A 60,948-nucleotide genomic window follows, 5' to 3' on the forward strand; every position below is an offset into this window, starting at 1 on the left:
AGAGGATAAAGAGAATTGAGATGTGGTTTGGTGGGCACTGCAGAGAGAAGAAATACAAGCCCTCTGTGGAAGAAGCAGGAAGGAGCAGCCACCAACTAGTGCCCTCAAGGAATCACACTGTGCACACTGGGCTGTGTGGCAGTGAAGGGCAGAGAGGTTCTGGCCCCTCCTGAGTTTGGGCACCATAGGAGTGGCATACTGGAAAGAGACTGAGAATTGTTGCAGAGACATGACCAGGGCGTAGAAGTTGACTACAGCATGGGCACAGAGCTAGCTGGGACAGACTGACTCTGGAAAGTGTGGCACAGGTGCCTGAAGATCATATTCTTCCCAAGCATGCCAGTGACAGACCTGAAGAATATGTAGGATCTGGAGAAGTCACCACCCAAGCACAGCTGCCTAGGGAGTCAACACAGGATCCCGAGAGGTGCACCAACACAAGAATCTCTGGGAAAACCTGTGGGAAACTGGCTAATAAAACAGCCAGGATACCAGCAGGAAAGTAACACCAGGGACAAAGGTTAAACAGATAGTCCAGAGTCTGGAACACAGGAAAGCTCCGCGGAAAGTAAGATGCCCTGCAATTCAGAGAGACGCTGTGACTGGCAAGCAGGGTCATAGACCGGGACACCCTTACAGAAGGCTGAGACTCATGCAGAAATTTCAGTCAGACGGTAGGACTGTCCATAAACCTTGAATTACTGAGACTAGAAGGTTCCCTCGCCACCTGCAGAAAAACCAAAACTAAAGGAGTAGGAGAGAACTACATTCCTTCCAGCTAGGAAAAACATTGACAATACTGTTTGACAATCTGGTATGACAATATTGTTCTATTTAATTTAACTTACCATTTTTAACGTACACTTTTGTATTTAAATCTTTCATTTGCGATGTTTTAGTTTGTATCTTCTTCAGCTAGGTTTTTATGACTGTTCTTTTTCTGTACTCATTCTGTAATTTTTTATCTATTATTTCTCACCCATACATTTTGCCCTTCCATTCCAATTTTACTTTCTCTTTTCGTTTGTTCCCATTTCCTTCTCTTTTTAGGCCTTATTTATTAGTAAGTTTAGATCCAAAAGATTATACACTATGTGTTTTTCATTTAGCAATGTTTTGAGAATTTCATATAGGAATACTGTACTTATGTTATTTCCACTTCTTCTCCCCTCGCCTCCTCCTGTGTCCACCCTCTCTTTCTCTCAAACTCATAATCATAACTTATTCTTCACTTATTGTGATGTGTATGTGTGTAATACAAACATACATACTCACATATACATATGTGTATATAAATACAGCCTGTTAAATCTGTTTAGTGTTGATTACATATATATATATATATATATGTATTTAAGGCTGACTTCATGGGATTAGATAAATTATTGACGACTCATCCCTGGGAAAGATTAATATTGCCCTCAGAAGCCATTAATTGCCTGTAGGTGTTCATCTAGTTTCAGGGCCTTGTGGGATTTCCTCTATGTTGACATGCCAATTCACAACGGTGTCATTGTGAAGGTATTGTTTGTGACCATAACATTGAGATTCCATGGTTGAAATTTCCCTGTCATGCCTCACAACAGATGCCTGGTTGCTCTGGCTCTTGCATGTGCATTGTTTCTATTTCCACAGAACAACAGCAACAAAAAATGTCAAGTTCATATTGGAAGCACAGAAAGACTCAAATGGCCAAAGTAACTGATCAAAAAGATCAAGGCAGGAATATCACACATAGTGTCTGATTTCCAATTATGTAAGAACTACAGTAATAAAAATAACATGACACTCTTCCCAAACAGACACAGCATAGAAGACACAACCCAAAAATAAGCCCAAAGAGCTATGGTCACTTAATATTTTCTTTCTGTTTTCAAAATTGCCAAAAACTTACACTAGAAAAGAGGTTGGGCTCAGATAATTGGATCTATATATCTCACCAATATAAATATCAATTCAAAATTAATCCAAGACTTTAGTATAAGACTGAACTTTAAAGTTGATAGAATAACATACAGGTAAGTTGTGATTTTGATATATAGGTACAAGCAAAGACTTTCTGAAAAGAAAACAAGTATCACAGTAAACAAACTTCATATTTGACAAATGGGACTGTGAGATGCTAAAAGATTATGTGAAGCCAAGAAAACAGTAATCTAAGACAGCTGCCAAAATGAGAAAAACAATTTGCCAACTCTTTATCTGAAGAGGGGTTAGTATTTAGGAAATATAAATAATTGCCAAACCAAAAAAATCTAATCACTAAATGGTCTAATGAATGGAAAAAATATTAATGTCTATGAATATTTGAACAAATGTTTGACATCCTTAGCTATTAGAGAAATGTAAATTAAAGAACAGCTTATACCAATTCTTCTCAAAGTGTTCCACACAATAGAAGCAGAAGGGTCTTTGCCGAACTCTTTTTACAAGGCTTCAATAACCTTGATCCCCAAGCCACACAAAGATACAACTAAGAAAGAGAACTTCAGACCAATATCCCTCATGAACATTGATGCAAAAATACTCAATAAAATACTGGCAAATCGGATCCAAAAACACATCAAAACAATCATTCACCACGATCAAGTAGGTTTCATCCCAGGGATGCAGGGATGGTTCAACATACGAAAAACCATCAACGTAATCCACCATATAAACAAGCTGAAAAACAAAAATCACATGATCATCTCACTAGATGCTGCAAAAGCCTTTGACAAAATCCAAAACCTCTTCATGATCTGGAGAGATCTGGGATAACAGGGACATACTTAAACATAATAAAAGCTATATACAGTAAACCAACAGCCAACATAAAACTAAATGGACAGAAACTCAACGCAATTCCTCTAAAATCAGGAACAAAACAAGGCTGTCCACTCTCTCCATACCTCTTCAACATGGTACTTGAAGTTCTAGCTATTGCCATACGACAACAAAGGGGGATCAAGGGGATACAAATTGGGAAGGAAGAGGTCAAACTTTCACTGTTTGCAGACGATATGATAGTTTACATCAATGACCCAAAGAACTCTACCAGGGAACTCTTACAACTGATTAACACCTTCAGCAAAGTGGCAGGCCACAAGATCAACTCAAGAAAATCAGTAGCCCTACTATATACAGATGATAAAAGGGCCGAAAAAGAAATAAGAGAAACATCACCCTTTACAATTGCCATAAACAACATAAAATACCTTGGGGTAACGCTAACCAAACAAGTGAAAGACCTGTATCGTAAGAACTTTGAATCTTTAAACAAAGAAATTAAAGAGGCCCTCAGAAAAAGGAAAGATCTCCCATGCTCTTGGATAGGTAGGATCAATGTAGCAAAAATGGCAATCCTGCCAAAAGCAATCTACAGATTCAATGCAATCCCCATTAAAATCCCAGCACAATTCTTCATAGACCTTGAAAGAACAATAATCAATTTTGTATGGAAAAACAAAAGACCCAGGATAGCCAAAACAACCCTGTTCAACGAGGCAATGTCTGGAGGCATCACCATCCCTGACCTCAAGCTCTATTATAGAGCTATAGTCCTGAAAACAGCTTGGTATTGGCACAAAAATAGACAGGTAGACCAATGGAATGTAATTGAACACCCTAATATTAACCCATACATGTATGAACAACTGATCTTCGACAAAGAAGCTAAAAATATACAACGGAAAAAAGAAAGACTCTTTAACAAATGGTGCTGGCATAACTGGATGCTGCCATGTTGAAGAATGTGGATAGATCCATGTTTATCACCATGCACAAAACTTAAGTCCAAATGGATCAAAGACCTCAACATAAATCCAGCCACACTGAACCTCTTAGAAGAGAAAGTGGGTGGTACCCTTGAATGAATTGGTACAGGAGACAGCTTCCTGAACATAACACCAGTAGCACAGACAGTGAGATCAACAATTAATAAATGGGACCTACTGAAACTGAGAAGCTTCTGTAAGGCAAAGGACACAGTCAGCAAGACAAAAAGGCAACCCACAGAACGGGAAAAAATATTCACTAATCCCACATCTGACAGAGGGTTGATCTCCAAAATTTACAAAGAACTCAAATAGCAAGTCTCCAAAACATCAAAGGACCCAATTAAAAAGTGGGCTGCAGAACTAAATAGAGAGTTTTCAATAGAGGAGTCTAAAATGGCTGAGAGGCACTTGAGAAAGTGCTCAACATCCTTAGCCATCCGAGAAATGCAAATCAAAACAACTCTGAGATACCATCTCACTCCTGTCAGAATGGCTAAAATCAAAAACACCAATGACAATTTATGTTGAAGAGGATGTGATGAAAGGGGGACAATCCTCCATTGCTGGTGGGAGTGCCAACTGGTTCAGCCACTTTGGAAATCAGTATGGAGATTCCTCAGAAAAATGGGAATAAACCTACCACAAGACCCAGCAACTCCACTCTTAGGCATATATCCAAAAGATGCCCATTCATACAACAAAGATGTCTGTTCCACTATGTTCATAGCAGCTTTATTTGTAATAGCCAGAACTTGGAAGCAACCTAGATGTCCCTCACCTGAAGAGTGGATAGAGAAAATGTGGTACATCTACACAATGGAGTACTATTCAGCAGAAAAAAATAATGGAATCATGAGATTCACAGGCAAATGGATGACACTAGAAGAAACCATCCTGAGTGAGGTAACCCAGTCACAAAAAGAGAAACACGGCATGTACTCTGTCATATATGGATTTTAGACATAGATCTGGGGAGTGCCAGCCTACAATCCTATGGCCAGAGAGTCCTGGAAACATAAACTTCATTTAGTGGCTGATCGAAGAAGAGGCAGACTCCCTTGGTTAAGTACTGAGCTGAACTCAAGAAAGCCAGTAACAGAGAGGGAGGACTGATGATCAAAGGGATTAAGACTGGGCTGGTTTAACCCCCAGAAACAGCTGACCAGACAAAGGTTAACTCTTGAATCCCAGGCATTAGCCTGGGAACCCAGCATGGGACTGATCAAGACCCCCTGAATCTGGATGTCAGTGAGGAGGCCTAGGTAATCTATTGAGCCTTGGGCAGCAGATCAGTACCGATCCCAAGTATACACACGGACTTTGGACTCCCATAGAACAATGTGAGGTGCACTCTCACCCTGAACTCTTGGGGAAGGGTCTAGGGCCTGCCCTATATGAAATGACAGACTATGGACACCCCCATGGAGGGCCTTACCCTCCCTGGGGGAATGAGGTGATAATGGGGGGGGCCTGGGGGGAGGGCACGGAAGGAGGGGAGGGAAAGGAAGAGGGACCTGGAACTGACTTGTGAAGCAACTTTGTTTCTTATCTAAATTTAAACTGGTAAAAAATTCCTACTTGCCACCAGGTGGCAGCACCAGTACTTGGAAGGCAGAGGCAGGAGGCTCTTTTTGCGTTTGAGGTGAGCCTGGTCTATACAGTGAGTTCCAGGACAGCTAAAGCTAATCAGAGAACCTCTTTCTCAAACAAAAAACAAAACAAAACAAAAAATAACAATTAAAACCCTGTGTGTCCCAGTCAGAAGGCCTAGCACCAAGAAAGCAATGGTGGTAATGATGTGGGGAAAGACCCCTATCTAGGGCTGGTGCTTATGTAAACTAGTATAACCACTATGAAAATCATTATGTTGGCTCCCTAAAAGGGTAAACTGCCACATGGCCCAACCTTAACACCCCTAGTTATATACCCATTGGATTCTAACTGTTAACTACAGAGTTACTTGCATATCCATGGTATTGCTTCACTTTCTACTAGGAAATACAGGCAGTTTAGATGTTCATCAGCAGGTGAGTGAATAAAGAAAAAGTGCATACATACCATCTTGTTTTATTCAGCCATAAAAATAAATTAGGACATTCGTAGGAAAAAGGATGAAACAGGAGATCATTACACTTAGTGAAACGAATCAGATTACAAAAGACAAATATCACATGGAGTCCCTATTGTTGAAGACACCATGTACTTTGGATACAGGACAAGGAAGATCTGACCTGCTTCTAAGACAAAAGCCTCCTCCCTGAGAATTAGCTCACATAGTACCAGAAGATGCCATGAAAACATCCAAGGGAAGTGAGCAGTCAATAATCCTACTCAGTTATGATTCCTGCAAATCCCAAAATGACCAGTATGTAGAGATAACATTAGGGGTATAATAGTGCTACACACACTTTCTAGATAACAAACAGCTCTCTAGTTGAATGTAAGACCCACTCAACATCAGGGAAATCATATTCGGTACTGGTAAGCTAGCCAAATACTTGTAGTCAGTGAAGTTAAGAATCTTGGAAGTGAACCTACAACTACCACTTTACTATAATAAGAGACTTCCTATCTACATTCTAAATATTTATCCTCATATGTTAAGAGAAGCTTTCCTTGAAAGGAGCCTTCCCGCCCGCCTGGTTCCAGATCCACATCAGTCCCAAATAAACACACAGGAGGCTATATTCATTATGAAGCTGTTGGCCTTGCTTGTTTCTTCCTGGCTAGCTCTGCTTTAAGCAATTACCCCATAATTGTTAATCTAAGTATGTTCTTACCGGAGAGGTTTCCGGGCTTCCTACCCCAATGGCGTTACATCTCGACTCTCCTCTGTTTCTCCTTCCCAGAATCCTCCTGGACTCCTAGCCCCTCCTATCTAGATTCCCTATTGGCCAGACAGTGCTTTATTGGCATAAGACTTCCCCAACATCTCCTCTTTTCTGTTTAAACAAAAAGAAAGGTCTTAACTTTAACACAGTCAAATTGTACATACCAGAACAGTTATCAAGTAAGAACACAGTTACAGCATTTTGTCTATTAACATTTAGCAAGATTTAAAGAAAATATCATCCATCCCATCCTTGTGAGTCTAAAGTTCTATATGTAGCTCTTATCATAACTAAGGAAAACTATAATTATAACTATCTGTCTTCAACTCCATCAAAGACCACAGAAGGATAATATGTAAACACTAGGATTGACAGAGGTATCTTACTGCCTGGACAGTCACCCAAAGTTCCTCTGCAACGTTGGGGCATCCATCTTCAGCCCATAGGCCACAATGTGTCTGGAACACTTCTCCGCAAAGCAGGAAATTTCAAACTGTCCATCTGCGCTGGCAGTCTGTCAGTCAGTTTTCTTTGTCCTGCAGAAAGTCTCATAAACTCTTCCATGAAGCAGGAACCCTGTAAGACTGAGTTCAGCAGTCACTTTTCTGTGGGTCCTGCATGTCCAGTTTATACAGCAACAGTCAGTCTAGGCAAGAGCAGTTTCTTGCCCAAATGGCTAATCTTGCCATGTTGAAAGCAAACTCCATAACGAGTTTCTTCGATGCCTATCTTCCTCTCAGACGTAATTGGTGCTGCCAGGAGCAGACATTTCTCAATGTCAAGAAAAACCCTAAACTATTTTAAATGCCATTTTCTGAAGGTCTTTGAGAGGTTTGAAGACTGTTTATCTATCTCAAATATATTTCTGTATATCTAGAAAACCTAACTTACCTAACTATAAATTCTGACTATTATAAGTAACTATCTATAGTCTGTATTCAATTATGCATTATGTTTTAAAAGATCAGTATAAGCACAATACTTAATCAAGAGGAGAAATATACACATCACAAAATTGACCTTGAATTTGTATCAATAAATGAAAAACAATACCCATACCATAATTCCCCTTTTTACCATTAAAAGAGATTGGCTGTGATCACTAGCCAATTATAAACAATCCCATTTAAATGAAAACAAAGATTTATAAACAAGATGGGAATTGGGACGTCGTTCATTCCAAACTGCTTCCTGCTGGAAGGGGGGCGCTGTTCATACCATGGGGATCATGACAAAACTCAGAAACCTGTATAAGTCCGTATTTTCGGGGTCTGTAAAGCTGCATCATCTTAGCTGTCTCAATAGTTGGAACACCTGGTCCACTGCTTCCGGGGGTCTTGGTTCGTCAAACCACAGAAGCCTGGAAGGAATCCTCAGCTTTTCATTTTCTGTAGAAACATAAGCAAAATCTCCTTTTCCAAGTAACATATCCTTATACTTAAATTTTGAAGTCAAGGCATTTTCAAAAGATATAAGTTGAATTAATTTAGCAGCATTTATAATCAAGTGTACTTTAGCAGTTCCTTCCTGAGTAATCAAAAAACTGAAAAACACAATAGCATACAGTATCCAGACTCTCTGTGTATTTTCCATCTTTACGTGGCTTATTTATTTATCTATTATTACTTTATTTATTTTACTTTTATTTATTTTTCTTTGAGACAGGATTTCTCTTTGGAAATCTGCCTGCCTCTGCCTCTGGAGTAAATCCTACCGGCGTGCGCCACCACAACACCGGCTTTTGTATTTATTTACCACTTTGCCGTTTCATTTTCTCTCTCAATCTCACGTATATTTTTAAACACACTGTAAACCTTTAGAGATTTTCTTCATCCAAGTCTGACTTTACTGTAAATCTTTACGTTTTTCTGGCCACGTGTCTTATCTGTAAAACCGCGGCTGTTTTAAACTGCCGTTTCAAGATGGCGGGCTTAAGCGTGACTCCAGCTTATCGCCTCAGTCCATGCTGACATCCAGCAAAAGCTGCCACTTCCAGCTGTACGTACACACCTTTCAATCATTAGCAGAGTCTCTTAAAACAACCTTGCTGGTTTTTTTTTTTTTTTTTCTTTTTATGCTGAGTCAGGAAGACTCCCGTAAGCGAGCCAGGTGAATCTCGGCTTGTCGCTAGCAAAACAGAGCACACCTGAGAAAAATGCTGCTACCAAAATCTGTGCTTCTCTCTGTTCTTCTGTTTCTAAAATTCCTTTAAAGCTTTTGTCATTCTGCGTGGAAATTCATCATCCCACTCCTGATCACCATTTGTGTATTTCACTTCCCAGAATTTGGCAGTTTGAAATATGTACACCATACCATAAACACGTTCTCAGGCTTCCAATGGGCTACTGCCCTCAGCTCTGAAAAAGCTGACTCTGTTATTACACACCTCTTAGAGGTGATGGCTGTTATGGGTATACCTAAAACAATAAAAACTGACAATGCTCCATCATATGTCTCCAGTAAATTGGAACAATTCTTCAAATATTATAATATAAAACATGTAACTGGTATACCTTACAATCCCACAGGACAAGCAATAATTGAAAGATCTAACCGAACCTTAAAAGAGATGCTTCATAAACAGCCAGGGAAAACAAAGACACCTAAACATAGGTTACACAATGCTTTACTAACATTGAATTTTCTTAATGCTGATGAAAAAGGACAAACTGCAGCAGAAAGACACTGGACTACAGAGAAGACTTCTGAACTGAACCAACCAGTGTATTTTAAGGATGGTATGACCTCAGTCTGGAAACCAGGATATGTGTTACGTTGGGGAAGGGCTTATGCTTTTGTTTCCACAGGAGAAGAAAAGGTTTGGGTTCCATTAAAATTCGATCAGAACAGAAAACATCTCAGGAGGAGGAAGATAACAGCCCATCTACAAATTCATAGTCACCATGGGTAAAGTGACCTCCTAAAAGGAAAGAGAAGTGTTTTGTTTTTTGTATTCACAGGTAAACTCAGCAAAGAATACTGGACATATGGATTCCTGTAGAAGAATGAATAGCTACCCTAAGGAACATCAAACAAACAGTAACTCACTGTGTGGTATCAAAGTCTAAATCTCTCTATATTGTTTTTTCATAGTACCCTTTTATCTTTATTTCTTCACATACCTCAGTCCCCATTCATTTAACTGAAGCTGGCTTTGGAGTTGGATTGGCTCTCCTACTCTAAACTCAAGCATATTATTTAAATACGATTCAGAATTTCTGTATTATATCAAAGAGCCATTGATATAAGACAGAAGAAATAAAATGAGGGACTGTTATCTGTGGATTTCTTTTTCTGAACAGTCTAATTTCCTCCAGGTTTTCCATCTTCCCTATTGTCACCTCTTCTGTATGCATACATATGAAAGTTAAAATATTTCTTTGTTAACATTAATGTTTGAGTTTTCCAGAGAACAAAGGATTTCCTGACAGCAATCTTCAACTGCTTCAGAAAGAGAATGAGGATCCCCTTCCTTGACTTCACCTGATTCGACTGGAGGCATCTGAACTGCCCCACATCATTGACTCCACCTGACAAGCACTATCCTGAAACTGGCTTGAAACTACATCACTCTACACAACTCCGGACCAAGAAACTGAAACAGCACATCTTCTACAATCTGACCAGAGCTTCAAGATAAGAGCTTCAATCAACACTAGAACCCCAGTCAGGAACTTCAATCAAGCATCTCCTGCCATACTGAGACTGTCTGATCTACTGAGATTTTGTTATACTAACATTTTCTTTTCACAGGTCCCCATGAGATTATCATCGTCCCATCTCAGCAGGAAGTAGTTTTGAGAATTCCACGCCCCCTTTCCCTACTATTGATATTATAAGATAGTTTACACCTGTTAGTGTTAGTTTTCAATTATTTTAGAGTTGGGATTGGAAGGAGGTGTTCATATTTGGGTGTTTCTTTCAGATAAGTTTAGGTAGATAGAATAGATGTTTGATGCATTTTGTTCATGGACACAAGTTAGTTGTCCTTTTTAGACTAAAAGGGGAATTGTAGGAGGAAGTCTGATGCCGCCATTAAACATGTGACTTATTAGAGGCGCATACAGATGAGGTAATAAAAGGGCGGTTTACCACACCGCTAACCACACCCACTTTAGGCAGGACTAAAGACGTATACGGCTGGACGTAAAGACGTATACGTACGTAGGCGGAACCACGTCACTAGCCATGCCCACCAGTTTGGGCATGGCTAGGGGGCGTTACGGGGGAAGGCATAAAAGACAGCACACAGGAAGTCTCGGTCTCTTTTCCTGGAGTTCGGCTTCCGGTTCGGCAGCTGAAAACAACTTGGCTCCTCTGGGTTTGGTATCTTGTGAGTAATTCCTACAATAAATACTTAGCTTTACTTTCAGTAATTGTGTATCGCATATCGTTACAGCGCCCGTTAAAGACTACACTCATATTCATAGATAAGTAAGTATGGATTATACTATTTGTGAAATTTTAGATTTAGACATAGTTCCATCTCTCCTTTCCCCTCCCTTCTTCTTCTCCCTCCTCCTCCTCTCTGCTTCTCTGTCTCTGCTTTTATCTCTTTCCCCCATGGATCATGAGGGAAGGAAAGGGTATATGTGATAATTAGTGCCATCAATGTATTAGAATTTAGAATTACATAGGAGAAAATCCTTTGGGAATATCTGTGAAGGATTTTTTAATCTCTGGGCATGTCTGTAGGAAATCATCCTAATCAGGTTAATTGGGCTTGGGTGGCACTATTCCCTAGGCTGAGTTACATTAACTAGAAAGCTATCCTAGCATCACCATGAACTCTTTAATCTGCTTTCTGATTGTGTGTGTGGTATATGACCTGCTGCTTCAGACTGTAGCTGTCTTGACTCTATTCACGATGAATGGACTAGCCTTGAATTGTAAGCCAAAATAAATCCTCTCTCCCTTGGGTAGCTTTTGCCAAAGTGTTTTATCCCACAAACAAGAAAGAAACTAATGAGAACAGAAGTTCATGGAATGTATGGAACATGAAACCAGAAAGGGGGTTGGGGTGGGGTGGGGTGAGGAAAAAGGAATCTAACAAGAAGGAAGAAGGGGAATGGGAAAGGGTAGTGGAGAGAACACGGATAACAACAAAGTATATTGAGATAACATGGTAGAAAAGTCACAATGGAATCCATTACTTAGTGTGCTTATTCATAAATTTCAAAAGTACGAAATATACAGAACAAAATATTTCCAGATTTTACAAAAGCTATGGAATCGCCTGTTGTGGTGGTGCCCTACAAGAAAAATCCATTTCCAGGAGAACTGAAAATTCAGGTTTAAGCAAGCAAAGAAACAAAAATAATAAAGTACAAGAAATTGCTTGCATGGGAAGTTGTATTGGGAGTCCACAACGATTCCATTCTGAATCCAGAGTCCAGCTTGACTTATAGGTCAAGAGAGTCCAAGCTTGTTTGCTCCTAAAGTGTGGGGAGTCACGAGAATGTTTTGATAAAGCCCATGGAAAAGAACTTACATCTAGTTAAATGAACAAGTCTAGGCAACAGACACTTGCAGGAGGTGCATTGTGGAAGATTATGCGACTGCTTCTTCCTTGACTCAAGGACAGGATAGGGGTGTAGTTTTCTTAAGACAGCGTTTGTCTATACTGTGTCAGCATTGTTCTGCTTCTGTCTTTTAGGTTGTTTATAAGCAGGCTGAGAAAGAAACTCATGGCTTTAGTATTGGCTGACTGTTCTCCTGATTCTGTTTTGCCTTCTTTGTTTTCTTTAATCCCTGCTCCCCTATTTAGGTATCCCAGTTGACTCATCGGCTGGCCTTGACAGTTACATATGCAATCTTATTTTTTTCTCTAAGTTTGGGCAAAAGATAAGTGATTGACTGCTGAAGAAAACCTCGTCCCAGCTTATAACTTATGTGTATGTGAACATACAGCAGAAACATAGGACTGAGAAAATGCCAAGTGCCACTATGAAAACTTGAATTTTACTGGACTACTCCAACAGTAGCTGTCAGTTAGGGTGTCCGTTGCTGTGGAGAGACACCGTGATCATGGAGACTCTTATAAAGGAAAACATTTATTTGACTTGCAGTTCAGAGTTTTAGTCCATTATCACCATGGTGGGAAAAGGCAGTGTGCAGGCACACATGGTGCTGGAGAGGTAGCTATGGGTTCTACATCTTGATCTCAGGCAGCAGGAAGTGGTCTGAGTGTCACTGGGAGCAAAGCTTAAGCGAAGAAGACTTCCGAGCCCACCCACGCCCACAGTGATGCATCTGCTCCAACAAAGCCACACCTCCTAAGAATGCTACTCCCGATGGGCTTATCGGGACCAATACATACAAACTAGCACATTTATTCGGACTGTTGTAAATCTGACACACAAACAATCCAAGAAACGAATTTCAAAGAGACACGGGTGGGAAGCAGAAGGGAGTCAGAAAGCATCAGTCCTGCCCTGCCCTGGAGGTACATGTTGGAGGGTCCCTGATATGAAAACGCAGAACTCCTTGATTTCTGGTCGTTCTGGCATGGCTGTGAGTCGGATGTGTGGTTGCTCTCATATACTTGTTTTGTCTCTCCAACAATGGTTCACAGACACGTTTTGATCTTGAATTTCTGGTATCGCTCATTTGGCCACTGTAGATATTTAAATTCACAAGCTCAATTTCTTGGTCCCTCCAACAAGTTGAAAACAAAGCTAAACATTAAATTTTGCTAACTTTGATGTCAGAGTCTCTGTTTTATGTTTTCAGTGCAATACTATTTCTTCATTTGAGACATGTTTTGGGCAGTTACTACTGACAAGAACATTATTAATTGTTAAATCTACTCTGACAAATCAAATGCGAAGCAAAATGGAAAATTCCAGGACTTCACTCCCAAGTGCCTACCCCATGTAAACTCCTCCCAGAGCACAGCAAAGCCAAGTTCTCAGATCTGTTTGTGTCCATTTGTGATTTTGTGTGAGGTCAACCGACATTTCGCCCTCTTCCTTCCATATTCCTGGGCAGGGCTGAGCCGTGTTAAGTGTGATACAGTATTTGTGCCCAAGAGCGTTAATTAACCAATTAACCAATATTCTCTTACTGGAATCAGAAACCATGAGCAGGCCTGGTCTTGCCCCCACCAGCACCCCATTCCCGACTGCCCCTCTCCTTCCCAGATCAGAGTGGTGACACTGAGAAACTAGGCCTGCCCGGACACAGAGGAGCCAAATCAGAGTGCTCAGTTGGCGCCCTCAACTTGTTTTCTGCGCTCTTGGCTGGGGTTCAGAACGCCAGAGCCCCACCCTGCAGGAAGCCCTCCCCGGGAGCCTTGCCCAGCTACCCGCCTTCGATTGCCCCACCTCCTCTGCTCCTCCCGCCCTCCCGGGGCAGGATAGTGGAGCGCAGCCGGAGGCGCCTGCAGATGCGGGTGGTGAGCGGGGGCCCTCGGGAGGCAGGGGTCCCGGGAAGTTTGTGGGATGCGGGAGGCCGCGGGGTCCCTGACAGTGGTGGAGGCGGGGCAGCGCCCCTGGCGGGAGCTCAGCCGCAGGTGCTTGCGCAACTTTGGCCTGGAAGTGTGGGGCGGGGTTTCCTGCCTTGCGGTCCTATCTGCACCCGGGTCTGAAACAGCAATGGGGCATGCCAGGTGAAGGCTGTATGGGAGAGTCTTTTGGTTCTAGTGACTTGAACTCCTGAGGGTGCAGACCCTACTCTGGCAACCCTCTCCAGCCACTTCCCAATGGTTCCAGTGGCAGCCAGTCCCCTCCTTAGGTCTTTGATAGGTTTAGATAACGGTGCAAAGTTTGATGGGCAGACACTGTGTGACAAGATAGAGCTTGTGTTTTCCTATTATCAGAGTACAGTATTCTCCTTTCGGAATTAGAAGTTTGTATTTAGTGTGTGAATGTATATACTCTTAAGATCTGCAGTTTGCTGTGGTTTATCTTGTGTGGAGCATTTTATGTGGAGCCAGCAACAACAGATGTGCAAATGAACACATTATGCAGTAAGGTTGGTTTCCATGGTAGCTCAGGGATCAAAATGATACTGCAGAGGTAAACACACAACATCCAGCTTCCTGCCCCTTGTCATGGGAAATAAGGAAGCAATGGCATTGCCATTAAATTAGCCACACTGTGACATTTTATGGGCTAATGACTTCACCAGAACAGAGGACACAAAGCTGTCACTTTGTGCATAATGTAAGTACATTCCTTAAATGTCCAAAAGAAGCAGCTGACATAGGGGCAACAAGAAAGTTTAATAAACTTTCTAGTTCCTTCACTCTTTATTCAGTCATTTGAGGCTCAACTACAGGTAACTGGGCAAGTACAGCAAGAACAGAATAACTTAGTATAGAATAGCACAAAATTGGAAAAAATCACTTAATCTTTTAAAATCTTATTTTATGGTGCATCAGGAGACAGAAGATACATAGTCTAAAGCACGAGACTTTGGGAAGGCCTAAATGTTCTAACATAGAAGTATGGTAAAGTGCTAGTTAAAATACAGACATGAACAAAAGCATGTGAGTCAATGTGTACACACGGTTACAACTTGCATGTATGACATAGCATTTGAGAACACTTGGAATACAGAATGAATTGTCACTTTGGATGTTCATATCCTCTTATATATTTATGTATGCATGTTTATAAAACTGATGTTGTAATGAGAAAAGTAATAAAGTTACAGAGAGTATCTGTGGTTTGTAACTCATGCATGTATTCCTTTCTGGATAGAGTAGCTATCATTTACTATAGAAAAAAGTATGTTATCTTTCCTGAGGGTTTTCATTTTTTTTTTTTTTGGTTGTGAGCCTAGCCTTTAACAGATGAGCTCTCTCTCCAGCCCTACATGTTATTTTTTTAAAGATCCCTTTAAGATACTTCCTTGGGAAATCCTGTTTTCTTTTTCAAGAATATTGATGGTTATGATGTTTATTATAGGGAAATAAGTGCAAAATTTTTGTGTACTACACATAATCATTAACGCTGTCAAAAGTAGAAAATAAAGGTAAGGCCATATTTATTCTATATTTTACTAGCATTGTGCTAAAACCCACCTTAACAGTAATAGTCTTCTACACTAAATACATAGATGTGCTATTATTTAAGAAGAAAACATCTATCCTGAAAAACAAAAATCAAACCATTGAATGAGAATAATGAAAGCATTTGGAAAACATCTTAACATAAAATAAAATTTTAATGCCCTTCCTACAAATGACAAAGAAAGGAAAACTAATAAACAGAAAATGACCAAATGACAAATAGGACATTTCCTGCGTTGGAGATGGAAATGACTTCCAGGTGCAATTAAAGCTACTCACTATCCTCCATTACAAGGTATCTGGGAAATCAAGCCAAATTTTCTTTTCCTGCAAGATCGACAATAACAAAAACTGTAAAAAACCACTATGTCTTCCATTCTTTTGTCCAGTGTGTGAATTAGTGTAAAGTCTTTGGATATCAATTCAACTGTGTTTAAAGTACACAAATATTTTACCCACTAGTTCTACTTCTGGAATTTAACATATTGATATACAGAATTTCTACATAAGTTTGTTTCACAATTGTTTGTGATAGCATAAATTATGCAATAATTTAAAATTCCACTGCTAAGCAGTCAAATATATTCAGTCATTAAATAAGAATAGTTTTATTAAATGAGAATAGACATTTTAATAAGACAAAATATGGAAGATGCCTATCTCTATGAAAAGATAACACACACCCAATATATATTACATACACAAAACTACACAGATATGTATAGTTGGAGCACAGAAAGTCGAATAAATAGATGAGCAATGGAGAGTGGATCCGTTTATGCAACTGCTTAACTGCTTGAGTAACTATTTGCTTTCAGAGCATGCATACTTTAAGAAGTCTCTTTAATATGCGTAACTGTTCGAGGTTATCTAAAGTCAGCCACATGCCTTTCTATGTATATAAACCAGAAGATAACACAGTTTTGACTTGGCAACATTCGTGGTAGTGCACTAGGCTTGGTGATGATCATTATATAAATGGTTCTAATATGTTCTGTATAAATGTAGTGAGAATATTTTTGTGTACTCTATAATGAAAACATTCCCTTTTTGAATGCTAAAATGAAAAGAACAAATCACCTTTCAAAGAATTTGTACTCACTGTGCTTCCATTTCAATACACCCTTTATTCTGGAATATATCCCCCCATACAGCCCACAAGATTCTTAACGTTTGGTAAAAAGAAGGAAATAGTCACCCACGCACATTTTCTTTGGTAGGATTCATGGTGTGAGTAAAATAAGGAGTATTTTACATTACAAATGCATCACCAAAATTTGATTTTTGTCATTGTTTTTTTTTTCTTCATTTAAAAGTGTCTTTTCCAGTTTCTTGTAGGGTTGAGTTGATACAGTGAAGTTTTATGAATACCTGTTATGCACATATTTCCGATGGGTTTATATGCATGGCTTTTTTTTAAATGTCACTTTTATCCTTACAATAAAAATCCCTATCTATGCTTCCTGTGCTTGGTACTTTCTCAACTCCTGCCCACACACCAGCACCTCCTCCATTGCAGAACTGTGGACTATGGCTGACTGAGTGCTTTAGTGACCTTTAATATACTCAGTATTCAGACCCTCCACTGCTAGCTCCCTCATCACAAAGAACCCCATAAAATGTCCAACACTCCACATCACAGATGCCAAGAAGCTGCTTAAGATCTGTTAGGAGAGTTATATGAAGGGTGCACATTCAGCTTTCATGTCTGGCAAACTCTAAGGACAGTTTCATTGTGGATTCACTGAAAGAATACATTGCTAGCTTTGTTTTCCATTTGGCTTTTTTTTACGTTCAGAATATAACATACCTATTATAGAATATGTAAAGAAGAAATAGGGTTTATTTTAGACATATTTTTACTTTTTTGGATTTTGACAAACTGTAGTTAAATATTGCAGATTGCCCTGTGAACGTTTCATTGTTCTTGCAAAACCATTTGTGTCTGTATTTCTGGATTACTAGTTTATGATGTTTCATTGTGAGGTGTTCTCCCAGTCAGCATGCTACGGTATCACTCAGTTTACTGCTGCTGCTGCTGTTTGCTTTCAGTCTGGATTCTTTTTTGGAAAACAAGGATGCCACTCAAAGCAAAAACCGTTATAGAATCCCTGAAATTTGAAATAGAGGAAACTTGCTTAGGTTTTCAAAAGTGATTTTAGAGAACTTGCATCGTTATTGTCTCGATAACTGCCCTCTTCCCTCCCTCTCTCCTCCTCTCCCTCCCTCTCTCTTTCTATTGTTTGCTGCTCTTCTTTCTGATCCCATTACACAGATTTTCCATTTTCTGAACAGTTCTTAGTGACTTCCCTAGAAACCTTTATACAGAAGAAATATAGAAATTTCATATTTTATTTATTTATTGCTTTTGTTTGTTTGAGACAGGATTCCTCTGTGTAGCCCTGGCTGTCTTGGTACTCTGAAGAGCAGGCTTGATTCAAACCCAGAAATCCACCTGCCTCTGCCTCCCAAGTGCTGGGATTAAAGGTGGGCACCACTACCACCCAGCTACACATTTTTATTTTTAATCTGCTTTCCTCATTTCTTTTGTCTAATGTAATTGCCCTAGCAGGACTCTCCAGTCTAACACTGAATGGAGAGGAGACTGAACACCCTTACGGTTTTCATCTTAGAGGAAGCTGTCTTTCTTGGTTCTTTTGCAGCTGGTTATGAAATGCTTCATGAACTCTTGGCCAGATTACAGAACTTCCATTCTCTTTCTCGGTTATTGAATGCTTGACTTCATACTTTTATCCAAAAAAAGAAATTGGATTCCTTAGAGGTTTTTCTGGGGTGTATCGTGATTAAGTGAAGTTTTGCTTTCCATTTTGGTAGTATGGTACATTGGCTGAGTTTTATATTAAAATTACATTGTTGGTTATAAAAATAATACATGTGACTAAAAATTTTTGTGAAAATGTAAGAAATACATTCATGTAGATAAAACACTGCATTGTTAGTGAGATAAATCCCGTATTGTTATAGTGTACATAGAGTGATAGAGTTTGTTCTGTAATGTTTATTGAATTTGGTGCCCTAAGTTCTTCAGCGATGTTACTATATCTCTCTTTTCATAATTTCTGAGTCTGGTTATATCAGGGTCACTCTGAGCTGACAAAATTAAATGGCATGCATTCACTCTTCTGGGAGACTTGTTAAAACTTGGCATTCATTCTTTTTAAGGAACTTTGTAGTTTGTCAGAGAATCCCCGTGCTTTTAGTCTCCCGGTGTGGGATGATTCATTGACTCTCTGTGATTTTGTTTAGGATGGCAGGGCTCAAACTCAGAACCTCATCCACTCGAGAATCCATTCATTCGACCATTCATTTGCATCCTTGGCCATGTTCTTTCATTTTCTATAACTCATCACTTTTTTAAAATAGTTTCTCTCTCTGGCTGGATAATTTTCATTTATCTGCTATTAAGTTAGTATCTTTTGTGCATAGTCTCCATTTAATTATTAATTTAATCTAGTGATGTTTAGATTTCTTCTTTTTATGTATTACCTCAGTTCTAAAACTTATACCTACTCTTTTCTTGTCTTTTTATTTTTAAATTTAAATTAGAAACAAGGTTGCTTAACATGTCAATCCCAGCTCCCTCTCCCTCCCCTCCTCCCACACCCTCACACCAGTCCCTACACCCCCCCTCCCCCAATCACCACTCCTTTCTCTAGGGAGGGTGAGGCCCTCCATGAGGAGTGTCCATTGTCTGTCATTTCATCCAGGGCAGGGCCTAGGCCCTCCCCCAAGAGTCCAGGCTGAAAGAGCATCTCTTATTGTAGGATGGGCAACCAAAGTCCATTTGTATGCCAGAGATAATGCTGATCAATACCCAGGGCCCCATAGATTGCCTAGGCCTCCTCACTGACACCCACATTCAGGGGGTCTGGATCAGTCCCATGCTGGATTCCCAGCCATCAGTCTGGGGTTCAAGAGCTCCTCCTTGTTCAGGTCAGCTGACTCTTATACTCATCACTCCTCCCTCTCTGTCACTGGGTTCCTTGAGTTCAGCTCAGTGTTTAGCTGTGGCTGTCTGCCTCTCCTTCCATAAGTCACTGGATGAGGGTCTGTGCCTCAGACTCTCTGGCAATGGGATTGTAGGCTGGCACTTCCCTGATCCATGTCTAAAATCCATATGGAGTGAGTACCCAAACTTATGGGACACTTTGGAAGCAATGCTGAAAGCGAAGTTCATATCTACTCTATCTTTTATTTCTTTGTCGAGACTTTCAGTCTTTCCAGACTTCATGGAACATTTTGTAATGTTTTACTTTGTTTTGGTATCTAGGTATATGATGTGTGTGTCGTTTCCTGTGTCCAGGGCACACATGTGTTTCATTTATGTATATGATGTGGGGGGGGGAGGTTCCGTGTCCAGGGCACGCATGTGTTTTATTTATGTATATGATATGATGTGTGTGTCCGAGGAGAGTTTCCTGTGTCCAGGGCACACATGTGGAGATGAAAGGACAACTCTGTGGAGTCAGTTTCTTCTTCTACCTCTGTGTGTGCTCTGGAGCTCAAACTGAGGCCATCATGCTTGTGTGTAAAAGCTGCTTTACCCAGTGAGCCACCTCTAGGCCCTGGAGCATTTTTAAATACCAATATTATTTGTCACGAAGTCAACATTGGTATCACCCTAGCAATAACTTATTTTGATACTATTTTCTAGAAGTTGACCTTTTTATGTCTCTTTTTGTGCTATGGTTTTGTATTGTTTCCTGGATATTTTCAGTATTAATTAGGAGAACTTGAGTCTTATTAAATTCCATGGAGACAGTTGACAGTTTCACTGTTCTGTCAGGCAGTACATGCACTTGGTTTGAGGCCTCACTCCCTGACCAATTTCTGAGTATGTGACTTCAATGCCAGCTTTATTTTCTGTGACATTGAACTAGCTCTGAGTGGACATAACCCAGCACTCCGTCTTACACTGGGCACTGTTCTTTCTTGTTTAGTTCTCAAGGTCTTTGTTAGGTCCTGAGAAACATTATTGGTACCTCTTTAGAGTAGTCCTTGCCTGTCCAAGCCAGAACCATAAGGCATGTAAGTTCTGATGCCACCAAGGGCCTCCCCCTGTATTTCAGGCTATTCTGAAATTGTACGAGGCCAAGAGTACCAGAAATGAACTAAAAGCTTCTTGCCTCATGTTCCTGACTATAATTACTGTAGTCAAAGTGGGTTAGTCACTTTTTCAGTTATCTGGATACATATTTTAATTTAGTCCTGACATTAGCTGCCCAGAGTCAATACTGACTCTGAGTTTCACAGCTGTCAAGAAGACTTTCCTCACATGAGGCATTTGACACAAGTTTGAGGTTTCCAGATCACATACACTCTGACAGTCTGATGAGTCCCCTCACCCCTTCAGGTGTGATCATTTTCTGCAACAACTCAACAGGACTCATGACAGAGCTCTACAGGTGAATAAAACTTTATTATAAGAAATAAGAATCAAATGTAGACAAATAAAAATGCTCATGGAGGAGGGACTGGCAAATGGTTAACTATGTTGGGATGCCCTGTGCTGAGACTCAGAACCTGAGTGCAATCCCCAGAACAAACACTGTAGAAGAAGACACTGACTTTGGAAAGTTGTTCTGTGACCTCCACACACCTGCCATGCCTCTTGCATGACCTTCACCTGCACACATGGGGATTGTGGAAAGCTTGAATTGTCCAAGCATCCCTTCACCCAGGTGGGTTGCAGTGATTGCTTTCCTGACACTTTGGGGTTTGCTAGCTGCGAGGCTGACTTGAGCCTCAGTGTTCAGTTTATATTGGGGTTTCAGTACTTAGATGTGACTGCTAAAATCCTTGGCTTATGGCACAACTAGCTGAGGCCAGGGTACTGAACACTGCAGCTCCCATCCTGGCAGGAGCCAGCACACTCAGACACTGCCAGCATCCAAGTCCCATTCTCCATTCACAGGACAAGTGAGGGTCCAACATACCCAGACACTGCCAAGGCCCTGATACTAGGATGGCCTTTATCCATACAAGAGGAAAGCCACCAGGGTATTGGACCTGTCCCACCCATTGGAAAGGGACCGTGGTCATATACCCACCAGGAGAGGAAGAAATTCCTTCTGTACCAACAGGAAGAAATGATGGGAAGGAGACAATATAAAAACACATCCAGCAACAGAAAAACCAATATGACACCACCAGAGGATAGAGACTCTAACCAGCAAGACCTGAACAGCCCATTGCAGGTGGAGCAGATGAGAAAGACCTTAAAAACAACTTCATGAAAATTATAGCAAGCCACAAATAGAATATGAGAAGACCTATTAAAGAAATGGAAGAAAAAACAAACCAAAAATGCAAAAAATTGCAAGAAATGGAAGAAAAAACAAGCCAAAAAATCCAAAAAATGAAAGAAAGAGAGAAAAAGATGCAGCAAAAATTGCAAGAAGCAATTCAAATAGTACAAGGGTTGAAAGCTGAAATAGAGACAATAAAAAAAACACAGTCTGAAGGAATGCTGGAAATAGAAAAGCTGGGCAAACAGTCAGGTACTACAGATGCAAGCATAATCAACAGAATACAAGAGACAGAAGAGAGAATCTCAGGTGTTGAAGGTACACTAGAGGAAATAGATTCATCGACCAAAGAAAAACTTAAGTCCAAAAAAATCACTAACACAAAATATCCAGGAAATATGGGATACAATGAAAAGAACCAACCTAAGAATAATAGGAATAGAAGAAGGTGAAGAAAACCACCTCAAAGGGGCAGAAAAAATATTCAACAAAATCATAGAAGAAAACTTTCCCAACCTAAAGAAAGATATGCCAATGAAAATACAAGAAGCCCACAGAACACCAAATAGAGTGGATCACAAAAATAGTCCCCTCACCACATAATAATCAAGACCCCAAATATACAGAATAAAGAAAGAATATTAAGAGCAGCTAAGGAAAAAAGGCCAAGTAACATATAAAGGCAAACCTATCAGAATTACCCCTGACTTCTCCATGGAAACTCTGAAAGCCAGAAGGTCCTGGATAGATATTCTACCAACACTAAGAGACCATGGATGCCAGCCCAGACTACTATACCTGGCAAAGCTCTCAATCACTATAGATGGAGAAAACAAGATATTCCATGACAAAACTAGATTCAAGCAATATGTATCCACTAACCCAGCCCTACACAGAAAGTTCTGGAAGGAAAATTCCAACCCAAGGAAGTTAACTACAACCAGAAAAACATAGGCATTAGATAATCCCACTTTACCAACAGCCAAAAGAACAAAGGGGTGGAATTCCACACATAATTCCACCACCACCAACCATTCCAAATCAAAGAAGAATGAGCAATCAATGGTCATTAATATCCCTCAATATTAATGGCCTTAACTCACCCATAAAAAGACACATGCTAACAGAATGGATTCCAAGACAGAACCCATCCTTCTGCTGCATATAAGAAACACACCTCAGTCTCAAAAATAAACATTACCTCAGAGTTAAGGGTTGGGAAAAGATTTTCCAATCAAATGGACCCAAGAAACAAGCAGGGGTAGCAATCCTAATATCTAACAAATTAGACTTTAAAATAAAATCAATCAAAAGAGATGAAGGAGGTCATTACATACTCATCACAGGCAAAATCGACTAGGACGAAATTTCAATTCTGACCATATGCCCCAAATACAAAGGCATCTATGTTCATAAAAGAAACACTACTAAAACTCAAATCACATGTAAAGCCCCACACAATTATAGTGGGAGACTTCAACACCCCACTCTCACCTCTAGACAGGACTATTAGATAGAAAATTAACAAAGAAGCAAAGGAACTAATAGAAATTATAACCCAATTGGGATTAACAGACATCTATAGAATCTTCTTCTATCACCACATACTTGGCAACATAGCAAACCTCAACAGGCTAAAAAAAAATGGAATAACTCCATGCTCCTTATCAAACCACCACACGTTAAAATTAGAATTCAACAACAACACAAATTGCAGAAAACCTACAAGCTCATGGAAATTGAATAAAGTGCAATTGCACCATTCCTGTGTAAAAAAAAAATAAAAAAGAAATCAAAGACTTCCTAGAATTCCATGAGAATGAAGACACAGCATACCCAAACCTATGGGACATTTTGAAAGTAGTGCTATGAGGGAAGTTCATACCACTAAGTGCCTATGTGAAGAAACTAGAGAATAGTTACACTAGAGAATTAACAGCAAAACTGAAAGCTCTAGAGCACAAAGAAGCAAATTCACCAAGGAGGAATAGACTCCAGGAAATAATCAAATTTAGGGCTGTACTCAAAAAAGTACAAACCAGGAAAACAATACAAAGAATCAATGTAACAAAGATTTGGTTCTTTGAGAAAATCAACAAGATAGACAAACCTTTATCCAAACTTAAGAAATGGCAGTATGAATATGTAAATTAACAAAATCAGAAAGGGAAAAGGGGAAGTAACAGACACTGAGGAAATCCACAGAATCATCAGGTCATGCTTTGAAAACATGTACTAGACAAAATTTGAAAATCTAAAGGTAATGGACAATTTTCTGGATAGATATTACCTGTCAAAATTAAATCAAGAACAGGTTATAACAATTCTTGTCAATGTATTCCATGCAATAGAAGCAGAAGGGTCATTGCCAAACTCTTTCTACGATAACCTTGATACACAAGACACACAAAGACACAACTAAGAAAGAGAGATTCAGACCAATATCCCTCATGAACGTTGATGAGAAAATACTCAATAAAATACTGGCAAATCAGATCCAAGAACACATCAGAAAACTCATCCACCACGATCAAGTAGGCTTCATTCCAGGGATGCAGGGATGGTTCAACATAAGAAAATCCATCAATGTAATCCACCATATAAACAAGCTGAGATACAAAAATCAAATCACATGATCATCTCACTAGATGCTGAAAAAGCCTTTGACAAAATCCAACACCAATTCATGATAAAGGTCTTGGAGAGATCCGGGATAGCAGAAACTTACCTAAACATAATAAAAGCTATATACAGTAAACCAACAGACAACACCAAACTTAATGGACAAAAACTCAACATAATTCCTCTAAAATCAGTGACAAGAAAAGGCTGTCCACTCTCTCCATATGTATTAAATATTGCCCTTGAAGTTTTAGCTAGAGCAATATGAAAACAAAGAGACATCAAGGGGATACAAATTGGAAAGGAAGAGGTCAAACTTTCACTATTTGCAGATGATATGATAGTTTACATAAGTGACTCAAAAAACTCTACCAGGGAACTCCCACAGCTGACAAATACCTTCAGCAAAGTGTCAGGATGCAAGATCTACTCAAGAAAATTAGTAGCCTTACTATATACAGACAATAAAAGGGCTGAGAAGGAAATCAGAGAAACATCACCTTTTACAATAGCCACAAACAATATAAAATATCTTGGGGTAACTAGACAAACAAGTGAAAGACTGGTATTGCAAGAATTTTGAGTCTTTAAAGAAAGAAATTAAAGAAGACACCAGAAAATGGAAAGCTCTCACATGTTCTTGGACAGGTACGATCATCATAGGAAAAATGGCAATCTTACCAAAAGCAATATACAGATTTAAAGCAATCCCCATTAAAATACCAGCACAATTCTTCACAGACCTGAAAGAACAATTCTCAATTTTGTATGGAAAAACAAAAGACCCAGGATAGCCAAAACAACCCTGTTCAACAAGGCAACATCTGGACGCATCACCATCCCTGACTTCAAGTTGTATTACAGAGCAATAGTCCTGAAAACAGCTTGGTATGGCACAAAAACAGACAGATAGACCAATGGAATGAAATTAAACACCACGACATTAACCCATACCCGTGTGAACACATGATCTTTGAAAAAGAAGCTAAAATTATACAATGGAAAAAACAAAGCATCTTCTACAAATGGTGCTGGCGTAACTGAAGGCTAACATGTAGAAGACTGTAGATAGATCCATGTCTATCACCATGCACAAAACTTAAATCCAAGTTGATCAAAGACTTTAGCATAAATCCTGCCACACTGAACCTCTTAGAAGAGAAAGTGGGAGGTGCCCTTGAAGGAACTGGTACAGGAGAATGCTTCGGGAACATAACTCCAGTAGCACAGACACTAAGATCAACAATTAATAAATGGGACCTCTTGAAACTGAGAGGTTTTGCTTTTGTTAAGCAAATTACACAGTCAGCAAGACAAAAAGGCAGCCCACAGATTGGGAAAAGATATTCACTAACCTCACATCTGACAGAGGGCTGATCTCCAAAATTTACAAATAACTCAAAAAGCAAGTCTCCAAAATACCAAAGGATCCAATCAAAAAGTAGTGTACAGAAGTAAATAGAGAATTGTCAATAGTGGAGTCTAAAATGACAAAAAGACACTTAAGAAAGTGCTCAATATCTTTAGTCATCTGGGAAATGCAATCAAAACAACTCTGAGATTCCATCTTACTCCTGTCAGAATGGCTAAAATCAAAAACTTCAATGACAGTTTATGCTAGAGAGGATGTGGAGAAAGGGGAACACTCCTTCACTGCTGGTGGGAGTACTGACTCGTACAGCCACTTTGGAAATCAGTATGGAGAGTCCTCAGGAAAATGGGAATCAGTCTACCACAAGACCTATCAATTCTACTCTTAGGCATATACCCCAAAGGTGTACATTCATACAACAAGGACGTCTGTTCCACTATGTTCATAGCAGCATTATTTGTAATAACCACAACCTGGAAGCAACATAGATGCCCCTCAACTGAGGACTACACAATGGAGTACTATTCAGTGGAAAAAAAACAATGGAATCTTGAAATTTGCAGGCAAATGGATGGCACTAGAAGAAACCATCCTCAGTTAGGTAACCCAGTCACACACACACAAAAAGATATGTACTCACTCATATGTGGATTTTAGACATGAATCAGGGGAATGCCAGCCGACAATCCAACTGCCAGAGAGTTTGGGAAACAGAACCTTCATCCAGCAACAGATGGAAGCAGAGGCAGACACCCACAGCCAAACACTGAACTGAACTACTGGAATCCAGTGACAGAAAGGGAGAACTGATAAGCAAAGGACTTAAGACTGGGCTGGTTTAACCCACAGAAACAGTTGACCTGAACAAGGGGAAGCTCTTGGGCCCCAGGTTGATGGTTGGGTGGACAGCATGGGACTGATTCAGAATGCCTGAATGTGTGTGCCAGTAAGGAGGCCTAGGTAAACTATGGGGCTTTGGGTAGTATTTATCCCTGGCACACAAATGGATTTTGGGTTCCCATCCCACCATGAGGGATGCTCTCTCAGCCTGGACTCTTGTGGGAGAGCCTAGGCCCTGGCCTGGATGAAATGACAGACTCTGGAGATCCATCATGGAGGGCCTCACCCTCCATGGAGATTGGAGTGGAGATTGGGTGGGAGTCTGGGGTGCCTGGTGGGGAGGGAGGAGAAGGAGGAGAGGGAGAAGGAACTGGGATTGACATGTGAAACAAGCTTGTTTCTAACTTAAATTTAAAAAAAAGGAAGAGAAAAAAGTCCTTGGCTATGAGATTGGACTAAGTCTCTAATCCGCCACCTCCCTAGCAGTCAGGCAGATAGGAACATTCTAACCCTCTGAAAATGTGATGTGTCTTTCTGGTATGACCAGTCTATATCTTGAGTCATGCCCTATACATAACCTCAGGCGTTCTGAGGGGTCATTATGTATAACAAGAATAATCCTGTCACTGAGACAGGGTTTAGGACAAGACCAGCCACACTGGTTTACTATTATCTAGCAATAAATCAATCTATCTATCTTCTATCTACCTATCCTTGCAAAATTTTGATAGCTATCACTTTCAATGGAGATGGAAGAAAAATGATTCAGGCAGTAGCAAGGCCTAGCAAGTTTCCCCTTTTTAAGATCTAGTAGGTGTATCTTTAAAGATCTAGTAAATACTCTTGACTTAAGGCCTAATAGAGTTTCCTTCATTAAACAAGGTCTATGCACTCCCTGCGAACTATTAAAACACTAACATATCCACCTTTCTTGGATCCTTTAGACATATGAGGCTAAATGTGAACAACTGAAAAGAACCACAGTATTTTATTTGAGCTTTTCACATTTACCAAATATAATATGACTCCCAAGCAAATACAGTATCACTTACAACACATAGGTTTTCAACTGTGCGGACTGTGTAGTGGATTCTGTAGTCCAAGAACATTGATGTTGAAACTACAATGAGCTTGATATGGTGACTCAGGACTATAACCCCAGAACTTGGGAAACAAAGGCAAGAGGTTCTCTGTAAGTTCAAGGACAACCTGGGATATACTATGAATTCTAGGCTTGCCTAGGCTACTTTGTGAGACCTTATCTCAAAAAGATCTTTAATGTAGCTAACTTTTAAAAAATTATTTATTCATTTTTACATCCTGGCCACAGTTACTCCTCCTTCCTCTCCTCCCTGTCCCTCCCTGCAATACTCCCTCTTTTCCCACTCACAATCTATTCCTCTTCCATTTATGTTTTAAAAAGAGCAGGTCTCCCATGAGTATCAACAAAACATGGCATTTCAAGTTGCAGTAAGACTAAGCACCTTCCATGTGTTAAGGGCAAGTGACCCAATAAGAGGATTAGGGTTCCAAAGGCCTGTAAAAGAAGTTGGAGGCAACCCCTGTTCCCAATGTTAGGAGTCCCAAAAGAGGATCAAGCTACACAATGGTAACATATATGCAGAGTGCCTAGGTCAGTTGTTTCTGTGAGTTTTCTTGTGGTGTCCTTGACCCTTCTGGCTTCTATAACCATTTCTTCTTCCCTTCTGGAGAATTCCCCCAACTCTGCATATGTTGGGCTGTGAGTCTACGTCTGTTTCCATCAGTTGTTGGATGACACCTCTTGGATGACAATTGGGCTTGGCACCATTCTTGTATATGCTATTTCTAGGAATCTAAGCTGGGTTCTTCTTTGTAGATTCCTGGGAGATTGACTTGTGCCAAATTTTTACCTGAATTGGAAATGTACCCCCATATCCAGTAGTACCTTTCAGTATTCCCCATTTCCCCAACCTTATTGCTCATGTTCACATCCCAAACCACCTTTAGTCAACTCACAAAAACCTCTTCTATTTCCCTTCCCAGGGAAGTCTGGATGTCCCCTGTGAACCCTTCTTGTTACCTAGCATCTCTGAGGCTGTGGATTGCAGCATGGTTCTCCTTAATTCACAGCCATTATCTACTTATAAGCATAGCATGTTCATCTTTCTCAGTCTGAGTTACCTCACTCAGGATGATTTTTTTTCTAGTTCCTATTTTACTTCAAATTTCCTGGTGTCCTTGTTTCTAACTGCTGAGTAATACTTCCTTGCGTAAATGTACCACATTTTCTTCATCCATCCTTTGGATGACGAACATCTAGATTTTATTTCAGGGTTCTGGCTATAACAAAGTTTCTATGAACATAGTTGAGCAAGTGTCCTTGTGGTATGATTGAGAAACTTTCAGGTATATGCCCAAGAGTTGTATATCTGGATCTTGTAGTAGATTGATTCCTAATTTTCTGAGAAACTGCCACACTGACTTCCAGAGTGGCTGTACAAGTTTTCACTCCCACTAAAAATAGAGGAGTGTTCTCCTTGCTCCACAACCTCTCCAGCATGAGTTGTCACTTATGGTTTTGATTTTAGTCATTCCGACAGATGTAAGATGGGATCTCAGAGTTGTTTTGATTTGTAGCTAACTTTTTATTCTTTGTAAAATACAGTTTGATAAAATAAATTCTGTTAGCCAACATTTGTTACTTATTTGTCTACAGTTAGAGAACATGTTCTTTTGTATGCTTACAATTCTGTATGCTAGAACTTCAGTCTCTGGGAGAGGTCAATTCTCTGCCCAGACCCCAGCATAGTATAGCAGTCATTTAGTGGGACATGCTGAGTGACTAAGTGACAGAGCATTTTAAACAGTGTTGCTGCCTATGTACAATTTACCAGTGAATCGATAATAATAGAGTTACTGAGGGTTCTTCTCTGGTCCTGACATTGTCTTCATGGAAATATCCATTTTACAGCAGTTCTTTAAGGCTGATCCAGCTTCTACACTTTGTGATGCACAGGGCAATCTGAAAAAGAGGCTGGTCATCATGGTCACCTCCATCATAAATAGACCTGGGTATGTGCTGTCATTGTGTGTGTATGCTGGCATGTACTACTGGGGGGGAGTGCTGCCCAGTCTTCTTTTCACCTCCAGGTGTCTTTAAGTAAGATAAAAAAGGATAAATGTTATCATGGCTCAGAGATTCAACATTAGATTCTCCAAGCAGATAGGAGATATGGGTACTTGTCACAGGTCTTTGCTAACTTAACTATTTTCTTGGACTGATGAGAAGCAGAAGGAACTGTTTGTCTACTCATGATTTCTTTCATTCTTTTTTGGTGCTCTTGGGAATGAGAGCTTCAGAGACAGGCAAATGGCAGTTTTAGAGTGCATATTCCAGTCTCTAAGCCTCTGCCTCTGTGAGGAGATTCTCATGAAGCAAACATCTCTGCCCCAGAGATCAGTACAGAGTTCAGCCAGTGCTTCACTGTGAATTTCTGACCATCTTGGGTCTTGTGACTAAAGTTTCCAATCTCCATGTGTGTGCTGGCACTTCTGGTTTTACGGGACACTACATTATGTCAGGGTTTTTAGAAGTGAAACTTAAGAGTAGGCTACAGCGTCAGTGTCTCAGGCGGTTCAGCTGATGCTGAGTGGCAGGAATATCTCTATTAATTCACTGACTATTCCACTATTAAGACAGAATCCTTGCTTGTGGCAACTAGAAATTGTAATCGACTTTCCTTTGGGCTGCTAGCTCACAAATAATAAAACGGAGACTTACTATTAATTATGAACGCTCGGCCTTAGCGTCCCACTAGCTCTTATAACTTAAATGACTTTAACCTGCTTTTATAAATCTGCATTTTACCATGTGACTTTTGCTTTTATTTTATTCTATATGTCCAACTCCCTTCAGTGTTTCATTGGCATCTCCCTGTGCCTTGATCATCTCTTACTCTTACTTATTTTCCCTGGGAACTCCATCTATACTTCCTGCCTAGCTATTGGTCATTCAGTTTTTAATTATGCCGGTCACAGCAATACACTTTCATACTGTACAAATATCCTTCAACAGGAACTTACCCTGTTTATATAAGAGTTTCACAAAAATTATGTATAAGAAAAGAAAGAAGCTGGAGAGATGGCTCAGTGGTTAAGAACACTGGCTGCTCCTCCAGAGCACCCAGGTTCAACTTCCAGCACAAACATGGTAGCTTAAAACTGTCTTAACTCCAGGTCCAGAGATTCTGACACCCTCATACAGACATACATGCAGGCAAAACACCAATGCTCATAAAATAAAAATAAATAAATTAAAAATAAATAAATTATATAAAAATAATAGAACGACAGCATAGGTCGGTTAGAATGTTGTGATATTTAATAGTCATTCTTTTCCTGCCAGATGTCATTTGAAGTAGAAGCTGCCTTGCAAGGAAGGGAATCCTTGTCCTACCAGGCTTTTTCTGTGTCATGACTCCTTTCTTTCTCTGTTATGTTCCAGTCAGCTCTAGATACCCTGTGTGAATCATATGCTCCCAAATGCCAAGGCTTCAGAAGGATTTTCTGGACCTTGGTGCACTGAACTGTGGAGATGTGGCTCAGCTTCCAGGACTAATTTCCAGACAAAATGAATAGAGAATTCGGTCTCCATGTATGGTGTGCTTTGCTGCTACCGACAGACAGAACATCTGAAACAATTTACTGACTATTAAAGGAGGATTAAGATGACAGAATTCTTGCTTGTACCAACTGGAAATTATTCTGCTTATATAATATTTTGGCTAAAATGGTATTGTGAAATTTTATAAGAAAAAAAAGAGACTCTAGGTTGGTGAGAAAAGGCCTTAGTGGCCAGGGAAGGGAAAGAAAAGGGAACCTACATCCTTTGAGGTGATGTGTGTGCACACTTTGCTTGATCTCATTATTCTTAGTTTATTTCTAAAGCTTTAAGGAAGGGATACAAAAGGGGTGTATATCAGCTTATAGTTTCACATCACAGTCCATGGTTGAGAGAAGTCATAGTGAGACCTGGAGGCAAGAACCAATGCAGAGACCACAAGGGAGTATTACTTACTGGCATGCTCCCAAGGTTTGCTCATTCTGTAATTTTCTTGCCTGGGATGGCACCACCTACAGTGATCTGGGCTCTTACACATTAATCACCAATCAAGATGCACCATAGGCCAGCCTGGTGGGGGCAATTTTCTCAGTTGAGTTTCTCTCTTCCCAAATGACTCCAGCTTGTGTCAGTTTGCTATAAAACTAGCCAGTACAGTCAGCTTGTAGAACCAGAATTCTTTGATTGAAGAAGAAGCCAATTCTTCTTGAGGAAGCACCCTATAAGAATAATACTGAAATTTGTACTATTACTTTTTCATCCCCCCTTCTTCAAAGGATCTTTTAAAGTGAGTTTTATTTCAGGATAGCTGTATACAAAAGAAAATGAAATAAGCATGCCATTCAGAAATTACTATACACTGTCTCTGAACTGATATTATTCTAGGTGGCCATCAATATCACTATGCCCAGCCAATCAGAGTAGGGGCTTATGGAAACCCAACAAACAGTATTTTCTCAAATTCTATCATGAAGGATCATTGAATTTTGTCAATGACCTTTTCTGCATCTAATGAGATTATCATGTGTATTCTTTAAATCTTAGTCTGTTTATATAATGGATTAGTTTGCTAATTTATGTATGTTGAGTCACCCTGAATCTCTGGGCTGAAGCCAATTTGGTCATGGTCGATAATCTTGCTGGTGTCTTCCTGAATTCTGTATGCAAGTATTTTTACATCTGTGTTTATAAAGAATTTTTACATCTATGTCTATAATTTTATTTCTTTATTTTTCCAGTTCTTTGTGTGTTTTAATATCAAGATAGTAGCAGCTTCATAAAAATAATTAGGAAGTGTTCCATCAGTTTATACTTTTTGGAATAATGTGTTTTTGAGGGTCGGGTAGTATTTTGCACTGAATCAGTCTGGCCTTGATTTTTTTTTCTTTTGCTGGTTTTAGGTTTAGCTGGGAGATTTTGCTACTTCTATTTCATTAGGGGTTATATATCTTTTTAAATAATTTGTTTCATCTTGACTTAACTTTGGTAGATTGTATATATCAAGAAATTCATTCCTTTCTTTGAGGTATTCCAGTTTGAAAGAATATTGATTTTTAAAATATGTCTTTATGATTCTCTGAATTTCCTCAGTTTCTGTTGCATCCACCCTCTTCACCTCCAATTGCTTGTATCTTCTCTCTCTTCTAATTAGTTTGGCTACTGATTTGTGAATCTTGTTGATTTTTCCAAAAATCCAAATCTTCACTTCATTGACTCTTTGTATATCTTTTTCTTTATTTCTAGTCATTGATTTCAGCTCTGGATTTGATTATTTCTCACTTTCTACTTTTTGGGGGTGCTACTTGTTTTTTTCTTTTCTAGAACATTTGTCACTAAGATATTAATACACAATTTTCCGGGGTTTCTTACTTTTTAAAATGTACAAATTAGTGCTATAATTTTACTTCTTAGACCTGACTTCCTTGTGTCCCATAGGTTTAGATATGTTGTATTTTCATTGTCATTCAATTCTAAAAGGGTTTAAATTTTCTTCTTGATTCCTGTCTTGACCCATTTTTCATTCAGTAGTGAGCTGTTTGGGTTCTCTGAGTTTGTAAACTTTCTAGTATCTCTGTTGTTATATACATATATTGTATATGTCTACAAAAATGTATTAACATATTTTCTTTTTCAGGTATAATAGGAATTCATAAAAATGTCAGGTACAATTTTATTAATTTCCTAAGATTTATCTTATTATTTAAATGTGTGTGTGTGTTTGAGTTTGCACGTGTGGGTTCTAATGATCATGGAGGCCATATATGTCTAATCCTGATCCCTATGAAACTGGTGCCACAGGAGGTTGTGGGCAGCCTCATGGGGTGCTGGGATCTGAACCTGGGACCTCTGCAAAAGTAATAACCACTCTTAGTTGCTGAACCCTCACTCCAGCCCCATTATTTGTTATTTTTTAATGTTTTGCCTTCACATGTAAATTACATGATTGCTTTTCTTTGAAGGGATGAGTTTTTATTCTGAAATATTTGACTAGTTAGGATATATATATATATATATATATATATATATATATATTTGTATGTAAGTTCGTTTGTACATATTAACCCTCTGTAAGAAAATGAGTAAAAGCAGCTCATGTTTGCACATAGGCCTGAAAGGTCTCTAAATGTTGAGAAAGATTGGAGAAAATACAGACAGAAAAAGCTGTGGCCTTTGGCCAGGATGTGGTAGAGTGAAATGTTGACTCTGCCTTTTTAGAAAATGGTATAAGAAGAGAAACATCACAGTTATAGTCCTTTGTTTTCTCTGATATAAAATTCAATCATCTGTTTAAGCAATTGAGACCCTTCCTTATAGTGAGTAAGAAACTCAAGTAAGAGTTTCCTTTAATGTCACCAAGATAACAACGTATAACACCATGAACTGGTTTCTGCACTGCCTTTGCCACAACCACCGTGATCAAACGGTGGATTTAGACACACTTCCAAAAGACTATGAAGATTCAGCTTTGTATTTCTAGTGTTTCTCACATAATAGAGAAAGAATCCCAGTTGTGTGGGAGGGATTAACTCTGTAGGTGGGGGTCAGCAGGTGGTCAGCTGAAGCAGGACCATCAAAGCTTAGACTGCAGCCACAAGCACAGTATAATGCTTAGTTAGTCTCCTTTTCAAAACTGTGTTCAATCTAAAGTTCACAAAATTTATTAATAGGCATTTTTCATAAGAAATATGAGTGTATTTTCTGGTGCTTATAAGAGGGAAAAGTGTATTTCGCAATCATGTTATTATTTACTGTGCTCCTCTCTTCCTGAAGGTGTGGTCCCCACAGCCCCTGAGCTGCCTACAGGAGAAATGGAAAATCAGACAATGTCACCAACTGCAGTATCTGATCCCCCACCTGACTACAATTCCCATTTTGTGCCAGGTAAGGTAAACTGCAAGAAAAATCTTCCTCCAGAACACCATACCAAGGCTGTGCTTCGGAGGGCACCGAGGAAGGAAGTTGTAAAAGTGAGGATAACATTCTCTGTATTCCTAGTGGACAGATGAAGAGAACGTTGTGGGAATGTTTGAAGATGCTACTGTCTGGTCCTACCAGGGATTGGAGGGGAGCTATGATTGATTAAAGCAGGCTTTGCTATATAATTTGATAGTTAAAGAGAAATGGAAATATGTATAGCAGAAAAAAATCCCTATTTCTTACACAAGTGTTTGCTAATCTCTGGTAAATGGCGGGAGGTGACAAAGAATTAGAAGGGCATAGCTGTGGGCACTGACTAAGGCACTGTGACATATATATTTTGGGTCTTAAGACCATTGATGGATACTCAGGAGGAGGGGTTCTCACACAGCACTGAAGTAAATTTTAGATAGTGTAGTCATTTTAGGAAGTAACTACACCATTTCCAAGAAGTAAATGTTGTTAAAATTAGGTTCTGTTCACTACGGAAAGCACTTGTTTTTCTCTGTTTCAAAAATAGGTGGGGTTGGGGAATTTAGCTCATTGATAGAATCTTGTCTAGCAGATGAAGGCCCTGTTCAGTCCCAGGAGACAGTCTTTATATTAAACAGGTGAGTTGAAAATGTATCCATTGACAAATATACTGCTAATGAATTGTCACTACAGTGAAGAGTCACTGTGATCACCGCCTAGTGGCTAGACCATATCCTTTAAAACTGGTTGATAGTTTCACACATGTGAATCTGGTGAATTGTGGTCAATCTCATTTGTTTTCATCTGTGTTACTCTTTTCCCCTTTACTCTTTCCCTGGAAGTGCCCTCCTAGTTAGATCCTTCTTCCTCTCCCCAACCCTCTGTGTGTGTGTGTGCGTCTGTGTGTGTGTGTGTGTGTGTGCGTGTGTGCGTGCGTTTGTGTGTGTGTGTGTGTCTGTCTGTCTGTCTCATGAGCAGGTAAGCCACAGGTGCAGTCAGTTTATGAATGCAACAACTGTACTGTCAACTAGATGCCTTTTTGCTTCATGCCTCCTTATCCCTCATCATAATCATGCCTCTGTTTTACCAGTGGGCACATTTTTCCTGGAAAGTCAGTGTTGTTACTCCTAGGGTATATTGCTGGGTAAGACAATTGATGGCCTCCCTGTCTCAGCAGCCTGTATAGCATCTTCTGGCAGTGTGAAAAACACCTATCAAGGAAGATGCTTCCAGTTCAGTTACAGCTAGATTTCTGTATCTATTTCTATATAAAAAGTGTATTGTTTGTATTTGGAGCAATAAGATTGCACCATCAAGTTCAGTTGTGGGACCAAGAGCAGTCAGTGGCCATAAACTATCTTGTTTTGCATGCCTCTGGTACCACATGAACAACAGCTCAGGGGAGTGTCAATTTTTTTGACATGAATTGTGTTCTTATAATTCACAGAAATAATATATTTGCAACATTTGGTTTAATGAAATTACTTAAATTCAAATGTAATTATAATTTCTATTATACGCCTGAATGTTTTCTCCAACCAAAAATAATGTTGTCCAGTATTGTTTATTGAAAGAATAGCTAAGAAATAAACCATTGTTATATGGCACCCATTTCAAAAGAAAAATGACATGATTTCTTGAAATGAAAAACAATGGCAATATTAAGGGTTATTAGGAATGAAATTCTCATAGGCAGTTTCTCACACTGCAATTGATAGGCGGCTTCATACTAGAGTTCTCTGTAGATGAATGTGAGGTCTTGTGGTTACACAAAGTTAAACATGGATTGCTTTGTTTCAGTTTGTTTTCCTGCAGAAAAAGTCAAAACCCCTAAGGGCAGTTTCCAACTGGGATGGAAGCATAGTATGCTAGTTTCTTACACATAATTTTACCGTTTTTTTTCCTTCTTCACTTTTAACATGTCCTTATAACAAAACTCACTCATGTATATAAATTGGTATACAGTTATAGTAATTTAAACACCATATTGAATAAGTCCTTAACATAAATTCTACTTTTCTTCTGGCTATTGATCACAAAATTTTACTACTTCAGGTGCTTTTATATTAAAAGTACAAGATATGGCTGTTAACTCATTTACATAATATAATGATCAGTATTCTTTAAATGAGAGTTTTGAGAATCTGAGGAAGGATCACTGACTTCTAATTCAGGTGGGTGCTCTTACACTCGTTCTTTTGGGAATTAAAGTTCATTCTTCATGATAAAATCAAATTCAAAGTGTCTCTCCTCTAGCTACTCACTTTTACTCTCATTTAGTTCTGATTTAAAATCATTTTTAATACCACTCTCAATCATCTAATTATACTATCAGTCTACCAAGAGCTTATCTTTATTCTTAATACTTAGTTTTCCAAGAGTTTTTTGGCATTCTCTTTGGTCCCTCCTGGCCCCCCTTCTCTTCAAACCTTATTTCTTTCAACTGTCTCTCATAAAGTGATCTTGACAATCCCACTAGTCTTGTATTCTTTTTCTTGTTGTTTTGTTTTATTATGAGACAGGGTTTCTCTATGTAACATCCCTAGCTATCCTGGAACTCTCTCTGTAGACCATACTGGCCTGGAACTCACAAAAATCTGCCTCCCTCTGCTTCCCTCCAGCTTAGTTTTTGGTTCTTTAAAGTACTTGTAAATCCCGTCCGGAGCCATGTCATCACTTACACTTTAGAATCAAAACTGTTACTTCCTGTAGATCATGTTATCTGCATAACTACAGGTTCTCAAACATAATCATCAAACCAACTTTGACACCTTACTTCGTAATTTGTACTTTTTCCACATGTTGGCAGCATGTAGGAGCACAAAACTGAAACTTTGGGACCTTTCCTTAATAAGCAGTCCACTACCAAGTCAGCACACTTTTTAAATATCAGTTTTAATGATTTCTTAGTTTTATTCTCTCTTTGTCGCAATTCAACTTCCTTTCTTTACATCTGTACTCTGGCAAGTGCCTCCTGCTTTATGTAATTTTGTAGTAAGGATTACAAATGGAAGCATCCATTCTCCATTCTGCTGGCACAAGCTTCAGGCTCTAAATGAAAAAGCATAAGGTTTGCCCACATTCTTACCTACCTTATTACTAGCCTAGTCTGCCAACACTCCACACTCAGTCCTTACTTCTTCAGAGCTAAGCACCCTTTGTACAGTTCTTCTGGTCTATGTTCTCATAAAAACTTTTGTCCCCAGGGAGGGTCACATTGAATGAGTCAGAACATACCTCATAGTCCATCTGGTCTGCATAGGTTAACAGCCACTCTTCTCATACCTTAACACACTGTACATTTTTCTGTGATTTCAGCATTTACTTGTTTTATAATAACCATTGCTTTCCCTTTTTTATAGTTTTATTGACTTTTATTACTTCTTTTTAGAAAAAAGCTTGCTTCACATGTCAATCCCAGCTCCCTCTCCCTCCCCTCTTCCCTCACCCCCCCACCAGCCCATCCAGCCTCCAAACCCTCCACTCCCTTCCCCATAGGGGATATCCAGAGTCTGTCATTTCATTTAGGGCATGGCCTAGGCTCTTCACCAAGAGTCCAGGTTGAGAGAGCATCCTTCTTTGTGGTACACACGAAGTCCATTTGTATGCCAGGGATAAATACTGATCTACTGTCCAGGGCCCCATAGATTGTCCAGGCCTCTTCACTGATACCCACATTCAGGGGTTCTGGATCAGTCCCATGCTGGCCTCCCAGCTGTTGGTCTGGGGTGCAAGAGCTCCCCCTTATTCAGGTCAGCTGTTTCTGTTGGTTTCACCAGCCCATTCTTTACCACTATGCTCATCACTCCTCCCTCTCTGTCACTTAGCTCCAGGGGTTCATTTCAGTGTTTAGTTGTGGGTGTCTGCCTCTGCTTCCATCGGTCACTTGATGAAGGTTCTAGGATGGCACATTGGTACCCTAGAGATGGGGAATGAGGCAAAATCTCCTGAACAAATTTGGAGCAGAGTGGGAGGCGAGTGAGAGATGGGAAAAAGACAGAGGGAGAAGAGGCGAAAGGAGGTCATGGGGGAGCAAGAAGGTTAAATTGGGGGAGAACAGGATGAGAAATACCATAATAGAGGGAGTCATTATAGGTTTAAGGAGAGATCTGGCACCAGTGAAACCCCTAGAAATCTACAAGGATGACACCAACAGGCAAACTAAGCAATAGTGGAGAGACTGCCTTAAATGCCCATCTGTGATAATGAGTTTGATGATGACCTTACATGTCATTGCTTTTCTTACAAGCATGAATATGCCCTAGAATTCCAAAGATGGAAATGTGTGTGTAGGTCTATCTGTTTCTAGCCTCAGTCATAGCTGATGATCTTTGAAGCTGATATGATGAATGTTTCCTAAATAATTCTTACTTCATAGCTGTGTTTTTGAGATAATATTAGGGAATTGATTTTGCAATTTATGACCTTATTAGTAAGCTTTTTATTGTAGATTGGGATGTCACAGATTCCTTTGGCTTCAAAAGCTATTCTTCTTTAGTGTCTACGCCACAAGGCTTTAAGCCTCTACAGAACTGGTTATGCAAAAAACTCTATCTTTTCTCTATTTTTTTGTTTAAAGAAATTTCTCCAGGCTCTGGGATTGTGTCTTTCTTGTACTGACTGATTTTCCTTAGCAGTGGTTAATCCTGCTAAGTAAATGTGTGTGTGTGTGTGTGTGTGTGTGTGTGTGTGTGTGTAACTTAAGGACTCAAATAGCTGTTATCACTAGAGTTGCTAGACCCAAGGCCCTCAACAGGATGCCCTAGTGAGTGTTCCCATTTTTACTTATGATTCCATAGTTGCTTATTATGCAGTAGGGATATAGATGTAATACACCTAAGAGTACAGTAAATGTTAGATAATGAAGAAATACAGATGCAGAAAAAGGATGCAGTCCAGCATCCCTTCTTGATAAAATCCCTGAGGAAACTACAAAATAGAAGAAACACCTCAATACAATCATAGATATATAGATTCCTTCTAAAATGCCCATTATACTAAACAGGAAAAAATGAGAGTATTTTGTCTTGTGAAGCAAAGATGCTCACTCTCTCCATCTTACTCAGTATAGTGCTTGAACTCTCAGCTAGAGCAGTAAAATGACAGAAAGAAATACAAGGACTACAAAAATGAATGGGCTAAATCTACGTACTCTTATTTGCAGATGACATGATTCTATATTTAAAAGACCCTAAGAACTTAATCAGGAAGCACTTAGCCCTAATAAACATTTTCAGCAAAGTAGTGTGATGTAAAAACAGCATTAAAAAAAAGGTTGCCTTATATAGACCAATTACAGCTTTCCAGGAAAATGCCATTCACAGTGACTTTAATATAATAAAACAAGTAAGAATAAAACCCTTGACCATGAAAGTTACAACCAGTGAAAACACTAAGGAAATAAGTGGAAGAAGACACAAAACCTCTAATGACCATGAATTGTCAGCTGAAGTTATAAATATGGCTATATTATTGAAAATGATTTTCATATTGAACACAATCCCCAGCAAAACCTCAATGTATTCTTCATAAAACTAAAACATATAATCCTAAAATGCCATAGTAGCAAAACTTTCAGAATAGGCTAAAGTTTCCAAGGCAGAAAAATAATGATGGAGATTTCAAATGCATAGTCTTAAATTGTATTAAAGACCTGTAGTCACAAATGAAATTTAACACCATATTTTACTGTCTAAAAGTTGCTGAGATTAAACACTGACCAAAACTAACATGGCCAGGTAAAGGGTTTATTTCAGTTTACAGGTCACAGTCCACTATTCCATTATAGATGGGAAGCCAGGGCAAGAGTTCAAAGCAGGAATTGAAGCAGAGACATTAAGGGAATACTACTTCTTTCCTCTGTCTTGCAAAGCTACCTTCCATGTACAAATCCCAGTAGGACCCAGGTTTACCATCCCAAGGATGGCACTGTTCACAGAGGCCTGGGCCATTCCACATCACAACCTCAATAACCAACCATGAAAATAGACCATAGATGCCCACAGACTAGTCTGATAAAAGCAATTCTTCAGTATAAGTTTCCTCTTTCCAAGTGTATCAAGTAGACAACCAATGATTAGTCATCACATAAACCAGTAGAAGAGAATTTTGAAATAAATCCAAAGATATAGCCTCCAAAATTGCAAAGTTGTCACAATCATACATTGGGTTTGTTTTGGGGGCGGGGACAACCTCTTTCAGCAAATGATGCTAGGGAAACAAATGAAATTAGGTCTGTATCTCTCACCCTGAATACACACATACACAAAAGTGGATCAAAGATGTCTGTGAAACTGCTGAAGAAAAACGCTTAACATAAAAGGCACAGGCAACATGTTCCTGAGAAGGACTTCACTATCACAGGAAATGCTCCCAAGAATTGACAGGTGGGATCACATGAAATTGAAAAGGTTCTGCACAACAAAGGCCACAAACAACAGAATATGCCAGCCTACAGAGTGTAGAAAATATTGCCAGCTACACAACCAGCAGAGAATTAGTATCTAGAGTAATAAAAAAAAGAACAAAAGCCTAGTCAATACATGGGCTAATGACATGAGTGGACAGTTCAGAAGAGGAAATACAAATACAAACATTCCAAGACACTTTTAACATTTCATTATGTGGGGGCAGTGGGTATAAGCATACAAGGGTCAGAGTGAGTGTGGAGGTCAAAGACCAACTTTGGAAGTTGAAGTTGTTTCTCTTTTCACTGGGTTCTGTGGATTGAACTCAAGTCAGACTTGTACAAATTGTTTGATGCACTTAGGCATCTGAGTAGTCCCTAAAATATTTGAAAAGGTGTTCAACATCCTTAGGTTCAATGATATGCAAAGTAGACTTCATTGGTATTCTGTGTTACTCCAGTCAAAATGGCCATTACATTTTTAGAGAGAGAGAAAGAGAGGGAGAGAGGGAGGGAAAGAGGAAGAGAGAGAGAGAGAGAGAGAGAGAGAGAGAGAGAGAGAGAGAGAGAGAGAGAGAGAGAGAGAGAGAGAGAGAGAGAGGAGGAGGAGGAGGAGGAAGGAAGAAAGGAAGGAAGGAAGGAAGGAAGAAAGAAAGGAAGGAAGAAAGAAAGAAAGAAAGGAAGAAAGGAAGAAAGAAAGAAAGACAACAGCAAATGTTGGAGAGGATTCAGAGAAATCTTCATATACTGCTGGTGGTCTGAACATGTAAATTCATGCAGCCATGTTAGAAATCACTATGGAGCTCTCAGAAAGATGAACAAAACTGCCATATTATTCCTGGTTGTGTACCTGAAGAACTCTAAGTCACAGTGCCACAGAGACACTTGCCTATATGTCCATCAACAATGGAACTAGCCTAAATACACATCAACAGATGAATGGGGAGGAGGACGGATGTAGTTTGATAGAATACATATGGGATGCAAAAACAGAAAAGCAAATGATTTGGAGAGGAGGGATGCTGTCACGGAAGAAGAAGGGATGAGGGAGTGATGGGGGAAGTCTTTTTGTATATATGTTTCCCTTATTGGTTGCTGAATAAAACATTGCTTGATCAGTGGCCAGACAGGAAGGATAGGCAGGACTACCAGACCAGGAGAAGACTGGGGGAGGAAGACAGTACTAAGAAGCCTAGATATCAGCCAACAGTTTATAAATTAATAAAAGTCTTAGTGTGTTTATTTGGGGCTAATTGGCTTCAGAATCAGGCTGGAAAGAAACTTCATCTACAGGGAAGCCTAGAGAAGGAAAAAGATGACTAAGAACAAAATAGAATGGCTTGTGTGTGAAAATGCTCTATGAAAAGAGTACCAAAGTAGTCAGAATGTTTGAATTCTCCTTTAGCCACATACTAGCTGTGTCCTTCAGTATATTATTCAATCTCCGGCCCAAAAAGAGAGACCAGTGCAAATATATTTAATCCCAGCACTCAGGAGGGAAACAGAGGCAGGTAGACCTCTGTAAGTGTAAAAACCACCCCATCTACAGAGTTTCAGGCCATCTGGGATTACAAAGTGAGACTGTGTCTTTAAAAAAATGTTCATATCAAATGTATACATGGATGTGATGATAGCAGTGTTATTATAATTACCAACAGGAATACAATCCAAGTATCCTTGAATTAAAGAACACATACCACGTGGTATATTCCATATTGTAGCATATTGCCAAGTCATATAAAAGAATAAAGTACTGAAAACACTATAACATGGATAGAAGATGAAAACATGCAGATCGAGAGAAACCTGGCACACAGGTTGTATACTGTACACTTTCATTTATGTAACATGCCAACCCTAGATAAATCACAGTAAATGGTTTCAAGAGTGTTTATGCTCAGTAAAGGAGAAGCTTCATACAGTGAGAGGCTACCTTGCTTCTCAGTGTGCCAAAGGTATAATTATTTCACAAGTTTTAAGATGATCAGATGAACTAGTATGTGAATGATCCCCTTAGTACACTTGTTAATATATGGGTATACACTAAGAGACGGAAGGACATGGTTTCTTTAAGAACATTTTGCACGGGTATTTTCTATTGTAAAAATCATATAACTTCTAAATACACTAAAGTTATAATACTTTCATCTGTTTGATAACACAGGCCCTGGTGGACTAGCTGTCCCTCCACCTGCAGGCTTGCCTATGGGACACAACGTTCTGCAGTATCCCGGTGCCATCCCCTTGTACCATCCCACTGGTGGCGCCCATCCTATCCAGTACCAGCCTGGCAAATATCCTATGACGAATCAGCCTGCTCCGGTAATGTGGATGCCAGGGCCGGCTCCTATGCCCAGCTGCCCTCCGGGTCTGGAATACTTAGCTCAGGTATCCTAATATATCTAAAGCACTTTTCCTGTGAAGTGTGACCATGGGGTACAAACAGGAAACAAGATGCTGGCAAGAGTGAATAGGGAGATGGGTCACTGGTGGCAGAGGCAGGCTTGCTGAGAGCCGTGATGGTGGATTTACAGGTAAACAGTGATAACAAGGATGCATTCATAAGATACATAAGTTTGTTTGGAAGCAATAGAGTTGACTTTCAAATGATTCAATATGGCTTTCTCAAGGAAATTAGAGAATTAAGAATGAGAGTCACAAGTAAAATGTTCATGTCAAGGAAAACAGAATAAGGAAGGAGAGAGCACCAAACAAGGAGGAACGGGGGCGGGGGGGGGGGGGCTGGCACAAAATGTTCCACTCATGGCTTCTTTTCAACATCTCAGATCCTTCAGCACTCCTGAACCCCTTAACACATAAGTCTAAGTATAAGATGTTACTTCAAGCCAAAATCCATGTCTTCATTATACAGCACAGTGACTTCCCAATTTCTTGTACATATAAATCACAGAGCCAAAATAAAACCTAGTGTGATATACAGTTTTTGTATGAATGTTATCTAAAACCTGCAAAAAAACTTGTTGTTCAAAATAAGATTAAACTAATTGTGGAAATGCCTTCAAACTTATAAATCTTGTTTCATTTTTTTGAAAATGGAAGCATTTAAATACACTGTTTCATAAGGCATCCCAATTTTATGTGTTCTAATTTAGTTAAACCAAACAGTCTTGGAGTTGACATGCATCAGTTTTTTAGTTGTCTGTGTAGGAGGGACCTGTGTTGAAAATCATAGATAGACTGTTGCATTGCTGATATATGAAAGTCAACAGAGTTAGATAAAAACATTTGAATTTTACATGGATGAAATTTCTTGCTAAAATTTCTTGAGCAAACTTTTGATGAAATATAAAATCATTTCATAGAAAGCAGTAGATGCATTTATTATTCTAAAAGGCTTTCAGAGTCACACTAGAAATCTCCATTCCTATACCCAGTGAAATGGCCTTTTGAAGTATGAAATATATTTGAAAAGGGCATCTCAATTTCTGCTTTTACTTTGAGAGCAAATTTGTGTATTAAAAAAGATTTATTTATTATGTATACATTGTTCTGCTTGCATGCATGCTTGGACACCAGAAGAGGGTACCAGATCTCATAGAGGAGGTGATGCTGGGAATTGAACTGAGGACCTCCGGAGAGCAGCCTGTGCTCTCCAGTCCATGTGTATCTTTTTATGAATTCTATTTTCACTTTTAGGAATTATTTGAGTTTAAAATGAATGAAAAAGTAAAATTTGGAGCCAAACAAGCCTGGTCTTTCTCCCTTCACTAACTCTAGCCTTGCAGTCTTCACTATCCATGAAACGGCTGAATCAAGGGCACACTATCACGTTGTGGGAAGTTTTGGTGGATAAACTTGAAATGACCATCATGTTGTTGGCACACAGAGGCATGTCCTACAGATGCTAGCTGTGGACATTCTTAGTTACTCCCTCTGGTGTCATTTCCCTGCCAGGTGGTCTGAGGTAACAAGTACAGACCATGTGATACTTCGTTAAGACGTCCAAGGACCCTTGTCCATTCACTGAAGCTTTGGAATATTTCCAAAGCCTTGTATTTGCCTGTGACGCCACGTGTTTGTCTAGTCCCTCCTGGCACAGCACCTAGGAAACTCCCGCATCAGCAGTAATCAGAACATTTTGCCCTTCAATAGACACTTTTACCACATAGTAAATATTTTTCATTTTATTTATGTATTTTAATTTCTTAGTATTTTACAAAAGGAGATGCAAACAATTGTAGAAGCCATTTTGATATCTTATATGAAACGATCCCTTATTAATTTATAAGTTTTACATTAAACATGGATAGTCTCCTCCTGTATCCTTTTGTAACTAATCACACAATATCATCCATAGTCAGTTGTTTTTTATCTTGTTACCGCACTCACATATCTTTCATTAGTTAATGAATTTTGGTGCATTGCAACATTTTAAACAGCTTTCTATGATCAGCGATTATGAATGGTCTAATGACATAAATGATTTGTAATTACGTTGATTAAGATCTGTCTGTCCTAGAGGAGATGGTGTATATTCTGCTGGAATGTTCTAAATTGGAGCAGATAAAAAATCCATTAAACTGTTCAAAGTAATTCCAATACTGTTCAATTAGAAGTTTCTCTACTGGTGTTCCTCACTTTTCTTTTCATGAACTGCTGTCTTAGAATGTTTCCTCCCTTTTCTCCAGACCCTACTCACCTTGTGTTACCCTCATGCATCCCTACTAAAGTATGCACTTGGGCGAGAACCTGGTATTAGTGAATGAAGGTGAATGCAAATCCATATGTTTAACCTCTTGAGAGGTTCTCTGGAAATAATGTGAAGCAGAGGTTCTATTCAGGCTTGCTTTGGTTTGTTCACCTTCCCAAAACCACAAGAGCATCACATGTTGTATCTAGTCTATGTTAAGTCATCCTGACTTGCTCCCACATGAGCATCTCAGAGAAGTTGACAGGGAAATAACTTAAGATCCTTTACATGTACCTGGGTTCCTGGACACATTATAACTGTAGCAAGCAGATGTTTTCCTGATGTCATTCAGCTCTCTAATTTTTTTCAAGAGAAAATTTCATTTATCTGTAATTAGAAATAAATATTTCACAACATACAATTAGATATTGTTTTGTGATTAATCACTATGCTTTGTGTTCAATTTGAAACAATGAAAATACATCCTGCATATCAGACATTTAGATTATGATTCATAATGATAGCAAAATTACACTTACAAAGCTTGCTCTCTGATTTTAATGTGGAACTACCTGGCCTCTGCGAATATCTGTATAATTGGATGCAGATGAGATAATCTCAAGTGATTAAATTTTTAGATTCCATTCCATTTTCAAAGAGGTATTTGGCATCAGTTGATACATTTTAGTCATTTTTATTTTACTTCATGCACATGGGAATTTTGCCTGCATATGTATCTGTGTGCCACTTCTGTCCTGGTAGCCATCAAGGCCAGGAGTGAATGTCTGATTCTCTAGAACCAGAGTTACATGTTCACAACCATGTGGATTCTGGCAACCAAACACACATCCTCTGGAAATATAACTGGTGTTCTTAAGGCAGAGTCAACTCTCCAGCCCCTCATTGATACGTTTTAATTTTGTGTCAATCAAATTCTTTTGTCTTGCTAATATTAAAATTACTTCTGGCTATCTGTCTTCTAATTGCTTTTGTTCTGTCCCTACAGTTGGACAACATACATGTTCTTCAGCATTTTGAGCCTCTGGAATGTACGTATAATTATGTATTGACTAGCACTGTGGGTTTTTGTTGTTGTTGTTGTTGTTTTATTTTTTTGTTTTGTTTTGTTTTGTTTTGGTTTGGTTTTTTGAGACAGGGTTTCTCTGTATTGTTTTGGAGGCTGTCCTGGAACTCGCTCTGTAGACCACTATGGCTTCGAACTCACAGAGATCTGCCTGCCTCTGCCTCCCGAGTGCTGGGATTAAAGGCGTGTACCACCAATGCCCGGCTTTGGCACTGTGTTTTAATTAGCAGTATTTTAATCAGATGGAAATTTGTATTATTTTATACCTAGTGCCTGATTTTATGTCGATGAGCTTTTAGTAATTCAAAGACAGAAGACTATCCTCTATTACCTTATCTTCACAAAAGCAATAAAAATGAATTTTCTATGTAGTTTACTCCCTATACTGATGGTTTTAGACTCAGAAAGGACTGACATCTAATCTGCTTAGTCCCTGGTATCATTTGTCCAGTTTTCTTCCTCCACATTCTTCTTATCCAGATGAGCACAAGAATAAGTGAGAGGTGAATTGAGCTAGCTAGAGCCTCCAGTCCCACTGCAGTCAGTGGCAAAGAGAAAACAGAATCTAAGACTGCTGAATTCTAGTCTGTGGCTGTTCTATGGAAGTCTGGATGAATGATCTCATTCAGGTGACTCTACTGATCTCAATTCCCTGCAGATTACTCACTCTCTCTTGGGGTAGGAGCTGGGCATACCCCTCTGGGCACCATACAGGCCTTTGGTTGTTCTGGATTTATTTTTTCATCCCCAAGAACCATATCCCTAGTCATTTCATCAGTTTCATGTGCTGATTAATTCATGTTCTGATGTGTGATGAAATTTTTCTGGATTCTTTTATTCATGTGGAAAACTTTTAAAAATAATTTCATATTAAACTTGGCAATTGTTTTAAACTTTTAAAATACTCAACCCTCATGGATCACATGGTTGTATTTCACCTGAAAATTTTTTAAAAATCTGTTTGCTTTCAGTTCTAACCATAGTTGTTGTTGTTGTTGTTGTTGCTGTTCTTCTTCTTCTTCTTCTTCCCTCCCTTCCCCCTCCTTCCTTTTTTTTTTAAAGCCAAGGCTTCTTGAGGCCTATTTTGACTTGTTCTAATCTAAGATTCTTTTGTCATTCTAACTTTTAGTTATGACAGGTTATGAAACTAATAATAGATATGATATCAAAAACAACATAGACCAGATGGTGTACATTGTAAATGAAGACACAGATGACTATACCAGGAATGCCTATCGGAGCCTACGACCCTTCGTGCTCCGGGTCACTGACTGCCTGGGCCGAGAGATCATGACCATGCAGAGGCCTTTCCGATGTACCTGCTGTTGCTTCTGTTGCTCCTGTGCAAGGCAAGAGGTCAGAGAACAGGAGTGGAATAGACACTTGCTTCCTGATCTGCCCTTTACAGTGTGGTTGGTCTTCTCCTTTATATACTGCATGGGATGGAGATTTCTGGCCCTACAATTCAGAACAAAACTAAAACTGGGTAGTGGGGAGGGAGAAAGCTGTCAAAGAACAGAATTTCAGTTTTTCTTTATCTCTTCAACTGAGAGGTGGGAGTCAAGTACAACTTGAGTCTGTTCTGTGAATAGCTATTTTCAGATGGATTAGGTTACTTACAGTGATGGACTATAGTCAGATGGTATGTAATGGTACCAACATATTCACCATATGATAATTTGGGAAGTGCTTTTGATTGTGGTACCCATAACAGCCTACACCTTTATGCCAAAAAACTATATAGTCTTAGAAGTAGATAGAATGCCAGACTGAAGTGCCCTGGCCATAGCAGAGCTAGACCTACAGTGAAAATGCTCTGTATTGTGGTTTGCTATCTCCCCTGTGATGTATGCAAGCTCGGAAAAAAATTACTTAAAAGAAAACTGCACGTGTCACAAGCTCTGTGAGTTCATGTGCATTAGTCCTGTTGTCCTGGAGGATGCTGTTTCCTTAGAGTCATCACCTCTGGCTCTTAGAATTTTTCACATTCTCTTCAGAATAGGTCCTAAGGCTTGAGGTCCGGGGGTTGATGAAGACATTCCATTTAGGACTGAGTGCTCCAAAGTCTCTTACTCTGCATATTTTTCAGTTGTGTGTGTATATGTTGATTCTCATCTCTTGCAAGAAGCTTCTCTGATGAGGGTCAAGTCATGCTCTGATCTATGGCTATAGTAATCAAGCAATTCAGCAGTAATTAAGTCTGTTCTTTATCCCACAGTAAAACATGAACTCATTTCTTTAGAGTGCTTTTGGAAACACAACCCTGAAAATGGCCCCAGGGAAACATGAATCTGTACCTAACATAAAGCCCCCTTTCCCTAGAATGACCAAGATTATGTCCAGGTGTGTGCACATGAATGACATAGTTGTGCATTGTGTACATACAACATCATAGCTTCTGTTACTTTTCATATGCAGCTGGAAGTGCAATGTCCTCCCGGTGTCACCATTGGATTTGTTGCAGAACACTGGAACTTATGCAGAGCCTCTTACAGCATCCAAAATCAGAAGAAAGAGAGTGTGATGAGAGTGCGTGGTCCATGCGCAACCTACGGCTGTGGTTCAGATTCTGTTTTTGAGGTAAATATGTATAAAAAGAAACGTTGCTTCTGCATTTTCCGTTATGACCTCAAAACACCCTTGTCTTAACCAGTTTTTCACGTGAAAGATTCAAGCGGCATGAAGAAAGGTTAATTACAAGTTTTCACGTGGTTCCTCATGGTTACTTGATATTTTCCACAATGTGAGTGGCACTGCCTTTTTAAAACTTTTTTTCCCATTCAGAACCTTAAACTTTTGGGAGTAAACAGCCTGATTGGATCAATAATTGTTCTTGATATATATAATTTTCTCGAAAAAGAGTGGTCTAATAAAGCAAAGAAATACCAGCTTACAGGCCACAGCCCAAGAGAACCTAGGTAACAAAGAAGACCCTGAGAAGAGACACAAATAAATCTACCTGGGGGGGGATGGGAGACAAGATTCCTGAGTAAACTGGGAGTGGGGGGACAGGGGTAGGGTGGAAGGGCAGAAGGGAGGAGGGAAGGGGAATGGAGAAAATGCATAGCTCAATTTAAACATTTTTCTTTTTTTTTTTAATAGTTCCCAGGGACTGCCCAAGAAATTGTTAGATTAAAGCCTTGAAGTTTGGGAGTCTTTCTCAAAGCCTTTTAACAGGATGAGGCTTGGCATATACTAAACTTATTCCTTCTCCTGCTTCCCATGCTGCAAAGCTTTCTAGCTTTTATTTTCTATCACCATGTAATGTAATGAAACATTGCTCACTTATTGAGAGTCTTGTAGAAAATGTTAGCAAACCAGATTACCACTGCAGATTGTGTGTGATCATTCCATTACTGAGGGACAATGGAAGCTTTGCATGAGGTGTTTTTACTGTCAAATGCCGGGTTTCCCTCTTTTAGAAGCTGAAGCCCATTTTTATACATAGATATACTCAGACAGGATGGGTTTGGTCCACAGAGGCTTGAGTGGTGTTCACTGTATAGTATGGATCCCATAGTTTTGTTTAGAGGTCCCCTTGGTTGGAAGTGACTTCCCATTCCCAAATTTTCACCCTCTGCTACATTGTCGGGGCCCGAATATGACATTTCTGTATTAGGCCTCAGCTTAATTCCAGGAGCTCGAATCTCCTATTGTCTTTTAGATGCCAATGTCAGCTGGTTCCCTGCAGATGGCCTGGCCACATGGAGAATGAAGTTTGTGTAACAATAGACCTAGGCCCCTCACCCATCAAGGGGGCTAGTGGGATGTGCCTGGGAGCCAGTGAGACATACCTGAAGACTTTGAGGGTTTGTGTATGTGCATTCTAGAATCATCTCTAGGGTTAAAGGAAGTGTTTCCTCATCAGACATGATAATAGATATCTTCTAGCAGTACATCTGCATTTAGAAAGTTATTTAAGAGGTAGCTTGAATAATTGTCTCCAGTATGGACTGAGAGCCCTCCTGAAACAACAAGATGTCTCTGTCTTGTTCTTAAAGCTGCTGTGTTGTGTTGGGTAGCTAGGACTTCCCTGATCCACACTCCCCCACTCAGGGTCAGACCCAGGGCTGTTTGGCTGGTTCCAAACACAACCCCAAAGACATCAGTCCAGGATAGATGACCTCTGTGGCGTAGGACTGATACAGGCTGGACCCCGGCACTACATAAACTAATTTAATCATCAGTACAAGCCTTCTGACAAAGTCCTCAGAAGGTATCTTTAAGGATGAGGAAAAGTCACTAGACTGAGGGTTTTAAGACACATCCCAGCTCAGTTATGAAAAGTTTCAGAACACTCAATCCTAGGAGTCCTCATTCAAAATCATGGTGTTAGTGTTTATTCCTGCATTATATATTATAATATCACAAACTGCTTCTAAGAAAAGGACATAGACATGTCCCTTGATGCTTTTCAGCCATCCTAAAGTCCCACTCTTGGCATTGCAGGTCAACTCTCTAGATGGCGCATCTAACATTGGCAGTATTATCAGGAAGTGGAATGGCTTTCTAGCAACAATGGGAGATGCTGATCACTTTGAGATTCGCTTCCCTTTGGACCTGGATGTGACGATGAAAGCAATGATCTTCGGCACTTGCTTCCTCATTGTAAGCCTTCCACTGTGGGCTCATTTCTTCTGATGAAAAGCAGTATTCTACAGAAGAGATTCATTTTGAAACTCAGTCAGCTTCCGTCTGTGCCACCTCTAGGCACAGGTTTGGTGCTGGGTACCTAGGTTTACTCATTTGGAGCAGGAAAAAAAATACTGGCATTGCAGAGTAGAGTGATGGATCTTAACTGAGAAAAGGTTGCTGGGCACACCTGGAAGGTGTTATACAGACAGTGTATGCAGAAATCATCATTTCCTTTTGTTATTTTTCTCACTGCTTCAAAGCAGCTGTCCTGTGATAATTAGTATAATAACTAGTATATATATATATATAGCATGATAATTAGTATAAAATAACTACAGAGAGCTGCCTCTTTCCTCTTGCATGTTAACTGCAATCATGCTCATCACTGTTGCATCATCCTTAGTTTCACTGAGATTTTTCCTCCAGTTAACGATAAAAAGTTTAATCGGTCATGAATATGAAAAGCATATTATCCACCTGCATTCTCACACATTAGCTGTGCTCACTAATATTTTAGATTTATTTACTTTTACTAGAATAGGATGCTCACATGATAAATTACAAAGGCAATATAATATATGAATTAATGTAATTATTTCTATCTATCTGTCATCCGTTTCTCAATCTAAATATAATCTTCTTTCCAATTTCAGGACTTCATGTACTTTGAAAGGACTCCTTCACGGCATTCATCAGGATAGAGGGATCAAGCAAAGAGTCAGTTGAAAACAAAATTAGGGAAATATGCATTGGTCTCACAGTCAGCCTTCGGTTATTTGCAAGTATTTTTCTCTGGCTTGAACACTGCTTTTACTGGTATAAATTCAAGGATGCAGTCAGGACACACGTCCCAGTCAAGTATTTGGCTTCTTGGGACACTAGCTTGTTCTGAAAAATCTGCTCTATTAGCCAAGTAAACATATACAATGCAAGCAATCAACAATAGTCACGTGAGCTATGGGAAAACGAAGCCCCTAGTCCTCACCTTAACAGGTAGTAACACATCTTCTGTGTCTGTCCCTCTCTTCTTTGTCAAGAGTGTAAACTTGATTCCAGGTTGGACTGCTACTCTTAACCTTCATCTTTAGATCCTAAAAAGGCACACACAGAAATAACGTGCTTTAACAAGCAAAGCAAATACTTTTTGTGGTCATGTATCAGAGGCTTATTCTGCAACAGTCATAAAAGTGCATAAAGTTCTCAGTGGGGACTCGGATTTTATTACAAAATAATGTGTATTCTCCTTGTAGTTCAGTTTGTACTTCCCACAAGTATTTCCTCATCTCTTCAGCTGGGCGATTTGGAGCCAGCTATTTATGAAGGCAGGATGAGGCTACTACAGAGAGTTGACCAGAGCCACAGACAAATAAGATCTTCACATATTAGGGCTTTGGTGCTGGAGTACTAACCTTGTACATTCACTTACTTGGCACATTAAGCGTTCATACACACTTCATATCTGAATTTTTATTCTGAAGTCTAGGATTACGTATTGTATCCTTGTAACTCACTTGGCATTTTTTCAAAATCAGCCTAATGATCAGGATGTCCTAATGACAAAAAAAGTTTATAAAAACTGAATGCATAAATCTTATCATTACTTACCATTGCTTGCCTGCTTTCTATGTTAAACAGCTCTTTACACACAAACAACAGGAAAACGCAGTAAATATGTTGCCTTCAACTTCTCTCCAGATTGTCAGTGAAGACTATGGAGACTCAATCGAGTACTTGTACGTACCAAGGATGGTGTGTGTATGAATACACCAATTAGTGAGTCTCTCACCTTGGCTTCCTATCTGCACGTTGACTGTGTTCTTTCATGGATATATTCTTTTAGAGCTTATTTAATGAAGATTAAGTGTTCTTAGGTTGGGTTACCCTGAGAGAAGAGGCTTAGCTCACTGCCCTTTTTGAAACAAACAACAGGTGCTTCACTTTTAATTATACTAATCTTTTCATGATAAAGATTGTTTTATTGCATGTTTTGTAAAAATTCTTTACTTGCCGCCGTTCATTTTTATAAAAACTAAGATATATGAATTGTTTTTAAAAACTAAATTCCTTATTTTTAAAATGCAACTCCAATAGTAACTAGACATACCCACTTTCTGTATTACTATCTTATATTTTGCATATAAACCAGATAAACAGAGCTCCTGTATAAGCTTGTCATTTTACCCACCCTGGCCTTATGTTGATAGTCAGGTACTTTACATCTCTGTTTCATATTTTAGTGTTTGTGATACTAATACTTCTCCAACTGAAAAATTCCTTAGGCATAATAAAGTGTCATATTTTAATGTAATTCGTTCAATTTTATTGTATGAAATTGACCAAAAACTAAAAAAAAAAGAACTTTTTTTAAAGTTGAGTATTTTCTTGTACCCTGAGGCTTCTTAAACCTTTAAATAAATATGTAATAGAACTAGTGGTGAGATGGTATTTGATTTCCTGAGTTGTGACTGAATCTGAATGCTTTCTAGAGAGATTTTTAAAGTAATTTCTTATAACTTACTAAGCTCTTTTCATTCTTGTATGGATTTACTAATTAATTCCTGAGGCACTGAACAGTAATAACTAACATTCCTTTTTAATATTTTTGTCAATTATTTGGTAATTTAATAAATTATTTTGTCATATCCACCTCTCCCACTTTCTTCTCCTCCATCCACTCCCACATCCTTATACCAAATTCAGATCCTCTTTTTGAGATTTCGCATAGTACTGTATTATATCTTTTCCATCCCATTTTCTTTCCCCACTAAATTCCTTGTTCCTCCCTCTCCTTTTCAAATTTATTACCTCTTCTTTAGATAAGACACACACAAGCACACACCTTCACTTGCACACAAATAAGCATGCACACAGCATGATAAGTCCATTTAGTATTGCTCATATGTATATGAGTTTATGATTGACTGCTTGGAATTGGACAATATATGAGCAGCTATGAGAAGACAGATTACCCCTATTTTAACTGCCATTTATTGCCAATAGTTCTTTATCTATGGATAAAGCCCTTTGAGATTTCCCACATCCATGTAGAATGTCAATTAGTATGGTTATTGTGTAGGTCTTGTTTAGACCACCATGTAGTTATGATGTCTTGAGTGCAGCTTCCCTGTCATATGTAGAAAATACTATTTCACTTCTAACCTTGATGTTCTAAAGTGCTTATAATCTTTATGCCCTTTGTCAGAGATGTTCCCTGAGCCTCAGGTGTAGAGTTTGTGTTGTAGATGTATCTGTTGGCGATTGGTACCCTGTGGTCAGATGTTCTTTTCTCTGAAGAGTTGTGGATTTCTATGATGGTCTCCGTTTGTTGCCAAAAGAAGTTTCTTTGGCTAGTGTTTAGACTAGTTTTAGTTTTTGTTTTTTTAGTCCACCATTATCTCTAATCAAAGAAGCTCCTTTTTGCAGCACACAGAGACTGTTACAGAGATCCATAAGTGGTCAAAATACAGAGAACAACTGAGTGTCCTATGGTCAGCCCCAGTCAATATTTGACTGTTATTTTTATCAAAATGCCATATATGAGTACTATATTTAAGTCATTTCTGCCCTACACGCTCCCCCCTTTGATATCTTTGTCCCTCCCACTCCACATATAACACAGCTCCTATGCCTGTGACTCCAGGAATATCTCTGAAGAAGAGGCAAAGGATAGAAAGAGCCAAAGGACCAAGACATCTGCTGTGATATATTCTCTTCCAAAAGGAAAAAAATAACGGCAAGAACATGAAATGTAGTGGTTATGGATAAGGGCTAAGATGACTTGTTGGAAGAGTAGAAAGTGAATATGATCAAAATATGAACATTATCAAAAATATCAAACAATTAAGGTACTATTTTGGAGACTCTTCTTTAGGAAGTGAGAACTATCCCTATTTGTCTTTCTATCTATCTATCTATCTATCTATCTATCTATCTATCTATCTAGATCCTTGGATGCAAATGGGAATTATACTCATTTAAGAAAGTGTCAGTCACAGGTCCTTCTTTAGAGCCCACAACATCACCATCCTTGGGTAGTTCATTAGGTTTACAGTACTAGACCTAAATTCCCTCCTGTTAAGCAGACCTTAAGTTCAATTAGACAGCTGTTGGTTACTTCAGGATTATAAATGCCACTATAGTGCCCTTAGGTATATTTTGGCATTCTGGTCCTTGTTATGGTTTCTAAGCATTACAGCAGTGTCTTAGGTAGGGTTTCCATTGCTGTGATAAAGCACCACAACCAAAAGCCACTTAGTATGAAAAGGTTTTATTTCACTTCAACTTAGTTGGGGCAGGAAATAAGAAACTAGAGGCAGGGACTGAAGCAGAGGCCATGGAGGAGTGCTGCTTACTGGCTTGTTCCTTATGGCTTTCCCTGCCTGCTTTCTTATAGTACCTAGGACCACCAGCCCAGAGGTGGTACTGTCCCAGTGAAATGGACCCTCTAACATCAATCATTAATTAAGAAAATGCCTATAAACTTTCTGGCAGGCCTATCTTAGGAGGCATTTTCTCATTGGAAGTTCTGCCTAAATGACTCTACCTTATGTCAAATATCTATCCAGCACATGGTGGATAGGAATATTGATTACATTTCTTCCTTGGCAGCTCATACAGCAACTTTCAATACTTTGAAAGCTAAACCTCAGGAATAAGGCCTCCATGTCAGATCCAGCTCAATCCCTCCAAGTCTTTTGTCTTAAGTGTATGGTATCTTCAGCAATAGGGTTTTACCTTTTTTTCTAGAAGGTACCCATGGGTAACAGTGCCCTTGTTGGTTTTGCTGTCAACTTGACACAGGCTAGATTATCTGAGAAGGAAGCACGACTGAGAAAATGCATCCATAAGATTGACCTGATGGCAAGCTTCATAATTAATTATTGATGTAGAAGGACCCAGGCATTTTGAGCAGTAGCATCACTGAGCAGGTAGTCACCATCCATTTATCAGCTTAAGGATATTTAGGTTTTCTCCATTTTCTAGCTATTGTAAATAGAAGATCAGTGAATGTGGCTGGACAAGTATCTGTGCAGTAGGACATCGAGTCCTTTGGGAATATGACAAGGGGTGGTTATGGCATGGTCATATAGTAGATTCATTTCTAACTTTTTGGGAATTTTCTGCTTGGATTTCCAGAGGGACAATCCCACCAAAAATGATTGGGGGTTCCCCTTTCCCCCACATCTTTACCAGAATTTACTTGCTAGAAGCCATTGCAGGCTTCTTAGAGGCACAGCATCCCCATGATCTAGCAGCTTATTTCAATAAGCTCAGCAACATGGAGCTCCCTCCCTCTAGCAATGCTACCTGATCTCTACATGATCTTATCTGGAGAATGATCCTGGGCCTGGAGGACTGACTTTATCCAAAAGCTGTCTCTAAAGCAGATGTCTGATTTATCTTTATCTTGACCCTAGGCACAGATCCCTGACATAACGACTTGGGCTAGGAGCTCTGCTGTAGGACTTTACTGTCATGTACTAAGCCTCATGATAGGAGTGTAGCACTTAATGCAAATTAGGGTTTGTCTCTGGGTCCCCCAATCATATATATTCCTTATACTCTGGAATAAAATCGAGCTGATTCACCGAAATCTATCTCCCAGAGGGCTGTCTGTTCATGTTCATCAGCTACCAAAGTTTTCTCTCTCCCAGTCTGCCTCTTTCCCCTCTTGACCTGATGGCCAACAGGCTGAGGGGTAAAGACAATCCCCACATTTGCTCTTAGCTGTTTTCTTAATATTAACCATCCTGAGTGGGTAAGGTGAAATTTCAAAGTAGCTTTAATTTTCATTTCATTAATTGCTAAGGAAGGATGTTTGCATGCCCTGGAATCCTAAAAAAACTCTAAACTGGAAGCCATCATATATATGCAGAGGGCCAGACCAGTGCAGACCCTTGTAGACCTGTGCATCCTACCTCAGTCAATGTGAGACCATATGAGCTGTGATTATGTTGAGTTAAAATTCCTTGTTTTCTTGATGTCCTCCATCCTCTTTAGTTCTTACACTCTTTCTGCCTTTTTTGCTATGGTTTTCCTGAACTCTGAGGGGAGGGATTTGATGTAGATATCCACTTAAGGGCTCAGTGTTCCAAGTCTCTCATCCACTACACAATATCTGGCTGTGGATGTCTGTATATATTCCCATCTGCTACAGGGTGAAGTTTCCCTAATGATGGCTGAGCAAGCCACTGACTTTTGAGTATAAACAATGTCATTAGGAGTCATTTTGTTGCTAGTTTTTAAAGAACAGTTGTACTTGGTTTTCCCCTAGGTCTCTGTACTATCTAGTCCTGGGTTCTTGATCAGCCAAGCAGTATCAGATGTAGGTTCCTTCTTGTGGAGTGAGCCTTAAGTCAAATCAGATATTGTTTACTCCCACAAGTATTGTATCACCATTGTACTAATTTACCTTGTAGGCAACACACCATTGTGGATCAAAGGATTCGTTCCTTAGACAATTTTTTAATTCAGTCATTTGTTTCCTTGACTTTTTAAAAAATCCTCTATTATATGTATTTTTAGAAAATATTCTCTCCCATTCTGTGGGCTTCTTATTTATTCGACCGATTGTTTTCATCTGGCTTTCCCTCTCAGAGATTTCCCCACCTCCCTGCCCAATATCAATTTCATACCCACCTTTTTATTCACTTTTGAAATGATGCATTGTCTATAATTTGTGCTGCCCATGTACTCCTTCGTGTGTGGCTATTCACTAGAGCTTGGCTGACCTACTAGAGGCCATATCCTTAAAGAAAACTAACGCTCTATCTTCCCTGGTGAGTGATCAATTGTTAATAGCAAGTCAGGTGTCCTTTTTAGGAGATGCATGAACTTCTTTCCACTCTAGGCTAGACTGTTAACTGGGTTGACCTTCTGCGGGCCTTGTACAGTCAGTCACTATTGTTGTGAGTTCATCAGTGTAGTAGTCCTGTCATATCCAAAAGACATTTGATTCCATCATCCCTGACCTCTGACTCTTACAGTCTTTCTGCTCCTCTTTCATGTGCTCCCTAAACCACAGAGAGAGGGGTGTCCCATTTGTGGCTGAGCACTCCACTGACATTGATTTTTCCCTTGAATCTTTACCCATAACTATAATGCATTCCCTGAGTGTTTCTAGGTATGTCATCAATGTAAATCTCAGAAAAGACAAAAGCAAAATGATATATTCATGCAGGCAAAGTGGGAGTGGGTAATGTGTTACCTAGCAGAACATTGCATGGCTAAGAAGAGCATGTGGTGGATATTCCCTCAGTATTCACAAAAAGAAGTAAAATACAGTATGCTTGTGAAATATTATAGTAGCCATTAAGCACAGGTTAATCTTTCTACTATTTCATTATATCAATAATTATTTCATTGAATATCTACTAAAGTTAGGAACTGAACTAAAAAGCAAATAGAAATACAATAATACTAATATAAACTACTCCTCATAAATGCTTGTGTTCAAGACAGATCATTAGAACACATATCTATGATGACTGCTATCGACATTGATTGATTTTTGAAGTACATTCACAGGGGGATGCTAGCACTGTACAATATGATTTACTGCTATCACAGTCAAACTATCAAGGTTAACTGTATAGTTTGGCAGAGAAAATTCCTGGAAGTTCTGAAGATCAGGTAAATTTTACTGCCATGTCTGCAAAAGAATTCCATTGTGAATATAATTTTAAAAATCAATCTCGAAATTTTCATGAAAGAAATTAATGACTGGCTGTTTATTACAGTGATGCATGAACCTGAGACATTGTCCAGTCTATTTAATATGGTTCATTGAGAGGATACTGCTATTCAACTATGACCCTTTTCATCCCTACAGCAGGTTCCTATGATAGACACTATGAGGTTTTCACTGTAGGGTGGAGGAAACCATGTTGGGAACTCTGCACATGTTCACACATGTTACTGTCCACCAAAGGATAAAAAGTTTCACCTTAACCATATGCTGTGCTCTTCTAGATAGTACTTGGTTAATTTTCATTTTGATGGCAACAGAACAGAATGGTAGCATATTTACCTGCAGTTTGAAATTCTGGGATACAGGTGAGAGCTAGACTCACTTTAGAGTTCAATTCCATTCCTGCTAGTGCCACAGTGGAAATGTACTTCCTGTGATCACATATGTCTTTAAATATAAAATCCTAAACTAGCTTTTAAATTCCCCACAAGTAATTTAATCTTTTTACCTGTAACACAGAAATAATAGTATATTTTATAACTAATACATGATATTAATTATAGTATAATATTTACACACACAATCCTCTCCATGCTCACTTAGTAGTGGGTGAATTTTTCTAGTCCACTCTTTGCATCATGTGCATTTATACAGCTTGGAGTATTTCTGTTTTTGTTTGGTTTGGTTTGGGTTTTTTTTGGTTCATTTGTTTGTTTGTTTTTTGAGACAGGATTTTTCTGCATATCTCTGACTATTCTAGAACTTGTTTTGTAGACCGGACTAGCCTCAAATTCGTGGAGTTCTACCTGCCTGTGCCTCGCCAGTGCTGGAATTAAAGATGTGCACCAGTAGCACCCAGTTGGAGTCTCTGCTCTAAAATTAAATATTGTTAAGCCTGATGTTGACCATTAGCCTTACTTATCCTGGACACTGAAATTGAAACTATTTGCTACTGAGGACGGTGGACTCCCACCCAGCCTCTCTTCATAGTCAAGCATTCAGATTGCTTCTTATTTTTAACCTCTACTAAATTTTCATTCTCATCAAAGCAACTTCAGCCACACTTTCTAGGCTTCCCACAACAAGAGAATTTTTATGATCATTTACTTTTCAATCATAACAGCAATAGAAGGAATGTATTAAAAACAACAAACAAACCAGCATGAAGTCTGGTACTAGATAAGAATGGGAAATTCTATAATATACACATAATACAGTTCCATTGTGCTTATGGATCGTTGCAGTATGTTAGGCCTCTGTTTTCTGTTTGAAATGACATTGTCTTTCAATAATCACATTACTAAATTCCAGATTGTCTTTAACTGTTCAATATTCCTAATACTGTCATTAGATAAAAGATTGCTGACACTGAAACACAACTCTCAGAACAAGGAAGAATTTGTTCTGGAGCCAAATATGTCTGACTGTGAACACAGATTTAGTAACCCAGAATTCCATGTTCAATGCAAAATCAGCTTCATGGAACTTTCATAGTAACAGAAAAAGGAAAGTAGCAAACCATGACCCTTTTCAGATAGCCTGGTGGGGACGTCAAAGAGGGAGGCTACAGCAAAGCAAAGAACCTCAGGCATGTTGTTCTCCGTTGACACTTAGCTTTGAATTTGGTGGAAAGTGGTGTTCTGCTAACTTGGTATGTCCCAAAGGGTTTTATTGATCATAGAACATTAGGCCCGACACTGAGGTAGGTTAAGATTAGCCCAAGATAAATTGTCATTTAATTGTAGAACTGCAACATGTCAACATGTCCACAATTATAGACA

General features: G+C 39.2%; 1 protein-coding gene across 1 annotated transcript; it reads left to right on the top strand.

Moving 5' to 3' along the window:
* Positions 1 to 13,858: 13,858 nt before the first annotated feature.
* On the top strand, positions 13,859 to 53,905 carry Plscr4 (phospholipid scramblase 4). Its single transcript, XM_005080719.4, has 9 exons — positions 13,859 to 13,985; positions 33,446 to 33,473; positions 34,582 to 34,692; positions 43,272 to 43,495; positions 46,765 to 46,807; positions 47,972 to 48,198; positions 49,261 to 49,422; positions 51,292 to 51,450; positions 52,131 to 53,905. The coding sequence occupies exons 2-9, from the start codon at positions 33,467 to 33,469 to the stop codon at positions 52,176 to 52,178; spliced, it is 981 nt and encodes a 326-aa protein (XP_005080776.1). The 5' UTR covers positions 13,859 to 13,985; positions 33,446 to 33,466; the 3' UTR covers positions 52,179 to 53,905.
* The last annotated feature ends 7,043 nt before the right edge of the window (positions 53,906 to 60,948 follow it).

Source organism: Mesocricetus auratus, unplaced genomic scaffold (assembly GCF_017639785.1).
Source record: "Mesocricetus auratus isolate SY011 unplaced genomic scaffold, BCM_Maur_2.0 Super-Scaffold_100691, whole genome shotgun sequence".
Lineage (NCBI taxonomy): Eukaryota > Metazoa > Chordata > Mammalia > Rodentia > Cricetidae > Mesocricetus > Mesocricetus auratus.

Coding starts and splice junctions, on each gene's coding strand:
- Plscr4 (XM_005080719.4), top strand. Junction 34,693..43,271: donor CAATTCCCATTTTGTGCCAG/GTAAGGTAAACT, acceptor TTGATAACACAG/GCCCTGGTGGACTAGCTGTC. Junction 43,496..46,764: donor GTCTGGAATACTTAGCTCAG/GTATCCTAATAT, acceptor CTGTCCCTACAG/TTGGACAACATACATGTTCT.